This window comes from Onychostruthus taczanowskii, unplaced genomic scaffold (assembly GCF_017590055.1).
Source record: "Onychostruthus taczanowskii isolate IOZ18803 unplaced genomic scaffold, ASM1759005v1 scaffold2, whole genome shotgun sequence".
Classification (NCBI taxonomy): domain Eukaryota; kingdom Metazoa; phylum Chordata; class Aves; order Passeriformes; family Passeridae; genus Onychostruthus; species Onychostruthus taczanowskii.
This window is the reverse complement of record NW_024499239.1, coordinates 24,494,576-24,558,006: the sequence shown is the minus strand read 5'-3', so window position 1 is coordinate 24,558,006 and position 63,431 is coordinate 24,494,576. Positions and strand designations below refer to the sequence as shown.

At 43.6% G+C, this 63,431-nt stretch overlaps 1 protein-coding gene across 7 annotated transcripts; it reads left to right on the top strand.

Annotated features, from left to right (window-relative positions):
• The first annotated feature begins 17,778 nt into the window (after positions 1–17,778).
• Positions 17,779–40,270, top strand: ST3GAL5 (ST3 beta-galactoside alpha-2,3-sialyltransferase 5). Of its 7 annotated transcripts, none has more exons than XM_041402930.1 (7): positions 17,779–17,914; positions 28,300–28,421; positions 30,116–30,230; positions 32,123–32,466; positions 33,852–34,038; positions 36,304–36,462; positions 37,646–40,270. In XM_041402930.1, exons 2-7 carry the CDS (start codon positions 28,384–28,386, stop codon positions 37,907–37,909), a joined length of 1,107 nt encoding a protein of 368 aa, XP_041258864.1. In that variant the 5' UTR covers positions 17,779–17,914; positions 28,300–28,383; the 3' UTR covers positions 37,910–40,270. The 7 variants fall into 7 exon arrangements, with proteins under 7 accessions (XP_041258864.1, XP_041258862.1, XP_041258863.1 ...); XM_041402928.1 differs by having other exon boundaries at positions 17,785–17,914; positions 28,300–28,411; positions 30,116–30,224; XM_041402929.1 differs by having other exon boundaries at positions 17,785–17,914; positions 28,300–28,411; positions 33,852–34,020.
• Positions 40,271–63,431: the final 23,161 nt, after the last annotated feature.

Below are 63,431 nucleotides of genomic sequence, written 5' to 3'. Positions count from 1 at the left end.
ATGCCAGTGCTGAGTTAGGGCACAGCATGGGTGGTGCTCAGCAGGGAGGAGGAAGGGAAAGCAGAAGGGCAGAAAGGGCTTTCTGCTCCCATTTCCTCACTGGTGGTCTGGATCCTGACGCAAGCAGCTGTGTTAACCTTCATACTTATAATATAAATATATATATTAGTTATTTATATGTATATATGTACATAATTCAAAAATGTTCTTTCAGTTGTGCCTTAGGCAGGATTTCACCCTGCTAAACCCAGCTGCAGAGAGCAGGGGGTTGATCAGAGCCAGCCCAAACTCACCACCTTGCTCTGCAAGCAGTGTTTGCCAACTGAGCAGAGCAAAGGGCAGGAGGGCAGCAGAGCTGCTTCTTCTCTTCCCCTCTGTGGAGGTGTGTGCAGGACAGCAGTGCCCCAGTGCTGCTCACACCCTCACAGTGGCTGTGAGATGTCCCCATGTGTGGCAGGCTTCCTTGGAGAGGGACTCCTCATTTTTAAATAAAACCTACTCCTTCCCAGCACAGCTCACGAAAAAGAATCCCAGAATCATGGGAAGATTTGGATTGGAAGGGACCATTAAAGATTACCTAGTTCAAGCCCCACAATAAGCAGGGATATTCTCAACTAGGCCAGGTTGCTCAAAGCCCAGTCCCACCTGGCCTTGAATGTTTCTGAGGATAGGGCATCCATGCCCTTTCTTGGCAACCTGTGTCAGGGTTTTACCACCTTCATTGTAAAAAACTTCTTCCTTATATCTAATGCAAATTGACCCTAATTTAGTTTAAAACAATTACCATTACCCCTATCAATGGGGACACTGCCAGTAGCTGACATTCAATTAAATATTGCATGCAAAGCTGACAACAAATTACAAATGAGCAGGCAGATTTTGAAGCTCTTCTCACTTCTCAGGACCAGTCCCTAATTGCACAGAGCTTTGCAAGCACTTGCATCCCCTTCCTATTCCAACCTGTTTACTTGCTCTCCAACATGCTGTGCTCCCATGTTTTGCTCCAGGCAGCAGGTAGGAGAGATAGGAGGGAGATGAGAATTTCTCCAGGGACACTTTATGGTTGGTTTCTGCCAGGTGTCAGCTCTGAAACATCAGGCAGTTTGCACTCAGGCTTAGGAATACAGTGAGGACAATGATGGGTTGTTTGTACTGCACCGTGCTATTTTTAAAAGTCCTACCCCTAAGCTGAGACACAAACCCTTTGTTATGGCTTTTAGAAGAGACACTGTGTTCTCATGGATCCTTCCTCTTTTTAAAATGAATTATTTTAAAATTCTCAATGTGGTCCCTTTTTGTTAGCAAAAGCACAACAGGTTATCTCCAAACTATGGTCTAAATGTATGTATGTGTGCTTATATATGTATGTCAATATACATATTTTTTGATGCATCACTTCAACTTTTCATGAAAGACTGAGATACAAATAATATTCCTGAGGAAATCAGAATAGAAGCATTGGACCCAGCAATCCAGCTTTAAACAAACTGTGCAGCTCTGAGCATGCATACAATTATGCACATAAATACAAATAAATTACTTCCCAGTAATGAAGAAGTTAATCACAGTGATTTCTTTGCAGAGCAATAACTCTATGCAAATAATCTTGAAATTTGCCTGAACACCTCTCAGCTCAATTGCTTGGACACTGTGTGCAACAAGACAGTTTATTCATGGTGCCTTTGCAAGTCTGGGAATGAGCAGCTGTGAAGCACTTAGAGTGATTTCCTCATGGCACTGCACATGTGGATGCCTTTAAATCCAGATTGACTACGGGGCAAAGGAGGAATTTCCTGGGAGAATCTAATGCTATGTCTTTTCTGGCTCTGCTGAGGATGGAAAATCAGAGCTTTGCATTGGAAAAGACACATGTGAGTGATAGAAAGCTATGGAAAATGTGATTCATGATGAGGTTTAAACATTGCAGCTGGAAAGTTTGGCTGAGTGTGGAGAACAAGTTGATCCAACCACCCAGAAAGGAGAGATAAAAATCACCCAGAGTATTTTTCCCGAACACTTATTTGGCTGAGAATTCAAAATCACCAGTTTTGGGGTAATGTTTAATTATTGACTATCTATAAGGAAAGGCTCCTTCTCTGGTGTATCTGCATTCAATGGAGAAACACACACCTGAAAAATCATGCAAAATTTGACCTGGAATATTCTGGCTTCCCTCCCCAATTCCAGGTTTGATATGAAATGCCCAGCCCAAGGCAGATGGGTGCACCATGGCAGCAACCTCTCACTTCCCCTGCAGCTCATTCATACTTTGGCTCAAATGTCAGGTGAATGATTTCCCAAATGCCCATTCCTTACCCACACAGATTTTTTAGCAGCTGCTGAGCACATGGAACTCGGTCCTTGCTGTTTGAACATCCTCCACCCCAGCAGCAGCACCAGGGCTCTCACCCAGACACTGCAGGCTTTGCCTTTGGAGGATGTTGGCAAGAAACAGCTTTACTCACATAAAAGGAAACCATTCCACACCCAGCTACCATTAAACCAAGGAAATCCTTGCCATAAGTTCTGTCAGTGATGAAAATTCTGCAGGGGTTTAAGAAGAGATTAGGCCAGTTCACAGAGGGCAGGGCCCTCAGGAGCTCTGGGGCCCACAGGCCTGGTCACCTCAGCCTCTGCTTCAGGAATCCTTCCATCACTTATGGCCAAGGTCTGGGAAATAGGAACAGAGAAAGGATCACCCTCTCCCTGCCCTGTATTTTTAGTGGTGCTGTTGGAAAGTTTTACTGGGCTATGGATCCAGGGTAGGTATTTTTCTGGGTTGCCAGATGAAACCCTGTGTCTGAGCAGGTTGTGTGTGGCTGTTTGAAGCTGTGGTGAGGAGACATCAGGCTGATTTTATGGTGGCATTTAACAGTTGTTTGATGCTTGCACAATTAACTGGTTCAGAGCAATATCATTTCACCCAATACACACCAACAAGACTTTCCATTTTATAACACTGCACAACATCATCTGCACAACAGCGGTGTCAGGGAGCTGCTCCTGCCACACCTTAACCAAGCCAAATGCAGTCCCTGTGCTTTGCACCACCACAAAAACACCAAATCTTTTAAGTCACAAGGTTGTGTCAATATTTTCTTTATCTTTTTTCAGTCTTTCGCCATTGACACTGACAGTGTTGAAACACAAGGAACTGTATCTTTCCTCAGTGGTTTTGCCTCCCAAACTGCTACAGCTCTGGGGGAAGATGAGTTTTCAGAAGGATGTCTCTGTGCTGTGATGCACTGCCTTGGTCTCCCTTTCTGTTTCTGGGGAATGTGACCATACTACAGCCCCTTGTAGCCAGCCATGGGGTTTGCCTGGTTTTCTGAGCCTGCTGCTCTGATTTTTCCTTGCCCCAGGGTTCAGTGCAGCCTGTTATTTCACTGACTTCTTTGTCCAGACTGCTGGGTTGGGAGAGAAGAGCCCCAGAGTTCCTGCCCAGTGGTTCTCACAGCTTCTCTTTTCCATCACCTTCATCTCCTTTCTGCCAGGTTTAGCTACTCAGAAATGCCATTGCCATAGTTAGTCCTGGCTTGAGGCAGGAGGTGGAACAAAGGGTCTCTCCCTTTCCTTCAGTCTGCACAATAGTTCCTTCCAGTAATAAATCCTTCCAGTTTAGGTTTAATGGTTGGGGTGCTCCCTTGCAGTGGAGAGCTGAATTTAGAGTAAGCACTATGTGATGATCCTTCCTGCCTCTGGATCCACCAGCATCCAGTGCAGTGCAGGTGATTCTGGAAGTGCTTTCCTCTCCATCCCCATCTCAAAGGCCATAAGGCTGCTTAAGGCTTCAGGTCTGACCCTCACCAAATAACTGTGCCATCAGTGGGTTGGCAGTGCACAAAGCAGGGTGGTTCTTGCTTCAACAAGTGTCCTGGTGGAGCCAGGTGAGGGCTACACAGTTACAGGCTGGTGCTAAGGCTGCTGATTCCACATCTAGCAAGCTTTCCCTCAGAAACGAGGAGACCAAACCTAGCCAGGCTGCAGTCTAAGGCAGCATGGTGGAAAAAGCTGGTTTCAAATTCAGCTCATTAAATTCCCAGCACATATGTATGCTCCAGCACAGCTGGGCTTAACAAAACCATAAATTTAAACTAGCTGATATCTGGCGATAAAAAAAGATGAATTGATGACTGAATGAATTATTTTGATCTTTCATCCTATCTGGACTCTGATCTACATTAACTAAACCAGTCAGTGCAACTTTTCTAAATTGTTTTTAAATTGACCTAATTAAAGCAGGAAGAGTACATAATGGAGGTGTACTTAACCCAATTTAACCCTTCCTTAAATAAATTACACTAGAATTCAGTAATTCACAGGGGAAAGCCAAAACAATTTAAGGAAGATTTGGAACAGGTTAAGAACCCTTGTAGTGCAGGTACATTGAACACCTTAGAGGAATGGAGAACACACTGGTGCAAACCACCCATGGCTATAGCTGCAAATATCACCTGAGCTTCCCATCTGAGTTAGTCCAGATTCAGCTCACCCCATTTCTTCTGCTGCTCTTTATCACTAAGTGGTCTTTAGCACTTTAATGAAGGACTTGCGTTTCTCTTCTTCCTGAAAGGAGAGAAGGCGTGAAGGTATATCAACTTTTTTATCATTTTAAGCAATGCTGCCATCCCTGACTAGTAGTTGGTGTTATTAAAGATAATCAGTAAAGTCAAAATTATCATTACATGGCAGTGAGTGGGCTGGATGGGAGACTGCCTTCCAAACCACCAAGACGTCATTAATTAGGGTTTAATAATTACATTTGCTGAGGGATGCATGTGACTTACAGAAGATTAGGTTGAAGGGATGGGGAAATTCTTGTTGTGTTTCTCGATCCTCTGGAAGTGGCGACTCCGTAACTCATAGCTTCCTTGCTCCTTTGATGAACTGAATTCTTTTCCAACGGTCCATAAAGGCACCACCTCCAGCTCCCTCTTGACCTTTTTCCAGCCAAGTATCAACTCTCTCTTCCAGAAATCAGGAAGCTAAACATAAACCCAAATGAGAGGGAGACGTAGAAAAGCAAGCAAGAATTTACTAAGAAGCCAAGCATGTGGAGATAAAGCCCCAGGAGAAATAGAAACAGGCAATGAGTGAGGAGGAGGGGAACAACCACTGGGCCACTCCATACCGATGCCAAACAGACAAGTGTCGGCTGCTGCTCTGGGCAGGAAAGCACCTGGGCAGAAACCACAGCCAGCACAAGCTGCAGACCATGGCCGTGGTGATGAACCAGTGGTATGGCAGGCAGAGCATCTCCAGGTGCAGAGAGGAAGCCACGTGGGAAAAGGTCACCTGGGAGACACCATTAAGGGAGGATAGGAGTCAGCAGAGCCTTTTACAGACCCAGCACTGTTAGGGACATGAGGTTATGTGTCAGTTTGTGCTGTTAGCAGAAGCAGTGCCAGGTCACTGTGCAGTCAGCTGAACAAGGTCCTGCTACAGAGAAAACAGGTTCTGGTGGAGGTTTTTTTGTTCATGAACAAAGAGAACTGAGGGACAAGAAGGTAGTAGTGAGTCACTGCTGCTGTGATAGTCCCAGAAATGGTGCCTGGGAAAAGGGGATTTAAGGAGCAAGGTGTTCACTGCAAGTCTGGTTGCTCAATACACCTGGCTGGCAGCCAAAGCGTGGAAAGAGAAAACAAACACTTTCTGCTTCACCTGTGTGCTGCATCCATTGTACAGGGTGACACACCAGGCAGGCTGAAGGCCAACAGAAGGCATGTCCAGAAAGCTGCTGGAAGCAGGGCCAGGCGTGCATGGTGGTCTGAGCAGAGCAGAGCCGGGTACACTGTGCAGGCTAGGAAGCAGCATGATTAATGTAGAAGACACAGAGCAGTCAAACCAAAGGGACGCTGCCAAGCTGTGAGGAGAAAGTAAATCATGTCAGGAAGGTGAGATTCTTTGTTGCAGTTGTATACTGAAATCTCCTCATTCATTCTTCCAGTGCCCACAGAGACAAAAAGTAGCTGTAGATGAGTCAGAATTGAACATCAGAGAACTGCATGTGCCCTACCTGGCAGGTCTGAACAATGTAAACTCTATCCTTAAAGATAAGGCTTATTTCTGAATTATTTTTATTACCACAGAAGCCACAATAACTGTTGGGGAACAACTGTATTTCACAAGGACCATCACTGATGCCTAGGGATGCCACAACTTGCCCTCAAAATGGGGAACAAAGAAGGATCTGGCTACCTGCATGCAGAACATCAGGTAAAAGCAAGTGTAAAAAGTGTAAAACAATGACATGATTGTTGGTATTAGATGGCAAACTGGTCCCCCAGCTAAGTCTTGTTGTTGCAGGTATTTTTGGTGGTGTCATTTTAAGCAGACAGCCAGAGGAGCAAGGCACTGGTTTGTCTCAATTTGCTACAGAATGGCTGGAGAAATATCACTTAAAGGGACATGTGCAATACCATTTTTAGTGCGTTACTGATGATAATGGGTCATTAAATTTCTAAGCTTTGCTTTTTTTTTTTTTTTCTTAGATGACTTTTGTTTAATGAAAACCAATGGCAGATTTAGTGCAAAACAAATTGTAGTCATTAGAAGTTTAAAAGACAATGGAGTTGCACCTCTCAGGTGCTAAAACAAGACCCATACCAACAGCCATCGTCTTTACCCAGCCCTTTTGGGGGTTATGAAGCTGGTGCTGAGAAGTTTTCATGGTTTGAGACTTCTGGGACTTTAATAGAAATTCTCTTTGTCCCTGCTTCATTCCCAGTGAAGAATGGGATGACACAAGCAATATGAAACTGTGTTATTTGCAAACACGGGAAGCACAAAGGGTGCTTACACTGAATTAGATGGTATCTTCACCAGATCTTTTATAAGAGTTTCTGCCGTATTAAAACTCCACTTTTTTTAGTAGGGATAAGTAAATGTTGCTGGTAAGTAAACTGAGCTCTGTCTTCTTAATTAAATAGCAGCAATATTGATTGAAAGAAAGCCAAATACCTCATTTTCCAAGAGAGTTATCCACCTCATTCTTCATATCTTTCACCAGAAGCAAGGAACACCTTCCCCAACAGAGGGTAAGTCATCAGCAATATATAGATATGAATATAATTACTAGAGAATACAATTACTTTATCAGTGACCTTTATAAATCTAATCGGATTTAAATAGCCATATTCTATGGCTCTTCTGTGTGGTTTGCAAACTGGTGACTCCCTGTGAACTCAGATTAATTTTTACATTTCTGCTTGCTGCTGCTGCTGAAGAAAAGCTGTGATGAGGTGACTCACTGCCAACTCATGCATGAGCCATCTGAAACATCACATTTTTCATCTCCAGTTCTGCAGATCCCTGTTCCTGTAATGACTAGTTAAATTAGCTTTTTCTTCCCCCCTAGTTTTCCATTCTAGTATTTTAATACTGCTCAAACCTTACTCAAGGTTTAAGACGAGGTCTGTGTATCTGCTTGCCTGACCTTGTTTTTCTGAAATTTGATGCTGCTTTCTCTTGAGGTTTATCCAACCTACCCTCCAGGCCTCCCATAGTGATGTGGATACTTGAGCCAGGCGTTCTGGGCTTCCTTTGGCAACAGCCAAGAGAAATAGGCATGTTTAAGGTGGGGTTGATTCTCCTTCGTGTAGCAAGGTCTGCAGCAGGGTGATAAGACCCCACACTATTATTAGGATCATATGTGTTGCATCAAACATCTCCTAAAATCAAGGGGGACATTTGCAATGGATTTTATAATGTCTTTTCGTTACTGGCTGTGGTAGACATGTTTGTCAACATAACCACATCGAGGGCAGTCTGTTGAGGGACAGCAAATGCTCTGGGAGTGTGTCCTACCAATATTTCACTCAAAGTAATTAATAGAAAACATCCTTTCATTTAAAGACTGAGCCTGGCCCCTATGGTCACAGTGGTGGTAAATGTCTTCAGTGCCTGCTGTTCATTAGGGAACAGAAAATTAGGATAAAAAGCAATTCTGGATTTCCCCTAAAGCCACTTCACCCTTGTGCTTGTTAATGCATTCTTTTTCTCTAATGCTTTTAAACTAGTAAACTTCAGGACAGTAAGTTTTTAATAGTGACACAAGTGCACTTCCATTTGGGGAGAGAAATAAACTATAATGATGTCAGGATGTTTATACTAAAATATTTGTGGCTTTCCTGGTAAGATGCCTCTGCGAAAGAAAACCTCATGCAAACAGAAAAGTTCATACCCCTAATTAAAACAGTAATAATCTTTACAAGGGATTATAACACCAAAGGCCAGGCTGACATCCCTAAAGTCCTACTGATAAAGCTTGCTGCCTGTTGCCTTGCTTTCAGCTGTGCCAGAAAACCTCCTGACAAGTGAACTGGAAGCACTTTCAGAGGCACGACCGCAGTGTCACTGAGCTGCTCCGGTGCCTGTTGTGCTGCAGTAGCGACGCTGCCAGGCCTTAGCTCTGCTCTGCTTGAAATGTTAAACACCACCCTAGGCCTACAAAAAGAATTCTTTATAATAACTAACTTTAGGGCTAACAAAGGGCTCACTGGTCTCTAATCAGAGGAATGAAAGAAGTCTGTAAAAAGGCTTTTAGCAACCAGTATCTCTTTTGCATTAATATTTCCCATACATTTTGGAAAGACTTCTCTTTCTGCTACCATTCTCAGCAAACAGATTCCTGGCCAGTTAAAGTCTCAGCTCAAAATAAAAAGGGCTTGGGTTGACCTCGGGTTGCATCCCAGTGAAGGAAATTTCTTGGCTCAGCTCAGAGTGCCACGGAAGGAAGCGCTGCAAGCACTGTCAGAGAGATGGGAATTGCTGTTTGGATAGAAGGGATAATGGGCTAAAAGGGAATATAGCAGGGAAACAGCAATGCTGGTGGAGGGGATGATACTGCAGCACTGCTGGGGGGAAAGCAAAAGCCAGGAAAAGCTCTGGTCCCTCTGTCACACTTGGTGCTGTGATGCAGGGCAGGGATGGGCAGCCCCTGGGTACATTACAAGAGACTCTGTGACATCCTTCTGTATCTGCAAGGCAGAGAGCTCTCAGCAAAGCAAGGCAGTGTGAACTGCTGCCACATTCACCTGCTCCAGAGTACGACAGTCCATCCTAAGTATTCCCCATGTTCCTGTAGAACTGGTGTCTTGTAGTTGTCTGCTCATGGAGATCACATGGGCTACTATGCAAGGCTTAAAAATAATATTCAAGAGAGGTGAATGACAGCCTTTTTCTGATAGCAAACAATACAAAAACAACAAAATGCATTTCTGCTTGTGTTTTAAAACACAGCATGCTTCCCACAAATTATTTTGATGGTTTCTCACTCAGCTCACCCTTGAAAGCAAAGACTAAACCTGCAGTATTTTCTCTTGGTCTGGCCTCAGAGCTGTATTTGCATTGCTGCTTCACTGAGGCAGCATCTAAACACACAGTACCTCACAGCCTTTAGCCACAATCTCTCAGCAACAAACCTTGTAGCAGAGAGTGTTCAAAAACAACACACATTCCAAAGATGTTTTTTTTTAAGAAACAGAAATAAAAACAAAAGGGAAACAAAAATAGAAATAATAGACAATGCAAATTTAAGTCAAAGTAAAAACAAACAGATGGAAAATCCAAAGAACAGAGAAGGTCCAAAGATGCCTCCAAGCAATCCTGCAACTGGGTTTTCAGGTTACAGGCTTTTGCAGGAAGAATTCTTCATAAATTTATTACAGTATCAAAACCACATAAGTCTGCTTCTCCATCTGAAATGCCACATCTTAAGCAAGTAATTTGGCAGCAGTGGGAAGGGTAAAACTGGCATGTGTTGGCTCAAGGCACTTGGTTTTGAACTGGCTCACCAGCCCAGCTGGCAAACAACGCTCCTCTCATCTTTCAGTGCTGATTTATCCTGGCGCAGGCACAACTCTGGCACAACTTCAGTGTTTTTAGCGAGCGAGTATGATTTAACATTTGTACATCTCTGGGAAGAGCAGTTTCATTTCTGCTCTCAGGATAAGACATCTTCCACGTGCAGGAAGTGTTGGTGGTCTTACTGCAGTGGAAAGGATGGCGGGTGAGTCCAGCCTCCGAAGGGGGATCCTGGAAGCACAGCTGAGCCCCCAGCTGTAAATGCATACCTTGCCTCCTACCTCTGTATTTTTAGGGCACCCACTGGTACTTGCTGTAACATCTCCCCAGATTTACAGAGAAGAAGTGAGTGGACATTCTTTTCCCCAGAGCTGCTGAGCCAAAATAATCTGATTTAACAATGACTTGGAGTGGCCTGTCTTTATAAGTACCGCTTAAAAGCAAACCTGAGCCTAAGAATGGGGGGAAAGAAAGAAAGAAATAACAAAGATGGTTTGGACCGGAGCAGAAGATGATCTTGACATGCATGATCTGACCATATGATGGCAGACAGGTAGGTCCCAGACCATGCTGCCTTTGCTGGGCTTGGCACAGGTGGGAGAATGGAGACTTTTGCTGGGGCAAGTCTTTGAGATAATAGCCTTGTTTCTGGAGAAGAGGGATCACTTATGGGATTTCTATGGCTGGTATATGAGAAGTGCCCAGTGCTGCACCAATAACCCCATGCTCTCAGAGCTTGTGTCCTTCACCTCCGGACACCAGAGAGCAACCTCATGTCTCCACAGTGTTTGTTCTGATTTGTTCCTCATACTGTCTCCAATCTGCTTGTTGTTTTTCAAGCCCTTTAATTGTTTTGTCCTGTTCTGATTCCTATTATGGCACAGTAAAACTGTGTGCTCTGCAGAGCATGCTATATTTAAATTGTTATAAAGTTCAGAGAAATAAAAGAAACTCTTCAATAACAGATCCTCAGCAGATCCTGAAAACCCTGCATAAACTCTTGACACGGCCAGGCACTATTTATTCAACATAACACAAAGCAGGGCCCTGTCTGCCTGTGGCACATTGTCAAAATACGCTCTTCATGCTTTCTGCAGTTGAGAAAAGCCTTGATGGGTTCTGGTAATTGCTCTTGCATCTGTCAGGCAATGCTAAATCAGCTTTTTCCTCCTCCTCATTACTCCTTTGAGCTTACAGAAAGCAGAGAAAATGCAACACATGTCAACAAAAACAGACATGTTTGGGTGTGTTCAGTTGGTTGGAGGTCAATGGTCACCCTTCAGTGCCTCACATAAGCAAAAATCCCCTTCCCAAAGCACAGACACAGACTTTGATCTCAGGACCTGCACTGCACTGCACTGCACTACACTGCACTGCTCTCCTGGGACCTGCACTGCAGATGCACCTGCAGTTCAGCAGTTGTAGCATTGCTGCCCAGTTATGCATGATATATGTTATGCCCAGAGTTAACTGAGACTTTATATTATGTAAAAACACTTTTTTGAGAGAGAATACACTAACACAATCAACAGCTTGCACATCTGCTCAGTTTTCCAGATCTTACCACTGCCTGAAAAGAAGCCCTTCCAGCCCTGAAGCAGAGCTAAAAAAGCACTGTCCTCTTCTACAACAGCTTTACATCCACCTCAGCATGTCAGTGTTTGTGCAGGGCAGCCGTGGCCCCAGTGCAGTTCTCTGTTTTATCCATTCACTGTCTGTGGCAGCTCAGCCGTACTCACAGCAAGTTGCCATTCTTCTCCTCACACTAAAAGGAAGTGTCTTTTGCCTCTGGCTCATCTGGAACACAGCTCAGTCAGCAGCAGTGCTCTTGGAGGCTGCCAAGAGGAAGGGACAGGAGGTTTCCTTCAATCCCAGCCTCGTTGGACTCTTCACTGCTCCGATCACTGCAGATCTGGTTCACCGCAAGCAAAGCTGCTGTGAAGATTAGAGTGATGGTTTTCACACCAGTGCTTTTCAGTTCACGGCAGGCTGAATCAGTGAAAACAATGGTTCTGCCCTGTGAAGTTGGTACCTCAGATTGGCTGTGTTTTGTATGTCTGAGCATGGGCATGGATGAACACAGGCTTGCCATGACTTAGCTGGAAGATACTAACCTATGACATTTAAATGTACACAGGAATGGAAAGGATGAAGGTGAAAGTAAGGGATTGCTTGGGAGATCTGATTGCAGCCCTCTTGTGAGGAGGTCATTGAAAAGAAGGAGGCTGTTCTTGGGGGTCCATGGTGGGAAGATGAAGAAACAATGAGCATCAGTTGAAACACAAGAGATTCTGACCAGATATAAGGAAAAGCTTTTTTACTGTGACAACAGTCAAGCAGTGGGGCAGCTTGCCCAGGGAGGTTGTGCAAACTCCATCCTTGGATATTTTCAAATCCCAGCTGGATAAAATCTTGAGTAACTTGGTCTGGCCTGAGAGCCAACCCTGTTTTAAGGAGATTGGAGAAGAGACCTCCTGAAATCCATTCTAACCCAAATTACCATATGCTTCTAATGTGCCTCATTTCTCTGCAGAGTAGCTTATCTACTAAATGGTAAACAACATGCCTTGAAAGTTTGCTTAACTGATAAAGAATGGCACAAAACAGAGTGTGGTCTGTGGTGTGTATATACTTCCTATTCTACAATTCTTTTTTTAGGTCCCTGCTTCATGTATACCAAAGGTTACAGAGGATGTACTAAGCAAACAGGATGATCAAAATCACAGTGTTGAAATTTAAACCAGCAGGCGATAAGTGCTTACACTTCACTCTGAAGAAATCTACTTATTTGCCTAAACCAAATTTGGGAACAAACTGACAAACTGTATCAGTGATTTTTATTGCATTTTAAAGATAACTCCTGCATAAACTGCACAGGAATTAGTAATGTTCTAGAATAAGAAAGCTAAAATTCTCTTAAATACCAAAGAAAGCTTGCTAAACAAATCTACAGTTCTTTTTATTTGATGTTTTAGATTGATTCAGTTTTCTACTTTAATGTGGACATTTCCAGGAAGGGCTGAGACAACGGAGAAAGAAGGAGAAGAAAGAAGCTAGAAAAGTCTTTTTGACTCAGGCTGCTGCGATTTAATAGTTCTGGAAGTGGCAGACCACAGATAGTCTTGTGGCCATGGTTCACTCCTTGGCCAGCCAAGCCACAGAGGAGGAGCTGTGACAACCTCCCAAAGCTGTTTGTCACAGTGGGCTGGATGCTTCTCTCCTCAAAGCCTGCTTCACTCCAGGCTCCTCTCCTAGATTTCTTAGAAAAACTCTTAGACAGTATCATAAAACATTTTAAGATTATACTTGCACTCTGTTACTAATGCTTTGTAGCATTAGGTAATTGCTTAATTGAGCATTTAGAAAAGCATTAATATATTTTTCTCTGCAAATGCATTATTAATATATACATTACAATCTCTGCTGTTAAGGCTTTGTACAATTATTAATAGACTTAAAACACTGAACTGCATGAAAATATTTTCTGCTAGGAAAAAGAAACTCAAAAGGACACAAATCATACCTGGTCTACCATCATTATAAATTAAATATTTATATTGATACTTCTACACTCCAGCAGTCCTAAGCCACTGTCTGCACCAGTTGAAATGGGAAGTATGAATATGTCTATTCTGTTTCCCATTAGTTCACAAAGCCAACTCAGATGGTTGAAGAATAACAACCTGCTGTACATCCACCCCTTTGGACCACTGACTTCTCCACCATATACTGTATTGTTTTTCTCCAGAGCATCACACTACCTATAACATCACTCCTCCCATGTTGGTTGTATTTAGGATTTTGCTGACAACTTCCATTATCCCAGAAATGAGGAAGGCACTACACCTACAAGTGCTAATTTGTTTTTAATGCTTCTGAGAAGAACACATTAAAGATTTTAATGAGTTGTTTTTTTTTTTTTTTTCCTCAAAAGAGTAGGCAGTGCCAAAAATACATGTGGGCTTAAATATAGTGCTAGAAGCAGTGAACAAGGAAAGGCAAAACAAGAAGGCAGTGAAAAAACCCTATGCAATTACTTAACAACCAGAAATAGTCTGGGGAGATGTTGACAGCTGGATGACCTGGGGCTGGGAGGTAAAAATAATCCTAAATCTATAAAAACTGATATTGGCTTGGCTGAAAGCTCTACCCAGCCCAACAATTTCAGACAAATATGAGTAGGAAGACAGAAAGAACTGGGAAAACACATTCTGTACTTCCCCAAAATGTATTTCCAGCTCCAGCAACTTGCAAGTCAAGAACTTGCTGAGTTAGATCAAGAGTCTTTGATGATTTTCCAGTTGCTTTTTAAGCTCATGCAAAGTTTTGGTGCCCACTATATCCTAAAGCAAAGACTTCTGGCTTAACTACAGACTGAATGAAGCACTATCTCTTCTTGTTTGTTTTGAACCTTTCAAGTTCTCCTTTCATTTGCTGCAGCTCAGTTCTGGTGTCTGATAAGCCAGTGGGCAGTCTGGATTCCTGGTCCTTATTTGGATCTCTGAAGATTTTATATAGACTTTGATATTATCTCCCCTTCCCTGCAGACTGAAGAAGCCCAGCTGAGTCAACCATGATCCCTTTCAAAACCCTCCTACTATTTCTGATAATTGCATTAATTTTTATTTAATCTATTCCAGTTCTACCATACTGTTTTTGAGCCAGAACTGCACAGGCAATTAACAGGCGCAAACAGGGATTGATACAATGGCACTTTTTATCTTGATTTCTCTCTTAACAAATTTTAACAGTAATCTTAACAGTTCTCAGTTTCCATTTTGATCACTGCTGAGCCCTGAGTTGATGCTCTCACAGAACCAGCTTTCACAACCTCAAGGCCTTTTTTCTCACTGGTAAGAATCAACTCAAAGTTCCCAAGTATACATGTGAAATTCAGGATTTTTTTTTCTCATATGTCAGCCTTTCATATTTATCAGATTTAATTTCATCTGCCATTTTGCCACCAACTCTGTTAGTAGCATAAAGTCATTCTGTTTTTCTCAGTTAGCCCTGCCCTGAATAGCTCATTATCAGCAACATATTTTGTAACTCACTACTGGCCTCCATTTCCATCAGTTATTTGTCCAAGTTTCATACCCATTAGCAGCCTTGTTTTTTAATTCCCCTGGGGGGGAATCTTACTGATTGCTTTTGGAAACCATCATAGACAGTTAATTGAATCTTCATGGTCCATGAGCTTCTTGACTTCTTCAAATAAAGCTTTCCTGAGGCACTAATTTGCTTTAAAAAGGCCACAATGGCTTTCCCTAATGTGTAATCTTTTCTGTGTGGCCACTAAGTTTTTTCTGTTCTTCAGCATAATTTCTACTTATTTGTCTATCAAGGAGATTGGGCTTCAACATCTACAGCTTCTACAATCTTCTCCAAAATCCTTTAAAAAATCTGTTGTCACATGAGCAACTCTCCAGACCCCTCTGACACCGAGGTAACTTTAAGAGAGAAGTCAGAGAGAGCAGTTAGTACCTGAACCACTTTGAGCTGCTTGACAACTCGTGGTTGAACACCATCTGGTCTCAGCAGTTGGCTGCTGCTCACTTGTTAATGTGTTCTTTCATCTTTTATACTTGCACTGTAATCCAAGACATGTTTTCCTAATTATTCCCCTTAAAGAAGCTTCCCATTATTGGAGCTTACCCATGCTCAACTATCCCATCCACAAATGCAAAAATAAATTCAGCCTTTTTTTCCTGGCTGTATCTTCTCCAGATGTTTCTTCTGTGTATGAAACAATCTATTTGCCTTACAGAGCTGTCAAACTCCAGCAGGCTCCCTGATTTTTTCTAGAAAGACCTGGTATTGTTTCTTAAAACTTTTGCAAGCTGACCCTGAAACTTCCTTCTGTATCCTTCTCATAATTTTGTACTTAACCCATCAGAGGTTACAAGTCCTTTCTTTTATCCCCTTTTAATGAAAGACGTGTCTTGTTCTATACTGCTCCTCTGTTTTTGAAAAGAGAGCAGAACACTGCTGATTTTCTTTGTCATGGTGCTATAAGGGTGTCGAAACCAAGGATGCTACAGCTCCTGCTACAGCGTGGGTCTTTGTCAATAATATGGCACTCTTTAAGACCAGGGATTGCTTTTCCTCTTCTGGCTTCCCAATGAGCAGTCACAGATACTTCCTGAAATTTAGCTCCAGCCCTACTCCCTCCAATGACATTTATCTAACTTAATTTAAGTTACTGAAGGCACTTATGATTGTGTTTTCTGCCTCTCAGGCTCTGATCTCCCTGCCTTGTTAGCTGGACCGGTGATGCACTCCTAGTACTGCATTTTTGCTACTTATTTCTGGGACTTCAGTCCACTGAGACCTCATTTATTGACAGATTTAACTGCTAATTGGAGAATCCTCTAAACTTTCTTTAAAATACAGCATCACTCATCCACTGCCATGTTTCGTCCTGCCTCAAAAATACGACACATATCAAAACTGATTGTTCACCTTTCCCATCAGATTTCAAAATACGAACACAGTGCATCTTTGCTGCATCTTTGCTGCAGCTGCTTGCAAAGCCTGATTGTCTCCTGGCCAAAGCCCAATGTGACAGGCCCTGTGACACCCTTGCTCGTGCCTGGCTGTACACTCAGGGTCTTTATTTACATCTGGCTTCATCTGAGAGTCCAAACTAACGAACAGTTGCTTGCAATTATGGAAGAAGACTAAAGATAAGAGCTAATCCTCAATTGTGTCAACAGCTGAAATAACAGAGGAGGGAATATTTTATTTCTGACTTGTATATGTTTTCTCTTGAATCATACCAAAAGTGATCAAGGATCCGCCACGACTACAACTCAAACAAACAGCTGACAAAACAGAGAAGCAATATCTCAATCCACTGTAGGAAACAAGAGGTGTAGTTTAACAGGAACTGTGAAGAAATGACCGTTTTAAGGATAGAAAACATATCTGTGTTTATCTTGTATGAAATTTGAAAGCATCCAAGCTATCCTGCTTCAGGACATGCGCTCATCTATCCCTTACAGTGAGGCAACATTTATACACCAGTCAGAAAATGGTGGTTGCTCTCAGATCTCCTTGTGCAGCAGTTGTTTTTGCTGAACCATATAATTCCTTTTAAATTGAGAATGGCACCTCAGAGCCAGTTTTGCCCCACCTCCTTTAAGGGCATGCTTTTCCCCTGTCTCTCCTGAATGGCCTCTGCAGTGTGTTATGCACTGCACTACCAGCATTAATAATCAGCAGCTGCTGTGCCTGGAATTGCTGATTGTTTTGCATCAATCATCTAGGTTAAGGAACTATTTGTAGATACCACAGCAATAAGTCAGATACTAAAAAAAAAAAAAAAATTAAATTCCTAGCATCACACAGACTGTAATGACTTAATCCATTTTCCTGCTTCATCAGCTTTCCCTCATCCGGTGCCCACGATTCCTCGCTCCAGTGGTTTTCCAGCTCTTTATTTGGCATGCAACTTGTGACTCCTAAGGCCATGGTCAGATAGGTTTGCAAGGTCGTTTCCCCTCCCCTGCAAGTCAAGCAGCCGCTTACACGAGTCTACAACTAAACCAGACTTTTTGGGGTTTTTTACACATTCTGTGGCGCGTCGGGTCACAAAAATGATGATTCCTTAAAACAGCTGCGGAGAGGCCTGAAAGCTCCAAAGCTCCTGGGTGTGTAAGACACAAAAAAACCAGCTCAAACGCTGTAACTTGAGGGGCTCGACCTCGTTTTTTGCACAGAGGACGACTGAAGGCACCGGCAGCGAGATGAGGCGGTGGACACGAGGAGGGGGCGGCGGACACGGGTCTCTTGGCTGGGGTGCTGTGCGTGCGGGTGGGAAAACCCCCAAGCCCACGATTTATTGCGGGAGGGAAAAAAGGTGAAGAAAACGTTTATCAGCAACCCCGCCGCCGCACAGAAGCCGCGGAGCGGGGCGGGGCGGGGGCCGCGGCCCTCCCGCATCCCCTCAGCGCGGGCGGCGCCCCCGCCCCGCGAGCGCCGCCCGCGGCACCGCGGGCACCGCAGCGGGGACAGCGCCGGCCCAGGCCGATGCGGCGGCGCGGGGCCTGCGGGCTTGGGCTGGAGCAGTCGGCAGGATGTGCCCCACCGCCAGCGTCGGAGCTTCCAGGTCTCTCTCTCTCCCTTCCAGGCAGGGAACAGCGGGGATGGGGAGGTGGGGGCTGCGATCTCTGGAGGAGATGGGCGGTGGAAGTCGTGTCTGCCTTGGGCTGGAGGGAGAGGATGTGTTAGCTGGAGTTGTTCTTCTGGAATAAAATTTACAGGCTTCTGCTTCTCTGCGGGTTCCGATAGGCGTTTTGTGAGGGATTCTGTCTTTTCATGCTTGGAGTGATGTGAATTCAAACCAGATACGGCTTCTGCTGTTACTGCCAAAACCTTTCTGTTTGCTTCAGCGCTACTCACTAAAAAGAGTTCCCTTTTCCTCCCACTTTGTGCTGAAATTTGTTATGTATCTATTTTATCTGTTTCAGTAGGTAAGATCAAACTGTAAGGCTGCTGGAGGAGGGATGTTTATTTTGCAGCTCTCTTTAGTTAGGGAAATGATTAGGAAATGTTCCTTAAATTGCTGGATGCAAACAGCTTTGCGGTGGAAAATGACTGGCTTTGTGTCATTCGGGGGAAAAGGGTAGATAAAGATGTATATTCATTATTTCTCTAAAGGATCTCATTGAGATAAGTGCTCTTTTATGCTTTTGGAGTGGATACATCTTTTTAAACTGCAGCTTACAGTGGGACTGTGCAGATTCAGTGTAGAGGGGGTGTTTTCCATGCAGACCGTGTTCCATCTGTTATGCTGCGGTGAGGTTGCTATCTCCCTTCTGGATCATGCAGCAGGAAACCTTGAGCTGTCTCCCAGGCGCTCTGCTAGCCAACTCAGGGAATTTCTTTTAAGAGGTCAAAATGCAGCTGGAGAGTTAGGGCACAAAAGCGTTTTGGCGCATTGTCTGCTTCCGTGCGGATGATGAGAAATGAACTCATCCCTCCTCTGGTTTCCTGCAGCTTTTTGAGGTTTAGCATCCTTCCTTCCGTAGAGTTCCAGCAGATTGGCCAAATGATTGACAGGCAGTTAGGAGCAGGATGTAGGAAGACAAAGTGTGGTAGCAGAAACTTCCTTTTACCGAGGAGAAAGGGCTAAAAATGTTCAATTTTGTTTGCTTTGCACACATCAGATGTGACACGTGCCAAGACTACTGCAGAGTTGAAGCATTTGGTGGGCAGGTTGTTTGTTTAGATTAAGAGGCCCTGGAAGACTTCAGTAGTTCCTGAGGTATAGTAAAGGCTAAGTAACTGAAAAAGACTCGGACAATGATTCAAACTTGTCATGGTGGAATTTTCAAATTCCACTTGAGTCTGAATGAAACTTGCTGTAACAGAACAAGTTAAAGAACCCCCAGCAGGCACATCCAGTGTTTCAAAACCAACTGGACATAGGACAACTGGACATCCCATCAGCACTCTCTGCATCCTGTTAGGTCCTGAAGTCTTAGGTTCAGAACTTAAGCATTGAAATTGTTTACAACGATGTTTTTTGCTGTATTGAAATTTTATTTTTTGCCTTTTCTTTATGGGAGGCTTTTGGCATCTCCTCTGTAGCTTCTGTAAGCTCAAGTGTGATTTTACTATCATGTCTTGGAATGTTAGATGATAGTGTGATAAAAATGCTGCTGTACTATTGACATTGTTTCATAACCACCAGTTTTTTTGATGCTGTTCTGCTGCATAATTCAGATGTCATATGAAACATCTTGGCTGTGTAAGTCTGCTGTTTCCTTAGCCCAGTAAAGATTAATGCTATGCCCTGCCTTTTCAGGCCATTTCTTTTAGGAAAGATTTTTTTCCCCTCAAACTTCCCATGTAAGGGGAAAGGCCTAATTTGTTTTGGCTTCCTTGCAGGAGCTCAGAAATCTCTTCCACTTCTGCAGGATGAGCTCGCAGCAGGTGATGTCTGTCCTGGTGCACTGTGCTTTCTTCCTCCCTTCCTGGCTGGTGTGGCTCTTCCTCTGCATTGCTTCCTCAAGTGTGCATCTGTGGGCCTGGGGAGGAGGATGAGGAAGGGGAGATGTGCAGAGGGGGGATTTTGGGTAGCACCTGCCTGCTCACTGCAGCTCATACACTGTGTGTGCCTGTGGGCTCCAGCACGTGCTGAGGGGTGGCTGACATCAGGCTCTGAACATGCAAGCAGGCAGGCCACTGTTTCTTACACCAGTAGCATGGAAGGGAAAACTGGGATTTGCTCCAAAAGGAAAAGGGACAGGAGGGTCTAAAAGCTTCCCTTGTAAGAAATAAACTTAAATTTTTAATAGCATTCTGTTCACAACAGCAATACTTTAAGTTACCCATTTCTTCCTGCTTGGCTGGGACACTGGCTTTCTGTGGTTCATTTGTGAATCAGAAGAAAATCCATATTCAGATGTTGCTTTTGTCTGTCACAAAGCTTCAGCAGCCCTCTTAAGTGTTGAAGCACATCTTGATGTTTGTTGTATTTATGTTTTATTTATGGGTTTTTTTCTGTTACTTACTTGAGAGCACCTGAAGAAGATTTCAGAAAAAAAGCCTGCAAAGTTTGACAAGAGAAGAGGATACTAAGATGTGAAATTAAGAGAATATCCCTGTTTTCAACATTGAGCTGTCATTTAGAACCTCAGTAGGAGTTCTTTCCCTATATTATTATTTTAGCAGGACTGTTTTGATTATTTTGTACTGCTAATCTCCAAAAAGCTTCCTGTGAATGATGCTGAGAGGAAGTGATGGTGTTACACTCTGAGTATCTGTAGTTAAGTTGATAATTGGACTGTATTTGAGCTGAAACCATTTCTTTTGATGTCCTGTCTGGATGACCCAAAGTTAACAGCAAATTGTAGCCTAACTATGTGTATCCTTCCTAAAGGAAAACAGTGCTCAAGTAGACACAATTATGTAAGGTTGTTAATGACTTTATGAGTTGCTGGTTGATGTTGCAAAAAGGATGTAGGAGTGGCTCATTAAACAATTAGAAGAAAACACAAGTAGAGTGTCACAAGGCAAGGATAGAAAATCATCATGCCTCTAGGACAGTAAGGTTGTTTTGTGATATTCCTGGCTCCAGGAAAAATAATTTTCACCTGTCATCCTGTTGGTGCCTTTGAGAGTTTCTGTCAACTGTTCTGAAATTCTCATTTGCTCCTTGTTTCAGTTTTTACCAATTATGTCCACACAAATAGGGTTCAGTAATAAGTTCTCATTTTCTGAGGAGACAGATGTTACCACATGAAGTGCAGATCATACAGACAGCATTGTTTTAAATTTTTATTGTCTGATAAAAAGGCCTTTCTGGCCGAAGTTGATTTTGTAAGATGTATGTTGTAGCTGCTTATAACCATATTATAGGCTAAACTTTTTTTCTGCTATCACAGATGTAGTCTTCAATTAACCAAAACAACTGACTCTGTTCATTAAAGCAGATGCCAAATGCTTTTTTCATTCAATAGTAATAGGCAGTAAGCAGATAATATTCAAGTAAAGTTTCTCAAGTGTCTAAATGTCCAAGTGCCAACTTTAGTTGGCAGAAGTCTCTAATTTTTAAATTTAGCTTCACATTTTTCCTGTGGTGAGAAGATGTCAGTCCCTAATCTGCCACAGCTCCCTGGATGCTGTCTCATTATGTCTTGTGATAGGAAGTGGTAGGATGGTGATCAGGAAATTATTTGAAGATAAACATACAAGAGTGAATATATTGCTACAAATCATGACACAAGTCTCTCATGCTTTAGCATGATCCTGGTAAGTCTCCCTTGGATCATTAATATCACTGGAATTTTTCCTCATGCTGGTGATTTTAAAGGATTTTTGTCATGCACCATTGAACAAAAAATCCTTTAAGAGGGTATTTCAGCATTCTTTGTGTCATAGAAGGAGATTTTCCAATCAGACACAGTTCCTTTGGGATAACTTGTCTGTTGTTCTTCTTTCCTGAGTATTTTGTCAATATGAGTAAATGGGGCCATCCTGATGAAAGGCTTTTTACTTTCCTTTTATAGATTTTAAATCCAATTTCAACATGTGGGCAGGTTGTTAGCTTTCCTGATCTCTTAAACCTGTGTTTAAAATTCAGCTGAAAAATTTGGATTCACTTCTGCAGAAGTCATTGAAAAGTTAACCTCATGAAGTCCATCGAGGTCCTGCACCTGTGCCAGGGCAAGCCCAGGCACAAATCCAGGCTGAGCAGAGAATGGATTGAGACTAGCCCTGAAGAGAAGGACTTGTGGGTGCTGGTGGATGAGAGCCTGGACATGACCTGGGCTTTTGACAAGGGCACAGAGGGACAGGGCAAGTGGGAATGACTTCAAACTGACAGAGGGCAGGTTTAGACTGGATATTAGGAAGAAGTATTAACACTGTGGGGGTGGTGAGGCTCTGGAACAGCTTTCCCAGAGAAGCTGTGGCTGCTCCATCCCTGGAGGTGTCCCAGGCCAGGTTGGAAGGGGTTTGGAACTACCTGGGACAGTGGAAGGTGTCCCTGCCCATGGCAGGGAGTTGGAACTGAATGATCCTGTGTTTCCATGAAAGCCAGGAAGTCTTTTATTACACTGCAGTTTCTGGAGTGCCTCTTGCTAGAGGATGTTCTCTTATTTTCCAGATTGGTTGTTTCGTAATAACAAATTTTTCATGCCACGAGAGAATATGTTTGCAAATTGTTTTTGTATTAAGAAGTACTTTGTGTTTTGGATGGATAAAAATACCTTGGATTGCAGTTGTAAGGCAGCAATTTAACTGTACCACACTTGTAGCTGTGGAGTCCTTTGTGTTCAGTGGGGTGCACAAGTAACTCTCCCTAGCTTCAGCATTTTTTTCTTTGCAGTACCATTATCCCACCTAACTGTTATTGGGATGAGACTTGATCCACTGTTGGTTTAAGATTTGTCTCTCGTATTGTATGTAAACAGGTAGAGGTTATTTGTGAAATTTCTTGTTTATGGTTTATTGTTTCCAATGAAGAGGTGATGATGTTTAAAAGCATGGGAAGGATCTGAAGTTGTCATGCTTTGATAGGGAGAGTCCCTGAGTAGGGAAACCTTGGAGGATTTGTGGGCTTCCTATGCCACACTAGGTAAGCTGGTAAGAGACAGTGTTTACTCTTCAGTTATTTTGTTCTTTCCAATATTAGATTGGATGATTAGCAGTTGTATTCATTGACAAGAATCCTGAATCAAAATTCCCTGAATCAAGACTGGTTTGGCAGTTAAAGAGAATTGAACAGATTGTGGGATGGATGTAGGAAGGAATTGGGAGAGTTTTGTACTGATTTTTGAACCAATTTTGTAATGATGATCTTAAAGTAGAGCAAAAGATGAAGAATTCTAAATTTTTCATATTATTAGGTGTCATCTGAGAATCTCTGCTTAGTGACTGGCTTTGAAGCATAAACCAAAAATCTGCCACCTAATTAGTCATTCATTCCCTTTTTTAATGTCTCAGCCCTTACATTTTGATTGCTGTGGATTTCAGTACTGCAGAAGCAAACAAAATGAATCCTGACTGTAAATGTCGCCAAACTGTTTTTCATGTTTTGACATAAATTAATAACATTCTCTTAAAATATTTTATCAATTTTGAAAACCTTAATTAAAATTAATAACTTGTCTATTTCGTCAATAATGAGGATAGATTGAAATGTGAAATGTTTTCATTGAAATGTGTAATCTTTTCATGGGCCTAACTCTTGCAAGTAGTCACAGACATTATTGTTGGAATTGTCAGTTTTTTGCCATTTGTTTTCTCCACATGTGTCCAAAATCAATGTGTACTTAGTTTAAGTTTTCTCAAGTATTCTTGTCTAACTTCTTGCATGAAGTTTTGTGGTATAGCTGTGGGATTTTTTTTTTAATCTTGTTCAAAAGCCACAGAACAGGAAATTTATACAGAATTCATTACTGAACAATAACCACATCTCAATAAAAAGTGCCTTGCTCAAGTTTTCTGTGTAAAAACACCTTCTCTGCTTTAAAACTTTGTGCTTCTCTTTTGAAACACATGTTGCTTAAAACCAAGTGGCTTTTGTCTTATCCTTTACTGATTTCAGAAATATGTTAATGTAATTTATGTGTCTCTGATTTAGGGGAGGAGGCATAAATTGAGCATGTGGCTTTTGGGTATTTTTGAATTAATTTTATTTTCTGTTTCAATGCCTGCAGGAGCCCCACTATTCATGATTTGTAATTCCTTTACATAAGTGTGACTTTTGGGGTTCCTTTTCTGCGGGCTTTGCCCTGCAAGCTTCTTCATCTTGTTACACGAACTTCAAAGGATGCTTTGTGCAGCAAGACCTTGCTATTGACTGCCTGGTAAAGCTGGGTGTTCCCACTGTTTCTGGTGGTGCTGTGAGAGGGGAAAGTTTAAGTGGGGGCATCACCTGTGTGGGGTTGTGGTTTTGGGGGCTTGGTGGGAGCGCGGTGAGGATGCAGGTGTGTGCATCATCCTGCACTCATGTGCAGGCTGTCTGCTCCTGTCCCCGTGCCTGCTGAGAGACCTGGGCTTTGTCTTTGGGTGAATCCAGGTGCTGAAATGCATTTTCCAGGGTGTGGCAGTGGTTATGTACAACTTGATAAAGGCTGCTTTTTAGCTTTTAGCATTTCCACATGAGAAGACTTCCTGAAAGCTTAAAAGAATTGCTTCTGAAATACTCCAAGTGTGGAAATATTGTCTGCATAAGAAAAACAATGAGACAAAAGTAAATCATGGTGAAAAGAATAACACCACAAAAAACTTTGGAGTATATTGTATTAATGGACAATTTAGCCTTAGTAGCAGCTTTGCACAGATCACTTAAGTTCAGTAGATGAAACAAATTTAAATCCCTTGAGTCCTCACTAATTACACCACAATGAGTAACTATAGAAATGTCAATGCAAAATGTGGTCCTAACACTACTGAGCTGTGTTTTGTACACAAATTGAGACATTTGCATTTATGGCTCTCAAAACAACAGTAGCAGGGCCCCTTCCTGAAAGAATCTAATGGTCTTTGTATGCAACATCTCTTTGGTCCTCCTGGGATCTTGGCTGCTCTGGTTCTCTGTGCGAACAAAGGAAGACTGTGGGAAAGGTGCACTCTAAGGTGCTTGTTCCTGCCGCCTTGCTCTTTTGGGCATTCTTGCACCATTCCAGCCAGTGAAAGGACTCATTGACGTGAATAAGGGTGCAGGATCCAACCCTGAATAATTAAAAAAAATTGCTGTGCTGGACGGTTGCATTTTGACTTGCGTGTTGGCCTATATATATTGACTTGTTTGAGAAAGGAATCATCTGTGATGATCATGACTGGCAAAAGTCAAACTGAAGTAAACTGTTACAAAGGAAATGAGAACTGACATTATGTCACTTGTTTATATAACAAAAAAAAAATCATTGTACATACTAAGGGTTGGACTTGGCAAGGATGTGTTGAGGTGATGAATTAAATTCTCTGTTTCATTGTTTCTTTTTGCACATCCAGGATGAATGAAGCAGGGAGCAACTGGAATTTATTTTGCTCAGAGGCAGGAATCATTTTCTGATAGCACTAGCTTATTGCAGTCTTGCATTCCTGTTTGACTTCCTTCTGTGTTCATCACCCTCCACCTCTTGAGTTCCTTCTGCGTATTTTAGATCTCTTGCAGGCTGTTACCAAGTTTGACTGATTCTTTTGTGTGCAAAATCCATTCTGACCTAGGTGCCTATGGACTGTGATCAAGTTACCTCTTTATGTTTACCTGAGAAGGAATTAATACCTGCATTGTACTCTAGTGAAAATAGGTGAAGCTTGTTTCCTGCTTTTTCATTTTTAGAAAGGTTCCGTTTTGTGCTTCTTCCCAGCTGTGTTTGAGGAGATCTGTGGGTCTGGCAGATGTAATTGCTGCCTGGTTTTGTGCTGTAGCAGCTTTCAGTGCTCACATCCCTGCCATGAGCCATTGGTGGTGGTGAGTGATCCCATCCCTTTCCCAAACAGTGCTGAGTGCCTCTTGTTTGTGCTGGTGTGAGGCAGTCTCCTCTGAGGTGATCTGATGGAATGTCTTCTCTGTTCTATATGGAGCAGTCCTGGAACTTCCATGTGGTCTGCAGGCTGTGTTCACTCTGCACCATCCTCTGAGCACAGCTCCTGTTGTGTGCTGGTGTGATCTTGCTCCATGAACGGGGGCTGCCCCCTGTGCATCCTGACAGTGTCTCTGTGGATAGCTGTCACCTCTAAGCTGTGCTAGTGTCCAGGTACTGGATGAGGGCTGCTGAGTTGACTTCTCTGTGTAGCGTGGCAGGAAGGATGTGTGTTGTAAAACTGACAGTGCCAGTCCTGCTGGGTTGGCATTGAACATCTCAAGGCAGAGCAGTTCAAGTTGGTGATCCATAACTGGCCCTGGGATATGGTCCTTGTAACAAATTTTTTTACATCTTTACCCATGTGAACTTGAATTATTTGCTGCCAATAGTAGCTGACAGGAAACTGATGTGGATGACTGGGATGGTGGTGTCAACACCCAGTTTTACACCCCAGTGCTGGTTTTATTTAGGGGTGTAGATGCAGCCAGTAAAGATGAGGTGTTGCTCTGAGAAAATGAGGAGCTATTAAGGCTTCATAGGTTCCCTGTGACCTGCTGTTTTGTCCTGTGTCCTGGTGTCCTGACAGGTTGTGTGGTAGCTGGATTTGATTTCCAGCTTAACTGCTAGAATTCTGGGGGACTGGGGGATATAACTTACCCCTTAAATTTCAATTTACTCTTTTTCAAGAAAACCATGATGGTAGTGACTTCAGATTTTATTCCATATCTCAAAGGGCCTGTACCAAAGGCCTGCAGATGGGTGTGACAGCTCAGAGCCTATGCAATTAGTAAATAGTCAGGTGGGGAATTTGAGGTTCTTAGTGATGCCATAATAACCAAGTTACTTGTGTTTGAGGTAAGTGGTCAAGTTTCCTGCTGGCAAAAACCATTAGGGTTTTCCTGCCTTGCTCTGTTTTGTGGTTTGTAATCATTTGCATGTGACCTTGAAAGCATGACCTGACTGTTGCCTGCTCTTCAAAGAGCTTCAGATGCTATTGTTGATCTTTCTCTTTCCTTGTCCCACCCTCACAGGGTTTTTTGGCATTTGACCTTCTACTGTGATTATCAGTAATAATTTCTCCCTGTGCAAAGAGACTGACTTTGAGTCATCTTCTGAATTAGATACCCTTGAAACTGCAGTGGGCTGGATTGATATCTGGAGGGGGTACTTCTGTCTCCTCAGCTCCTTCATCCTGGTGTTTAAGAACATCAGTTGTTTGTCTAACCAAGCAGTGTTTTCAAGTGGTAGTACAGGCTGGTTCAAATGGTTCATAGCACCATAAGCAATAAAAAGAGGTGGAAAAGAGAATGAGGAAGGTTATCCCTAGAGAAAAGTCTTCCCTTAGTCTTGCTCTTTTTTAGAAGTTCTTGTGACAGAACTCTTGGCAGGAGAACAGAAGAGGTGAACACCTTTGCAGTGGAGAGCAGAGAGGGTCAAGCACTGAGATCAAAGGAAGGAGCAGGGCTGAAATCCTCCCCTGTAAAGGAGCAGGCTGCACCTTTCCATGGCTGGCTGATCAAAGGGAGTGCTGCTTTGGGTGGACAGGACAGGAAAAACCCTTGGCTGTGTTCCTTCTCCCTGGGAATACCAGAAGGCTCATACAGGTGGGCTCTTCATGGGGATTCCATTCTCACATCTTTGGTTACTGGCAGCAGTCTGGGATATGCCAGCCTGCATTTTTCTTCCCAAAATGAATATTGGAGTGTGCTAATTGAAATTGTGGGAGCAGCAAGATTGCTTCTTGTCAGCTAAGGATCAGTGCCCTGCCCATCTGTGAGGGAGCACTGTGCTGTCCTGCTGGGTTATCCCATGCTCAGTGCAGGGAGCTGTACTGTGCTTCACTGGTGCTGGCAGCCTCCTGGTCCTGCAGTGTGCCAGGAAGAAATTCCCTCCACACCTCTCTGGAGCCTGCTGTTGATGTTGCTGGCCATGTTGTTGGGACTGCTGAAGAGGTCAGTGGTAGATTCAGAGCAGTGATGATGAGATATGTTTGTTTGGCTTTGGGGAAACCGGGGAGATGATTTGAAACATGGGCTCCTGTTTTGAGGATGGCTTGTATGAGTTTTGTATGCTGAGACCATCCTTGAAACCTAGTGGGGGGCATAGCACAGGGATTTGATTTTGAGTCAGGGATCCTGAATATCCTGAGCATATTCTTTAGATTGTTTGATCAGATAAAACAAAAGTGCTTGACAGAAACTGATGTAATTGGCAGTTGTTAGACTTCAGGCTTATGAAGCATGCAAAGACCTGGCAACATTTTTAGAATCATGTTTTGGTGATGCAGCTGAAATGAGTGAGTTCTCAGGAACAATTCAGTATTCCTGGCACCATAACTAAAATTCACAGTGTTCTCTGGGAAACCAAGTTGTCACTCCTTGAGTGTCCTGTGAACTTTTCTTCAATTCAGCAAAAGTCATGATCACTTTTTCCTTCTTTTTTACAGCAATGCTGAGTGACAATAACTCTGTGAAGCTGAAAAGTGATCATTCACCTCCTGTGCAATGGTGTAAGGTGGCTGCACGTGAAGATGAGAAGACCAAGCTGGTTTTTAAAAGGTACTCGCAAGTAAGTGTCATTGTCACAGCTGCAAAGAGGACAGTTGTTCTACCCCCAGCCTGGGCAACTGCAAAATAGATGCAGAAATCAAGGCATGGGATTGCCACAGGTTGTAAATGGAGGGTTGAGCACACAGCTTTCTGTGGGATACTGAAAACATTTTGTGGAGGCCGGGATAACTTGTAGTACCTGTCTTCCAAAGCCAAAGTGAGATCCACTCACAAGTATTTCCAATCTTTTTTATATGCAGATAAATGACAGTGCTGAGACTTCTGTACAGTCTGGTAACTGAGGAAATGGAAGGCCAGTGGATGTTGAGTGGGTATCCTGGGGAGGTGTTTTCATGTAGTTATTTTGTTATGAAGACTTCTGCAATGCTACATCAAAAACCTTACTCCATTGTTTATAGCTTGACATCAAATTAGAATTAATGGGTGTGTGCACATATAGATCCAGGACCATTTTGTACCTAAAATGTTCACTAGTGCAATGCCAGATGAATTTTTAGGTCTTAAAGCTAAAAAACCCAAAGACAAACTGCTACATACACAGGTGGATATAACCTGAATGGTGCAACCCCAGTTGAATCTGGGGATACTTGATAAAGTCCTGGAGGAAAACCAGCCTCATTTGTCAGGTATGAATCTCCTGCTTTCTGCCTGTTGGCTGATCTCCAGGGGTTGCTGCCTAACATGCTAATGAAGCTCTTAGATCACCTATCAGTGGAAAATGTAATTTAATTGAGATGTGAGGACAGTCCTGCTTTTCCAGTGGTCACCTTGTTTGTAGCCTGTACTGCACACTGAGTGCTGGGATTGCATCTCTTAGTTCACATAGCACAAGCTTTTTTAAAAAAAAATGGAAATCTGTACTAACTTCATCTGAAAGAGTTTCAAGAAGCATTGGGCACTTAATAACTTGAACATTTTTTAAAGACATTTAAACAAACGTCCAGTCCTTAGGAAACAATAGGAAATGAAAATCAATAAGAAAGCTCAAACTACATACTTGAGCAAGAACCACAACTTTAACCAAATAATGATGTAAATATTCCTCAGATGGGTTTAAACATGAAATGAGCTAAGTGACTTTCTGGCTATCAACAGTGATATTCTTTAGGAATGAGAAATTAGTAGATTAAAAATATGAATAGCCTTATGTTCTTCAATTTTAAAGTTGGTTGCACTTTTTCTGCTGCATGTTTTGGGGGTGTAAGCAAATAAGGCTTTTCAGCCTGACCATCTGAGTTCTGCATTCTGGCCTGCCAGTGAGTTGAAAGTTTTGTTTCAGTGGTGGCCATTGGCCCAAAATCATGACATTTGAACTTCCAGCCTTTTTTTCAGCTTGCATGGAAATATGTTTTCTAAGATAAGACCTTTAAAGAAGAAAAAAGTCACTCTTAGTTTCATTATGTGAGGAGAACTGTTTGACTCATCAGAGATACATTTAAAGTATATGAGGCAGGCATTTTCCTTATGCAGGCATCTATGTGTTCATACTTTTGTGCAGATAACTTTGAAGAGTTATATAAGACTTGAAGTGAACAAAGCAAAAGGGGTTTTTTTTATTCAAATGGAAGTATTCACATAAAGTTCAACTGTCTTAAATTTGCTTAAAAATATTGATTTAATAGTTGATTGACCATCAGGAAAAAGCTTTTTTTGTTTTTCTCTTCTACCCCTCACTGTCCTGTTTGTTTTTAGAATTCTTGCACTGTTTGTGGTTGGAGGGTGCTTCCTTTATATCCTCAAATTACATCTTGACCCTGAGGAATGTGACAGAACAAAATTGCCATATGTGGACCTCGATCGTGTAAGGGTTGGTATTTTTTGGCCTTTTCTTTCATTTGGCTTAAAAAAAGTAATTAATTGACAATATAAGATTTACGGGGCTCTACAACAAAGAACTAAAATGCTGGAATTGTCTACTGAGCAGAAGTGTATTTTGCTTCATCCCATGCTGTAAATATTCTGTTTTTTTTCTTGTAAAATGACAACAGAACCACACAGAGAAACTGAGGTTTTAGGGGTAAAATTAGATAACTGTGACTTTAAAATTTGAAATGGATGTATCATCATCCCATTTTGTCAGTGCAGATGACACTGGTGATCAGAAGATTGATGTAAATGGAAAGTCACACATTAAAATCACCCAAAACTAATATATTAAACCAAAGGGCCTTTTTTTTTTTTTTCTTCACCTAAGCCAGTTTCCGAGTTTGCTTTGCCTTGTAGTTGCTCAGATGTTTTTGGAATCACAGGATAAATATCCAGGAGGGTGCAGCTATTATTTCATTTTTTCATTCAAGGTAGCAGCTACTTACTTTAGCTACAGTTTTGCATGCAGCTTTCAAAGAGGTGTAACAGACATCATGAAAGCCTTTTGCACTTTATAACAGCACTTAGCTGGCTTAGGGCTGTTAATTTCTGTCTTTGAATGTCTCGATGCTAAAAGGCAACTTCTAGCAGAAACCTTGTCTTAAGACAGTCTAATCTTAGCCTGACTGCATGTGCATCCTCCCCCACTTGCCATCATCTTCAGTGCATATCTTTCCCCTTCTGAGCCTCTTTGCCTCCCCTTTTTCCTCATTTGACTTATTTGTTTTTTCAATAACATTCCTGATTCTGAAGAACAAACACAGTAAACCAAGCAAACCTGAAGGCTTGATGGACTGTATTTATTGCTGTCTCAAAAAGTACATTGTGAAGTTGTTCAGTCATGCTTTTCCCAGTGTGGTGTTTGTGCAGAAACCATAATGGTGGTAGAGGAAGTTCTGTAGGTTAATCTTGGTTAGGAAAAAAAACCCAAAAAACCAGCAGCAGAATTTCTCTCCCTGCTCCTTCAGATACACACTATTGTTCCTTAACAGTAGAGGAGAACTAAATTAGCAGTAGATTTGAATCTTCTGTCTTTGACTCCTGTGTTTGCTCATGGGGTTTTTTTAACCAGTGGAGGAACCTTTGCTGTTCTTCTTTTTACATCAGATACTAGCTTGCCACTACAGATTTTTAAAACTATGCACTAATAGTGTTTTGTTTTTATTATGAGATGGATCCATGTGTAGTTTTATCTGTCACTTTATTCTTTTATGCAATATAGAACTGTAGTCTCTTATTTTGGTGGCCAGTCTTTGAGAGAAGGCCCATAACACCCCCACCTGGCATTCCTTTTAAAGTCATGTTTTAGTCATTCGCACTTCAGCAGCATTTATGGAAGAAGTGTTTCTTCATTCTGATGAGTAAATGAGTCCAGCTGCTGTTGCACAGAACTTTCACCCAATGGATGTGTCTCTGATGGAATCTCACAGCAGAACTCAGGTCATGCAGTTGAGCAGAGTGGAATTCCACTTGCTGCTAAATTAGACAGGTAGAAGTATGTCTGGATTTTTTTTATTTGGTGTTGCAAATGGTGGTACAAACAGCTCATTTTCACTTAGCACTTCTACTAGCCTAATATATTCTTTAGAAAACCTCATGTCTAGATTTAAGTGATTGAGTGGAGAGGAATTCCTCTGCAGGTTTTCACCGTGCACTGACTCATATCTACATCTGAGTAAATGCTTCCAAACTGTTGTACTTCCACACTGAAGCTTTCTTTATAACCCCTGTGTTTGCTAAACTGTTGGTGGTCAGCTGGTGGCCCACATTTTGAGGACTTTGTGCATTCCTGCATCTTCCTTTCCTGGCTGAATCCTGTGTGTTTTGTTTCAGAGGGCACAGCAATTTGCCAGCGCCGCGCTGCAGGAGCAGTGCCGACCTTCTTATGCAAAGAATCAGATGAAGAAGTTGTTTGCAGAGAAATACAGCATGGACATATCTCCCTTTTTAAGGAAAAATATGAATGAAGATGAAGCTTTATTTAAATATGAACCTCCATTTGGATTTCACAAGTTCTCTGATAAACTTAAAGATCTCCTTGAACTCTTACCTGAGCATGATTTACCAGAAGATTTGAAGTCAAAGCAGTGTAAGCGCTGTGTTGTTGTTGGCAGTGGTGGAATTCTTCATGGATCAGAGCTGGGTCACTTATTGAATCAGTTTGATATTGTTATAAGGTATGTCCTTTCCATTTAAGGACCCCAACTACTTCTTCGTTACTTTATGAGCCAGCATTGTTTTTTAAGGGGAAATAATCTCTAACATTGATTCAACGAATAACACTGTTTCTGAAAGTGCTTTTGTGAAATTTTCTTGGGACTTGGTGGAATTGGAAGTCTTAGGAGCAAAATAAACTGTCATGTTTACAGGAAAGGAATTCAGAGTAATTATTTGTGGACTTCAGGTACAAAAATCACATGGGCAGAAACTAGATAGAAACCAGTGGCATCATAGACAAGTAGACATTACTGAGTTTATTTTAAAGCTTTTAAATCTTAAACTTCAGGACTTAAGGACTCACCTCTGCTTTTTTCCCCATGGCTTGTTTGGATACTTATTTGAAAGTTTTTTTTATGACAGGTATTTCAAACACAATAAAAATTAATTGGTGTTTCAGTACACAGTTTGCTTACCCACTTTATAGCACACTTATCTTCACTTATCTTTACAAGGTCAGTGACTGTTTTCTGTGATTGCCATGATCTCTGACATCTGAATTACGTGCTCTGTATTTGTGCCTTCTGAACATTACAGTTTGAACCACCTTGTTTTGAATAATGTAAAGTCACAAATAAAATTAATACCAGCATTTTCTCAATTTATTTTGTAAACTGAGGCTTGCAGTTTCCATTGAAAGGAAATATTTCATTGAATCAATAGCCCTTATTTAAAGGTAAATAAACTTCGTTAGCATGTGGAGGAGCAGAGAACTTGCATCAGCTGCCCTCTAAAATTAGGGATGGCAGGATGAAGGTGATTTTTCTGTTGATGTAGAAAAGTTTGCAGGACTGGAGCTATTCTGCAGAACTCATGGAGGGAGATGATGCCATTCTTGTCAGCAATGTGTCAGCATCTGAAGTTTTTGGTGAGCTGGAAATAATACAAACCCACAGGATGCATTACATTGCATTGGAGGGATAATTTGAATGGTTTTTTGTGTGGAATACTTATGTGTGTGTATATATAAATATATATGTATGAAAAGGGTAACACAGGCAACTTTGTGTGTTTTCTTCCTCTTCCACTTTTAAGGCTCTTTTAAGCAAAGCAAGAGATATGAAGTTCTGCAATGCTGTGTTAAGTCACTTTACTCTTCAAGCATTTATTTCCTAAGTTCTGCATTTGTGCCATTTAATCTAGAAATAGAATTGGCTTCCTCCCAAAGATAAAAGGGCTGGAAGAGTGAATAAGGCAAGAACATGGGGGCTGTGAGAAAACACCATAGCCTGTTCTGTTAAAAATCTATGGGCCAAATAACAAGTTCTTGCTTAGTGTCTGATATTTAATGGGATTGTAACCTGTTCATTTAGTACCCCTCCTCTGTGGGTTTCTTTTCCCCCAGGTTGAATGATGCACCAGTGCAAGGCTACACGGATCACGTTGGTAACAAAACAACAATACGCATGACTTACCCCGAAGGAGCCCCCCTTTCTGAGCACGAGTATCCTCCTGCAAGCTTGTTTGTGGCTGTCCTGTTTAAAGGAGTTGATTTCAACTGGCTTCAAGCCATGGTAAAAAATGAAACCTTGGTATGTAATGTGACAGTGTCATGTACCTGTATTTTTTTTGTTTTGTTTTCTAATGCTTAAAGAAGCTGATTGATCTGTTACTTCCTGGCTTATCGTGCTGAGGATCTTTTATATAACCTTGTGGTTTTTTTTTTAGCTCTGTCTCCTAGTTACAGTTGGACCAGCATTTGTGTTGAAGCCCCATGCTGACAATGACTTCTCTTTTGTGGAGATATTGGTGGTTTGCACCAGGCTACGTGACATACTGAGTGTTTGCTGAAGTGGAATTCTTTTCACATTTGGTTTAAGTGACTTGAACAAGTCTGCAGAGCCCAAAATAGAAATGAGAAGATTTCTGAATGCTAGTCCATTTTTTTAGCAGCTCAAGTCTGTACTGCTACAATGGGCTTACATGGAATTAATGTGTAATCGAACATTTGTCTAGGGTTCCTAAATTATGAGGTTGCTTATTTTTCACTAAACATTTACAGAAGTGCTGACATTCCTAAGGAGCTGAGATTCCCAAGGGTCTGATGTTTCCAAATTAATGTGAATTGGTGGCTTCCACCTCTTTTAATCTGCAGGCAGATAATTTCAGCAAGTAAAAATTACTGACAGATTTAGAAGGCAGCCCCTCAAATCTTTTAACAGTTTGATTTCTGCTAGTATAGGTACTCCAAATTCCTTTCTTAATTCTGTGATTTTTACAGTATGGAAGGTGTGTTTAATCTTGACCATGACTGTCTACTACTACACTGAAGAGTCAGGAAGATGCTTAAGGGACTGGTGTGGTTGTGTTCGAGGGTCCCCAGGACAGGGGAAGAGATTAAAATCTTGACTCCATATTTCAGAAGGCTGATTTATTATATTATGATATTATATTATATTAAAATGCTATACTAAAAGTATACATAAAATAATAGAGAGAAAGGATCCATCAGAAAGCTAGAAAGGAATGGAATGGAATGAATAATAAAAACCCGTCACTCTCAGAGTCCACACAGCTTTATCATGGTTGGTCATTAAGTAGAAACAACTCCATGGACCAATCAAAGATGCACCTGTTGTGTTCCACAGCAGCAGATAATTATTGTTTTTCTTTTCCTCTGAGGCTTTTCAGCTTCTCAAGAGAAAAAATCCTGGCAAAGGGATGTTCATAAAATATCATGGTGACAGACTTGAGCGTCTCTACCATGAGGAAAGACTGATAGAGTTGGGAATGTTTAACCTGGAGAAGAAAAGGCTTGGGGGGGATCTTATTAATGTACATAAATATCTGAGGGTAGGAAGCCAAGAGGATGGAACCAGCCTCTTTTTGGTGGTGCCAGTGATAGGAGAAGAGGGAACTTGTCAGGTTGAATATCCATGGACATCCTTCTTAAAATCATCTAGACATGGTCCTGAGCATGTGGCTCGAGGTGTCTGCTTGGGCCATGGGAGTTGGACCTTGTGATCTCCAGAGGCCCTGTCTAACTTTGGTAGTTCTGTGAGCTGCAACCCTACTTCTTTCAAATACTCAGCTGTCAGTTGGCTCAGCTCTCTGTACTGGCACTGAAGTAAACTGACCCAGAGCATGGTTGGGAAAATGGGAGCACTGCAACCTGCATTTGATCAGTTCAAGCTGTTGTTCCTTAAAACCTGTTCTAAAAAATACAGGTCTATGTTGGAGCTGTATCAGTTTATAATTTGCTTAATGTTGCCCATTTCATGGAAAGACTTGCAGAATTAGTGTGATGTAATATTTCTTCTTCCATTAACAGGCATCTGACTGCAGTGGCATGAGATCAGTCTGGGTTTCTGAGTCCTGTGTAAATCCTCTTCTGAAGGGTTGCATTTATCACTAGGTGGATGCTGTCAAACAACAACACTTCAGAGCTTGAGCACAATTGCTTTAAATCTGGTGCTTGCTTCAGAATGCCTGGTTAATGTTTGTGGGAAACTGTGCTTCCCTTCCCTATTTCTTTAAATACTGTTGACTGCTCAGCTGTGCTGGGGTAGCCTGAAGAACCCATGGGTGCTGGTGAATATGTTGACTGATAACACAAAGTGCAGTCAAATATTCAGAATAAGCAACTATTCCCTCTGCTGTCTTCTCTACAATTCCTCATACTTTGAAGGTTTTTCCTCTTTTGGGTCAATCATTTGATCTGTACAGTGATATTTCCAAACCACCTTAGCTGTAAACTGTTTCCTAACCAGTTTTCAGGGTCACTGGTGAATTCTGTAACGTGTATGCTGTGTTTGTCGCAGAGTTTCCCTCTGAACTAGATTTTTTATTTCTCTTAGCCTCTGTGGGTGCGACTCTTCTTTTGGAAGGAGGTTGCTGAGAAAATTCCTTTCACATCAAAGCAGTTTCGGATTCTGAATCCAGTCATTATCAAAGAGACAGCTTTGGACATTTTACAGTTCCCTGAGCCTCGATCAAAATTCTGGGGTTGGGATAAGGTAAGAAGTTTCCTTTCACCAAAAGGAGACAGTAAAATACAAGGTAAATAAAATAAGAAACTGAAAAAAGTTTTGGGCTTTTTACTTTCTCTATGCAGTTTCAGACCTGCTCTAAGTTAATAGGGAAATTAATGTGCTTTCAAAAGATTCTTGTGTTTTCTTGTGCAAAATCAAGGTAAGATTTCAGCTGACCTTTTTAGATGAGGTATTTTGCCTGGGTATGCTGACATGAAATGGCATTCAGATGCAGTGAGACATAAACTCATTCCAGTGTTTAAAAACATGCATTTGATGTATGTTAAGCCTGTTAAAAACAGCCCTGTTAAGCTAAACCAGCCATCAGCTGTAGCCAGATGTCTCCAGCTGCAGGGAAAGCAGAGAGAGCCTGGAAACCAGGCCAGTGTGAAGCAGCCTTCCAGCTGCTGGAATTGCTGTGTATGCCAGAGAATGCTCAGTAGCAGCTGATGGGCATTTCCTCCCTCCACGTCCTTTGCTCCAGCAGTGGTACAGAGTGATGAATTGCCTGGTTTAATTATACACTGCATTTTTGTTACTTTAGTTGCATGTTTGAGAAATTGAGTGTCACTAGTTTTCTTGAACTACAAAAAATACTGACTAACCACCATCTTTTTACCAAAATGTAAAAGCACTTAAGATTAGTGCACAAATATTTGAAGGATCTTCTCACATTTATTTATCAAAATAACATAAAATACCAAGCTGAGTATCTTAATGGTACTGTAGTATAATTACCTCTTTCACAGGTAATTCACTGAAGTCATATTGTGAAGAATGCTGTTAGAGAGCCTGTTGTTGCTCAAGACTTGAATAAGAATACATCAAGAAATGTGAAGTTTAGCTTTCTGTCAGGGTTTGTTTGACTGTTTGAAGTGAAGGATCACTTGCAGTTTAACTGCACAGTGATAGGGCATCTTGCCTTCACAGGAAAAAAAAAAATTATGTTGACAGCCAAAAGCCAAATACTTAAATTGTATTGGTATTTTGCCCTGGAATTTTAGTTTTACTTGATCATCAAATTGATTTTTAGTTGTAGTTATAATTCATTTCAGTTTTAAATGAGGAGAGGGAATAGACAAAGTCATTAAATTTTGTAAAGTGTTTATAAACCTGGTAAAGGACAATATGTTTGAACTGAGAAAATTTCACTTTTCTCCCTTTTTAGAATGTACCTACAATTGGGGTCACAGCAGTTGTTCTGGCCACACATCTTTGTGATGAAGTGAGCTTAGCAGGATTTGGATATGACCTGGATCAGCCCAGCACACCTTTGCACTATTACAACAACCTCTGCATGGCTGCCATGAAAGAACAAACTATGCACAATGTGACAAGTGAAACAAAATTCCTGCAAAAACTCATCAAAGAAAAAGTTGTCAAAGACCTCACTGGAGGGATACACTGTGAATTCTGCAGCAAAGACAGCTAGTGACCTTCTTGCAGCATGGATAGGATTTGTTACCTTTCCAGAGGTTCAGCTGGATCAACCCTTTCCTTCTCTTTAGTTCTTTAAAGTGTACATGAAATGGACATGGGATCCTGCTGCCTTTTTTAATGTCCCGTTCAAGTTGTCAGACTTTTAAATTAATTTTCCTGTGAGAATTTCCTTTGCACATTTCTGTGAATAGCTGTGTAAATATCTTGTCAATTCAACTTGGAGTTGAAAGACATCCATTTAAAGTATTTAATATTTTAAGTTGTCAAATAAAAGCAGGTTTTTTGTTTTCAAATGTATATGGAACACACGTGGCTGGCCTGAATTGTCTAACAGAAAGTGCAAGAGTTATTTTTCCCTGATCTGCTGTCTTTGTTGATCCAGTTCTTGGTATCTTGACTCCTTTTCATGCATGCCATGAAAAGAAAGGCATATGCTTCTCAAGTCTTGCATGTCTTGAACTTGAGCATTGCATTTACTCCTCAAACATTTATATTCTTTTGCTAATACATTTTGGGGGGTGAAGGACAAATGTAGGAGTGGAGTTGAAGGGAAAAGAATTGTTGTGGCAACAACTGAGTAGTAAGTACTTTGATGTTCATGATTGATATTAAAACCATTGATGTATTAATGTTTTGGGTTAGAATGCTGCTTTGTGAAGCACATTTGGGCCCAGGGCACTCTAGAAGAGGGTTTAGCCAGGAGGAGGCTTTAACCCAAACCAGGTCATTTGTCATTTCCATTCCTGAAGATCTGCCTAAAAGTTTCTAACTAGATGATTTTCAGCAGAGTTCAGCTACCCCAATTAAAGAAGTGGCATTAATACAAATTCTGCCCCTCTTAAAAAAATTATTTGTATTTGAGACTTGAGAATAGCTGGTTCTATAAAACAGTAGTTTGTATCAATCATGTAGCAATTCTAAAATCTATTACTAGATTATAATTTCCACTGGTTAATTTTATGTTCCTTAAGTAATTAATTATAGATATTGTCACCTTAGTAGTTTGCAATGCTGATAACCCTTGTGAAGTCCAGTATTGACTATTTAATTGGAGAGGTAGAGTTGTTGGTTTTCCCCAAATCAGTAATTGGGTGAGTGTATAAGTTAAGAAGAAAATCACTTTAAGAGAGTAGCATAATCAAGTAACAAGGTAGATAACTGCTGAAAACAGCAAATTTAAAAAACAAAAACAGGAAAGAAAACTATAGATTTATGTTCTTGGGGGTGGAAATAAGTGCACTGCAAAGGCACTGGGCTGTGCAGATCTGTGAGCAAGTTTTTATGTTTATATTTTTGTTATTAGTGGAGTATCAGGTTTGACTGTTTGCACTGAGGAGTGGTGTTACTCAATCTACAGCATGAGAAAAAAGCTTTCTTTGGCAGTGGAAGCTTGTCAGCAAATCAATCAAAGGCTGGCCTAGAAACATTGCTCGTAGTCATGGACTCTTCATGTGGTGAATGTTCCCACTTTTCTTTGTTATGGACAAAGAGATGAATGAAGTTGTAGTTCTAAATTTTAAAAATACTCATGTGGAAATGCAAGATTAGGGTGGCTGTGTTTTGGGGTTTTATTCTGTGGAGAGCAGATCTAATGAATGATAATGTTAGAATGCAGGAGCAGCAGACTGATGCTCACTGTTATACTGAGAGGCAACAAAAGGACATCAGGTCATAAAACATAACTGAAGAAAGTTGTGCACCTCATCTTTCCTAAGTCCCACGTGTCTATAGGTCCTTCAAAGCCAGTTGTGGGGGCTGAACAAATTTGAAAATCAGGAATTCTTGTTTCTGGCACTATCTGTGTTCATAGCAATAATATTAATCTCGCCTCCTCTTCCATGAAAAGCATTAATTTTTGTACTAGCAATAAATTTCTAGTCTTTTTTTTTTCTAGGTATATTATTTAATTTAAAAATATTTCATGTGTGAAGAGTTTTATACAAATAGTCCTTTAATTAATATATTAAAGTGCGGTAACTATTTTCTCCTGGTATTTAAACTGGAAGCAGAATACATTAATTTCATTTAGTATTAATGAAATTTTGGAACATTTCAGAATGTGTGTGTTGGGAGGATGTCTTGAATACTCCAGAAGTCTGTATGTCTGAGCACGTGGTCCCTCACCACTTTGTTTTGTTCAGCAACTTAAAAATAATCAGTTGATTAATGTAAATGCCAATAGCTTTTTGGAGATGCTGTATTTACTGTCAAATTTGCAAATTGTGTGGATGTAGGATTAGATTGCCTACCTGTTTTATAGCTTGTGATAAAACCTTGTTCTGCATGGTAGTCTGTGCAGACTCAACACTCATGAAATGGCAGCAAAAGGCAATAAACTGATGAAACCACTTTCTATTTATGCATTTGTCGCTCAGTTTGTTATTTGTTCTCCCTCCTTTATTAAGGATTTTGCATGTCTTGCTGATCCAGTTGAAAGTCTTGATGCAACCCCACATACCCCAAAACAGGGGAGATGGTAGCTGGTAACTTTTTCTCTGTTCATTTATGCCTTTTTAATGCCTGTCACTGGAATTATCTGTCTGGTGCTTTGAAGAGAAAAGCCCTCTCAACACTGACCAAATTGTGGGCTTCCAAGATTTTGAAGTTAATGTGGATGAGAATATTTTGGACTGGGCTATAGCATTGGCCTTAAAATCAGGGGTGTGTTTCCTACAATGGTGTAAACACTGCAGCTTCTGATCTGTGCCTCAGCCTCGCTGGAAGTGAGATAAGAACAAAGCTCTGTGAGTTCTGTTACTGCTTCACAGATTTATGCTTTGCAAAGAATCTGCATCCTTTGTAAATAGGCCTTAATAGTGTTTGGTTAAAAAATCACCAAAGAGTTTGGGAGCTGTGATAAAGCCATGTGTTCTGCATTGAAATCCTTTTTGTAACTCTCTGTAGGAGCTATCACAGCCAGGGATATGCCTTATCTGTTCTGATGCTGAATGTTTTCATGGTTCCTGTGCAGGAAGTTGCACAAGGAGACAAGAAGAGCTGCCTGACTGTGGAGTGGGGAAGTGCCAAAAAGGGTGACTGCAGTGATGAGTTGGCATCAAAAGTGGGTACTAAACTCGTGGGGACTGTTGAGATGCTGATAAGGAACTGAAGAGAGTTCAGCCTCTCTGCATGGATGTGTGTGGATAGCTCCAGCTCTTGTGCTGCAGTTGGAACTCCTGCAGGAAATGGGAGGGCACCAGGGGAGGCAGCTGTGTAGCATGAGTCTGATCCTCTTTCCTGGGCAAGGGAGGGTGAAGGGAGAGCACCTTGTTAAGGCCAGCTCAGATGTGATGCTGTGCCTTCCTCCAGCCTGCCAGCAACAGGGTTTTGTACAAATCCTTGATTTTACCAGCTTAGGAAAATGTTCTTCCCCCGAGGGTGGCTGGGCACTGAACAGGCTCCCCAGGGCGGTGCTCACAGCAGCAGCCTGGCAGAGCTCCAGGAGTGTTTGGACAATGCTCTGGGGCACAGGCTGTGACTCCTGGGGATGGTGCTGTGCAGGGCCAGGAGCTGGACTGGATGATCCTTGTGGGTTCTTTCCACCTCAGCTTGTTCTGTGATTCTATGAAATGTGTGTACATCCTGGTCAAAAGAGTTTTGAGCCATTTGGCAATGAGCATTTTCCCACACCTCCTGAGGTGCTGGAAGATAACCCACCCCTAGAGTCCCTTAGGGGCTAATGCCCCTAATGCCTTATGTCTCCAATTGTCTTTTTAGCTACACAAATGATGCTTTTCTTGTCACAAGCAGTCCCCTTCTTACTCTGCCTCTGTGACCATTGTATTTTTCCTAAACCAACCCTGTGAGCAGGGTCTGAAGCACCCACCCATGTCCCACAGGTGATGTGAATTACAGATGGGTATTGAGTGTTCACTTCAGCAGGTCCCCAGCCGAAATGGGGGGGGTGCTGCAAAACTTCCTACATTCTGTAGCTGTATAATCCTCCCCACCACTCCCTGGGAAGGAGTTGCAGTGGCTCATAGCTCTGTGCTGGTGTTGGACCTGAGGTGTTCCCATGAGGGAATCCTTCTGCTTCAGCTCTACCTGTATTCCTTGCTCCTCTCCGTACAGCTTATTCCACCTGTGTGCTCAAAGCAACAAAATCCTTAATTTAAAAGAGTACAATAAAATGCCTTCCTTGAATGATGACAAGGGATCTTTTTGGGAGGGTGTGTGTTCCTCACAAGCTGCAGTCTAAACTATCACATGTGATTGACTTTCTCAAGGACATGACAGCTGCTCTGATGGTCAAGGTAGAAAGCAGGAGTTAAATCAGCTTTGCAGTGACTGCTCCTGTGGTTTATGTGGATGTGAAAAGCCAGGAATTGCCAGCACTGGGTTTTCAAGTGGGGGAGGGCTTTTTCCAGCAGATTTACCCTTTTCTCCTTGTCCAGGCACTTGTGCATCACCTCTTGGTGGTTTAACAAAAAGCCCAAACACACCTGTGACTGAATCTTGACTGAAATTCTCATGCCTGTCAACATTTGTGTTTTCTGTTCTGTGAACTGGAATTAAAGCTGCTCACTCTTGGAGAGTTGAGCAGGGCTGAACATCTAGTTTACCTCCCTTTGGGGTCATCTGCCTGATCATTTGTTTTCACAGCCTCCCTCTCCTGTGCCAAAACCAACTTCTTCCCAAGATCCTGCATATGCCATAGAGGAGAACAAAGGCTTCTTGTTCAGTGCAGCCACTCCTGCTCCCTCCTCATGGGCAGCGAGGAGCCCTGGCCTTTGCAAGGAGACATTTCCACTTGCAGGGGATGGCTTTGGCACTGGTCAGGCACTGGAGCTGCTCCTTGGAAGGGGCTGCCAAGGCTCAGATAGAATGTGGTGGGCAAGTTGCAGAAAAATCCATTTTTCACAAGCAGGTGTCATCTCTCTGAAAAAAGAAAAATTGGAAATCCAAGCAGCTGTGGCAGTGCTGAACATCAGACATTTCCTTCCCAGTGATGTTTGTGTTCCTGTTGCATAGCTAAAATAATTATTCTGTAGCTCAAGGAAGTCTTGAGCCCTAGCTTGGGCCTTCAGCATATAAGCCAGTCTGGAGGGAAGCAGAAACACTGCTATTTGCAAATTCCCCCCTTTTTCCAGCCTTTTCCTACCTGATTTGAGCTGATAAAACCTCAACAAACCCATTTTGCAGAAGCTGGAGTTACTTTCCCACTGCCTTAGGCTGGGTTAAGGATGAGGAGCTGGTGGAGCAGATAGAGAAGCTGCAGTGGAGTTTGTACTCAAGTGGTGTGAAGGCATTGGCTGCTGGGCTAAGTGGCTGCACCAGAGAAACCTGGGAGAAGGACCTGGGGGGACAAGGGATATGGTGAGGAGGAGGTTTGGGATAAGCAGGTGTGGAGAGGCAGGAATGTACACACATCTCATTTGAGCACCTGAGTGCAGCCTCAGGAATGTTTGCAGCAGTTCTGTAGCTGTCAGGATCAACCCTCTGTGTCCCTGTGTGCTTGGGCCTCTCATGCTGCTGCAACAGAAATGACCACAAAATAGCTCAACAAAAATTTCTGACCAACTTTTCATTTCCACTGAGGAGAGCAGATGCTCATTTAAAGCAGCTGGCGTGGCTTTTCAGGACTTGGTGTTACTGTACATGTAGGAAAAGATCAGGACATTTGTCCTGAGCAGTTTTATGACCCCACTGTACTGCTCTGTCCAAGAAAGAAGCGTGCAGGTTACCACAGTTCATGTTGTGCCTTTTTAATACAAAATCTTCACAAAGAAAGAAGGGCTGCTTTGTTCTATCATCGAGTAACAAGATTACCATGAGCATTTTCAGTTTTATGGCTGGGTAGAGTGGTCTGGGGTTATTTTTAGGCAAGCCCTTTCCTATTTATAGAAGCAGATAATTGGGTCAGATCATGGCTTAGCTCAAAACCCCAAGGAGTTTTCCTCTGCATGGTCATGAGAGTCTGAACTCTGTCACCATTTCTGCTGCCTGGTTTCAAGAGGCTTCATTTCTAAGCCCACTCTGTGACCCATCTGGCACCTAACCTGTGATCTCAGCTCTTCTTGGAAACCTGATTTAGACTGATTTGTGCTAGGCAAGGGACACAGGTGCAGTTGGACACCCAGATGAGTCCCTCAGCAGCTCTCAGATACCTTGGTCCGTCTCTCAGACCATCAAGAGAGACTTTGTCTCAGAAGAAGGGGAATTTAGGACTATTATTAGATACAGGTTTTGCTATTTTCATGCCTGCACAAATGAAAGGAACTGAATGTGAGTTTGTAGCTCTCCAGCTGAAACTTCCTGCTGCAACAGGATATCCCCAGCCACTGCTTCTAACTGCTCAGGCTGCATTAGAAATTTCAATTATTTTAAATACCTGTGTGTCGATATTCTCAGCCCAAGAGAGAACAGAGACAATTTCTCTCAGGCTGAGCCTAGGAATCTTAGATAAAAGAATTCAAACAATTATTATCTCTCTTTCTGTAACCATTGTTTATAGTTATGGCTCTTCTCAGCCTACTATTCATAGCTACCAATAATGTGAGATGTTTTCTACTTTGAGACCAATCCGGTCCCACTTAGCAAGTGAGACTATAAAAGCTCACTACTTCTTGCTAATAAAGATCCTTCTTGAGCCTTCTGATCCACCTAAAGGCTCGAGTCTGTCTTTCCATCCCTGACCCAACAGCATCACCTGGGTACCAAAAATCCGCCCCCGCGCCTGACAGCAGACCTGGGGGCTCGCAGATAAGAGATGCTGCATTTTACGCGGCGCTATAAAAGCAGATGAGGTGAAATGCCCATGACAGCAGCGCTAAGGAGGGCTGCCCTCGGTCAGCAAAAGCAGCCTGGGCTCTGCTCGCAGCTGAAGTTCTGGGAGGAGTTTCGGGGGATGAGCGGAGCAGCGGGAGCGCAGCCCCATCTAGCGCCGCTCCGCACCGAATGCAGCCCCCAAAACGGGGAAAACCCTCGAAAACAAACAGGCTGGCGCTGGAATGTAAACCTGAAGTGAAGGGCACGGGGATGAGCCGCTTTCCGTGCTTAACACACAAGTGGAGCTCAAGATAAGGGTTTTTATCCCGTGGGTTGTACAGCTCCGGGAAGGGAGCAGTTTTCAGCCCTAGAGGGAGCATTTGTTGTTGGTCATTGCATTTCTCAGGGAGCTGGGCTGATGCACAGAGGTCTGTCCTGCCTGACTCAATCCTCTATGTCACCAGAGAAATTTGGAGGGCAAAAAAACCCCTGAGGTCTCTGAAATCGTGGCTGGCAGGGACGTTTGGACAAACAGAGACCAGCTAGTCCAGAGAAGACCGTGTGAAGGATCAATAGCAGAGACAGTGATTACCTTCTTCACCCTGCATCATTCCGGGGAAAAGACAAACAGTAACAGACAAAAAAACCAAAAAGCATCCTGGGAGGTTTAGGTTCAATAAGGAGGTTTTTCTAAGGTGAGATTAGAGAAGCATTAATGTGAATTGTGCTGGGAGGCCTTCCAGCACTGGAAAGTTTGAAGACTGTACTGGATAAGCTCCAGCCAGGACTTTTTCAGCTGCAGCTGATCCCACTGTGGGCAGGGGATGGATTTAGCTGCCCTGGGGGAGGAAGGGAGTGTTCTTTCCAGCCTCTCTTTTTGCCCTTTCGATTTCATTAGTGCCTGATATTAGACACTGATACTGGGGCAGTGGTTACTCCCCTTGCTCCTGAGGCATTTTTTGATCTCTCCTTACAGGACATGCCTTGAAAAAGTCATAGAACTGGGGACAAACTCTTCCCTGTGGCTAAAGCTGATGCTGGGGCACAGGGGAGGGAATGCAAGTCCTTGATTCAGAAGGAGCTGTGAGCTGAACCCCACCATGGCTGAAATTACAGCATCCTCTGGACTGACTTGAAATTACTAAAATGATTTTTTCCATCCTGGAAAAAGCACCTTATCAGCTTGAAGAGGTTGTTATTTAGTTGGAGATGTGTCTTCAGGTAGGTTTGAGCGCTGGGGCTAGAACTTCCCTATCTTATTGAGTGGTGATTGGGAATGTCAACTTAGGAGAGGAGGTCTGGGGACAAAAGAGGTTCCCCATTGTGCAGAAATAAAGAGACGGCTCAAAAAATTGCAGGAAACCTGCTCTCTGCACTTCCATTTAATTTCTCTCTCCTCCTGTGTGAAATAATGTGTGAAATCTGGAGAAGCCACTTGGAGCCAAAGGATGTAATCGACCCTGACACTGTAAAACACTTCCCTGTGAAATCCTGCCTGCAGCCTGTCCAGGGAGGATTTGCTCCGTGGCTCATTTCACTCCCAGCTGGCATTTTGCTCCAGCTGCTCCTCGCACCTGCAGCAGAGGTGGCAGCGGGAGGAGCTGCCAGGGAAACCCGCAGCACAGTGGGCTGGGCTGGCAGTGGGAGATGTTTCAGTCTGCTACAACATACACCTGGTGAAGGCACCCAGGTGAGGGGAGGGGTGGGCTCTTTGCAGGCACAGGCTTGCACAGCTGGCAGCTGCACTGAGTGATGCCCCAGCAGGGTGTGAGCTCACCCATCACCATCCGCTGCAGCTGCTTCTGCTGTGCCCGATGTCCCTGGGGAATCTCTTCCTTGTGTTTGAAGGGCCTCTGCTTTGTCCTCTCCAAGTTTTCTGATCACTCTGTCTGTGAAGAGAGAAAGAGAAGTAAAAACACAACTGGTTAGGACACTGGCCTGGAAATCTCAAGCATTTTTCCCAAGCTCTGCTTATCTCTGACCCCCAGCCCAATCCTTGACTCTAAAGGGATTGTATGCATACCACTCCTGCTCTTGTTTTGGGATATACTTGCAAGCATGACTTGTTCTTGGCCCCTTAGCTAGTCTTGTGAGCCTGTTCTGACTCTTATTAGGGGATGCAGCCTGTCCCTGATTCAGCCCATGTGACAGTGAAGTCTCCTCCCCCATTCTGGACTGGTTTGCTGGCTGCTGGTGATGGCTGCAGGGTTAAGGCAGTGCAATGACATCTTTTGGGCCCCTGCTCCAGCTGACATTGCTTGGAGGTCTCATCCTTTTTACCCTAAGCATATGTGGGCCAGACAGGGAGAACACCACTGCTCTCTGTCCAAACAGCGTTTCCAGATCAGAGCTTTGCTGTGGATTCCCTCTGCAGTCCAAAAAAAGACAAGAGTTGCCATAAAATGATCACACCTGGTAGTACAACTTCCTGATGTATCTGTGAAGAGATTCTGATGTTCGACCCAGCAACTGGCAACCATCAACCTGCAGAGTTCCAAATGAAATACATTCCTCTGCAGCTTTCACTCCTCTGACAGAGATATTTCCCAGTGTAAAGCTGCCATGAAAATGTAAGCCAAAAACATATAATTTCTCAACCAGTGGTGCTAGGAACATGGCTGCAAAATCCAGGAATGAAGCAAAAGCACCTGGAGTGATTTGATTCTGGTTCTGACTTTTTTTCCCCCATCTGTACTAGCTGTTAGGCAAGAACTGAATGGTGCTCAAATCATCATCTCAAAAAAGGGCGGAGTGGAAGAAAGGAATCATCATCTCAAAAAAGGGCAGTGTGGAAAAAGGAATAGGAACATCACAGGGAGATGTAACATGCACGTTACCCCAGCAGGTGAAACTGCAAGCCTGCAGTCACCCCCTGTGTTCCCAGCTCCCTAGAAAGAGGGAAGCACACAAGAAAGTGTGTTCTTGTACAGAAACAAGGAGGCAACGGAGTGGTGAGGCCCTTTGTCCAGCTGATGTGCACAGACATTGCTCCAGGAGGACCTGCAGGTCCAGCACTAGGGGAAGTTTTAAATTGATGGATCTTTTAGCAGGTCAAATTTTGCTTGCTTCTGTTTTGCTGTTTTTTTTGTTTTGTGTGTGTGTGTTTTGTTGTTTTTTTTTTTTTTTTTTAGTTGTTGGGGTTGTTTGGTTGGTTTGTTTTTGATATCTGTGTGCTCAGGTTCAGTTGGGACCCTTGGGCTGGGTTCCAATTCTAACATGAGAGCTGTTTGCTTTTTGCTGATGTGCCTGCAGGCAGGGATGCCCACAGCAGGCAGGGCAGGTCAGAGGGGATGTGGCTGCCACTCAGCATGCTGCCTTTGCTGTCACCTGCACCTGGCTTTCACTTTGTCCTTGAACAAGTCATTGGTAAGTTGAATGACGAGTATTTATTTATTTTTTTTTCATTAGGTTTACTGAAGAAATAAAAATTATATACTGTGACCTCTGCCTGCTGGTCCCCCAACTAGCACATGGCCATTTTAAAATAAATTTTACGTATGGGGAGAATTGTTAAAGGTATTACAAGTTCATAAACAATGTAAAAATCTCTGTCTGGGCAGGGAAGAAATAAAGGTAAATAATTTTCCACCCAGTTTCACCCAGCCAGCTCTATCTGGGCTGCTTGGTGGGAATCCAGGCTTGCTTAACCTGCTGCTCACAGACCTTCTAACTCTGGCTTTTGTAGGTGCAGTTTTAGGAGTGAATTTAGGGTTACAGAAGAATGATCCATGGGGTTTTTAAATTTGCTAGAAAACAGGATGCTTGAAATTTCAACAAGGAGTCTTTGCAGGCAGGAGTTCCATCCTTACTGGATAGAATTATGGATTTGACGGCTTCCTTGGTAGCAACGAGCAGGGAATCATGTTAAGGTCAGGAAACACAGCCCAGCCTCATCTCTGGGCTGAGCTGGAGGGAATGGAAGGATCAGCAGAAGTGGGTGTATGCTCACTGCTGCTCTCACTGCTGTGGTTATCCAGCTTGTGCTGCTTCTCCTCCAAAGCTCTTCCTGAAGGGAAATCCTGTGGACAGTTGCACTCTCCTTGGAGAACCTCACTTGTCATTGGCTCTGTTTTCCTTCCAACAGGCAAAGCTTGGTGGACATAAATCAACAGGAACAAGTGGAGTGTGAAACAGGCTACTTCACTATGTGTGTTGGGGGAATATCAGAAAGTCTTTTGCAGCAGCCAGGAGATTCCAGGTTTGGCTGCAGGACTATAGTCCGTAAAAGTTGCTGGGATAGCTCTGGTTCTTTTTCCCCCAAGAGAGAGGAAACCTTTTTCTCAGTCTCATTTGCTGCTTCTGCTGATGCCAGATTTCCCTGTGTGAATGCATTTATTTTCCTCCACACCCTCAGATAGACTTTCTATTGATCGCTGCCCAAATTTGTGGCCTTTAGATCCTGGAGCTCAGCTCTGAAATAGCCTCCTTCCAGAGGAAAGGAGGGGTGAGAAACTAAAAAGCAGTGGGTTTCACTTTTTTATCAATTACAGTGTTTCCCAGGCTATGTGGTTAGAGAAGTATAGAGCTTAGGAAAAATCCAGGCTGAGGACCTGGCCCCAGCATCAAGGATTTCCTTTCTGGGATGAGCTTTTGCTCTGCTCTCCAAAGTGAGGATCTCCCACTGTTTTATGTGATTGTATTGGGGTTTTTTTTTTATGTCACACACCTCATTCAAGGGGCATCTGCACAGAGTTTTTTCATGGAAAGTGCAATCATTTTCTGGAACGTGTTGCTGTGGAGTATTGCTGAATCCAGGCACTCAGAAAAATTCAAAGGGAGGTTGGATATTTGTATGGATCACAGCACCAGTCCAGACCCATAAGGGATTATGCTAACAGGTTTTGGAGCAGACCTTTCAGCCCTTAGCTGCTCTCTTGTGCTTAGAGTTTAGGAGGAGGCCCTCATGTTCATGATGTTGTAGTCCTTCCCCAGCAGAGCCTTGTGTTTCATATGAATCAGTCCATCCATCCATCCATCCATCCATCCATCCATCCATCCCTCCGTCCATCCATCCATCCATCCATCATCCATCCATCCATCATCCATCCATCCATCCATCCATCCATCCATCCATCCATCCATCATCCATCCGTCCGTCCATCCATCCATCCATCCATCCAATGGTCAGACTCCAGCAATCCCAAACACATCAGGGTAAAAACACACGGCTGGTGCGTGCTGTGCAGTGAGTGCTGGTGGCTCCCAGTCACCCAGCTCAGGGTGGCCAGGCTTGAGGCAGCAAGTCAGAGCCAATCTGCTCATTCTCTTTTTTCTTCTATTTTCTAATTTATGTCTGATTTGCTGCCACCCAGTCCCATAAAGGGGAAGGGTGATGATGGTGATGTGTTCCTCTGCTCCTAATACAAAATTTTTATTTTTAAATTAAAAAAAATTTACATAATTTTTATTTTTACATAATAAAATGAAACACATAATTTTTATTTTTTGCAATTTTAAAACAAAAAACATTTTACATAATTTTTATTTTTTTACCAGCCATCTTCCTTGTGTTTTGACAGGATGCTCTGCTTTTTGCAACCCCTTATGTTTATCTTGGCTTCCTTCTGGCAACATTTGTTACCAGGGCGCCTCCTAAGTGCACCTACATCATCTCTGTCTGCCTTTTTGGTAATGACAGCACTGATATATGTGAAATTGTGTCAGTACTAGAAAGCACCCACATGCTCTTGCTTGCTGTGCTGTTCAAGTAAGCTTATATTGTGGTTCAAGAGAAGTTATTCCTAGTTTTACACTGCCCAGCGTGTCTATAATTTATGGGTGCCATCGGCATCATCCAGCAGGCTTTTGTGTGTGGGTGCCTCGGCACCGCGGCATCTCTGCCGGCTCCGGCTCGGGTTTCAGCATCTCTGAAATGATGAGATTTCAAAGCCCGGCCGGAGCAGCAGCAGCAGCAGCAGCAGCAGCAGCAGCAGCAGCAGCAGCAGCGGGCTCGCATCCTGCATCCCCAGCGCCGCTCGGTCTGCGCGGGACCGCTCCCCGGCAGAGGGCACTGCCAGACAGACGGACGGACGGACGGATGGAAGGATGGACGCACAGCCTAGGCCAAGCGCTGTTCTGCTCTTCTCCCGGCTCTTCAGGCGGGACCACGGGCCGGTCAGGCCGGAGCACAAGCCCCGTGCGGGGCTGCAGGAGGCCGGGCTGGCGCGGTCCGGGCTCCGTCTCCCGTTTCCCCCCAGCTGCTCCAGCCTGTAAAACCTGAGCTTGGTCTGGGTCTTTGCTAGGATGGGGTGTCGGCGGGGGGAGGGTTTAAAGAGATCCCTGCACGATGCTAATCCTTGCACAGCCCTTAGGGAGGATTTCACTTTGCGGCATAATTTATTTTGAAGCAGTGTTTCAGTGTGGGCTGAGGGAGAAGACACATGAAATCCCATATTCTGACTGTAGATTTTTGCCTGAACACTGAGAGCAGATTGCAGATTGAGACCTTGGGAGATGATGCCAGGAGAAAACTGCCACCCTACCATATGCATTAATGTAATAGCATATTCTTTTTCTTTGACTAGCCACCTCCTCCTCCTCCCTTTAGATTCCCTGGTCACAGACTCTGTACCCCAAAGCATTGCACTCAGGCACCAATATGCACCAACAAAACCTGTGTGTTTTGCCCATCAACCCACTGATCAGTGAAATTTGAAGCAGGAAAGCTGAAATAAAATGTTCAATATTAACCTATTAAAAATTCCAGGAGGGTCTTTTTACAAATTGACTGTCTCCCAGTTTGCCCTGAACAGGACAGTGTCCTCCTTATACTGCAGCTGCTCTTGTGAGGTCTCAAAAGACACGCAGCTCCAGGCCTGGTTAGCATTTAGATGGGAGACCTCCAAGAGCTTTGGCTGGTTGAGAAACAAGTATTGGAGTTTCAGTAAGTGGCATTTTCCTGTCCTGAGTCATTGTTGAACACACGCCCGTTCCAGCAGCAGAAGATCTCATTCTTCAGTGCTGTCATTCTGGCACCCAAGAGCTCTCCAAAGTTAAAGCCCATCTTGTCAACGCCAGATGCACTGAGATACTCTGGGTGTTTGCTGAAGAGGAGAGACACATGTGCAGGACATGGTCCTGGCACCCATCACAGTGTTCAGGGATGGATGGGACCTTGGGATTCAAGAACTGAGCAAAAATTACATTTTTAATACAGCAAGGGTCGGGTTAGGTGATACCAGAGAAAGGAACTTTTGAAGGAGGGGTTCAGATCTCCCTGTGCTTCTCCCTGTTGCTTGATAGCATCAAATTGACAGTAGCTGGTCCTGACCCTTCCCTCCAAGGGTTGCTAATAGCAGCCTCACTTCTCTCACCCTGCCTGTTCCTCTTACAGATATATCACTTGCTGTCTTCTGAAAGCAGAACATCTGTCCAGTCTATGTTTCCCCCAGACTTCCAGGTGGGAATAATTACTGCTGATTTACACCTGATAATTCAGAGCAGAAGATGGAGAAGATGAGTATGTTCTCCTCAAACAGGAGCAGGACAAACTGCACCTGGAGAGTTTCTTTGCTGGAACGAGCTGGATGTCTGGAAGGGGCCAAGCTCCATAAGCAAAGGGATTAATCTTGGTGAGACAATAGAAAGTGTTTTATTGCCAAAAGTTTATTGTATGGAATCTTTCCAGCGACACTTTGAAGGTCACCAGAAGCTTCACAGAAATTCACAACTGGTTGCAGGGTACAGTATGGAACAAGGGTAGGTTATTATTTTAGAACAAAGCATCTGTATGACATGGATCTTTCTTTTCTTCCTGTGTTCCTGTGTCATCCTAAGGGCTTACAGCTCCAAGATGTCAGTGTGATGGTTCTGGGCAGGGTGACAAACAGGCAGGAGACACCCTGCACACAGCAGGTATGGAGCTGGGTACCTTTATCTGAAATACACAAAGCAGAGGGGAGGAGAGGGTGATTCTGGTGCTTCCTGCAGGGCTGGGGACAGCCTGGCCCCTGTGGCCTGATCCTAATTGCTCTGCACTCTAAAGTGGTGCATGGAACAGAAATTACACTCAGCAGTGTGTTCACCTGCAGAGGCTTCCCACTGGTGGGGATTTACCTGGTGACTGCTGGTTCTTGTGAGAGGGTGCAATTTCAGACCATTTCCATGGGCTATTTGCAGGGTTTTCCATCTTCAGCAGAAGCAAGGAGCCAAATAAGAGATTTTCCCTGATTTCATCCTCAGACTGATGTGGGTGGAGAGGCTGTATGAATTACTGAGGACACAGCTGACGTTTTGTGAGGTTCCCAGGAATTCGGCATGGGTGCCTTCAGCCAGGGCTGTTTCGTTTTAAAAGCAAACGTGAGCTCTTGGACCTGGCCCTGTGGGATGCTGACACCACCTGGCAGAAGGGCTGTGCTCAGATCAGGGTGACTGTGTGTGTTTAATTTTGAGCTGGAGGAGGAGAACTATGGTGAGTCCTGGGTCAGTGACAATGAGGTCTGGAGTCCAGATGTGCAAAGCCTGGCAGAGCAAGACGGAAGGCTGTTTAGAGAAGAACGTTTTGGAAGTCTGGGGGAGTGCACAGTGGGATACTAGATCTCAAATTAAATCTTCAGCCAAAAAGGGAGGAATCTAGCAGCAGTTTTATCAGGCTGGGCTACTGCAGGAATTGCTTTAGTTGCTGGCCGGGAGTGTTGCTGAGAAATTGGATCCTGCAGCAGCCTTATCTGATGGGTCAAGGGAACAGCTTCCAGATTTTGCAAAGTGGTTCCTCTCAGCATGAGGCAGTGGGGCAGTGAGCTAGCTTGGGATTGCTGTGTGAGCTTTTGAAGGTGGCCAGTGTTGAGCAGTGCTTTTGACTGAAGGTTGTGCCTGTCTGGAAGGAGCTTTGTAGAGACACCAGAGACACATTACTGCTTAAAATCTGCAGAGCTTCTGTTGGTTTTGAAAGCTGACTTAGCCTCACTGGTTTACCCCCACGGATGGGGTTGGTGAGGCACTGGGACTGGTTGTCCCAAGAAGTTGTGGATGCCCCATACCTGGAAGTGTTCAAGGCCAGGTTGGATGGGGTTTGGAGCAACCTGGTCTGGTGGGTGTCATCCCTGTCCATGGCAGGGGTGTTGGACCTGGTGAACTTTAAGGTCCCTTCTGACTCAAGCCAACCTGTGATTCCATTGAAAAAGGGAAGGAGGTTCTGCAGCAAATGGTGCTCCTCAGATACAAAATCTCATGCTTCAGTGTTGGTTAGTCACACAGCCAGCTCCTCAGATATGGGTGCTGACTGAGGTGGCTGGCTGGAGCAGGAGGAAGCATCTCCTGCTGCAAGGTTGCCCTGCACACTGCCCCATCTGTTCCTGTTGCTCTTGGCAGGGGTTTAGTGCCTCCTGTGACAAGTATTGTCATGGCTGCTGTGCCATGGATGAGGGATCCGTTTCCAGAACAAAACCCAAGCACTTTCCAGTACCATGACTTTCTTTGAGTGCAGTGTGAGAAATGAGCAGTGCCAAAATGAACAATGTGAAAATGTGTCTTGAGTCCTTTGCAAGGACTGTGGCTGTGAATAGGCAAACCAGACATTTCTAATGTGCTTTTCTTTCTGCTCATGCTGCTCTTGGTGTGCCTCACATGGTGAGAACCATGTTCATTTTTAAATTGGATATTTAAATATTTTATGTCATTAAAGCAGGAGTAAAAGGGAAGTAAAAAAAAAGTGATACAGAGAAAGACACTGCCCACTAACAGGCAGGAAGGCACCTTGCTGGTGGGAGCCATGTCTGTGCAAATCTCAGGTATTTCCAGAAGTAAACAGCAGCTGGGCAGATTTGAGGGATGTGAATTTTGAATTAAGCACTGAAAGTTCCTGATGTGTGTTTATCAGGTGCTCAGTTTCTTTGGTGGATGCAGACTGTGGGAGGAGATATTCCCTTGGAAACTCAACTGGGAGAGATGGTGAAGGGCCTTGAGGGGAAGCGTGTGAGGAGAGGCTGAGGGCACTTGCTCTGTTCAGGCCGGAGGGGACAGAGAGGAGGCCTCAGTGCAGATACAAATTCCTCATGAGGGGAAGAGGAGGGACAGACACTGATCTCTGCTCTCTGGTGACACAGACAGGACCCAAGGAATGGCCTGAAGTTGTGTCAGGGGAGGTTTAGGTTGGATATTAGAAAAGAGGTTCTTCCCCTCGAGGGTGGCTGGGCACTGAACAGGCTCCCCAGGGCAGAGCTCACAGCAGCAGCCTGGCAGAGCTCCAGGAGTGTTTGGTCAGTGCTCTCAAGAACAAGGTGTGACTCTTGTGTCTTGTGCAGGGCCAGGCATTGAACCCAATGATCCTCGTGGGTTCCTTCCAGCTGAGCATATTCTATGATTCTATGATACTGCCATGGCAGTAATTTTGTATATGACCCCTCCATCCAACAGAGAGGACCTGAGACTGGTTCGCTGTGGAGGTTGCAGCTCCTCCCTGGTCTCAAAGTGTTTTCCACAGGTCAGCACTATCAGACATCCTTGTGTTACAGGGATGTTCATGTAGGAGCTCTTTGCTGCTAAACTGAAGGTTTCAGCTTAGTTTCACCCACTAAATCAGGCCTTAACTTTGAAGCAGCACCTGAGTTCCCTCTGAAGTCAACGGAGATGAGTTGCTCTAGACCTAAGGTTTGAATTGTTGCCACAGGCTGTAAAGAAAACACAGAGCAGTGAGACATCTTACTAAAAATACAGAGGGATAGGATGACTCCAGTCCCCAGTCCTCAGCACTCTTGACACTTGTAAATCCTACCATTTATCATTTTTGCCCATTTCTCTTTCAAGACTACATCATTAATAATGCTTATCCCTGCAGGCCTTGGTAAGGCCCTGAATCCCATCTCACAAGGTGTTACACCAACACAGCTTGTTGCCATCCTGTTCCTCAGAGGTGATCAAAGTGCCCCTGTGAATCTTGTATAGGTTTGAGTTTGGTGTTATGGATTGCTGACACCAATGATGACAAACCCCGAGCGAAGCTCCAGCTCTAGGATCTGTGATGGGAGCTGAGTTGGGGACCTGTGCTGAACCTGGCTCTCATGCCACCCTTCCTCCTCCCTCACCCTGGTTCCAGGCCCTGCAGGGACCTCGTGTGGTATTTTCGGGGTTCCCTGTTGAAGGGAGGGAATGATGAATCTGACTCCATGTTCTTAGAAGGCTAATTTATTATTTTATGATACTATAGTATATTAAAGAATACTATACTAAACTATACTAAAGAATACAGAAAGGATACAGACAGAAAGCTAGAAAGATAGTAATAAAAAACTCATGACTCCTTCCAGAGTCCTGACACAGCCTGGCCTTGATTGGTCATTGAGTCAAAACAATTCACATGAAACCAATCAAACATGCACGTGCTGGTAAACAAAGTCCAAACCACACTCCAAAGCAGCAAAACACAGGAGAAGCAAATCAGATAATTATTGTTTTCCTTTTTCTCTGAGGCTTCTCAGCTTCCCAGGAGAGAAATCCTGGGCAAAGGGATTTTCCCAGAAAATATGACAGTGACAGAACTAGTAAAGAAAAGTGGGTTTTAAAACATAACCTATAGAGAAGCATGGCTTTTGCATGACCAGAGAACCACACCCTGCACCACAGGACGACAACCCAGCATCTCAGCTCTGCCCTGGGAGCACCTTCTTTTGTTCAAAGCCATTGCATCCTGCTAGGGAGCTCCCAGGAAAGCCTTGGGAGCGGGATTTCAAGAGTGGGTGTTGTAGGGACCTTTCTGCCAGCAGGTGTGGGGCAAAAGGCCAGAGGACACCTCAGAGCAGAGCAGGGAATGGGGCAAGCCCTTACAAGGGAATGTACAGTATGCAGGGCACAGGCAGCCAGTACAGTAGCAGCCTGGAATAGTTTGGCTGGGTAGCCCTGCATGAGGGAAGGGTCCTGAAATAGGTTGATAGCCCTGATGTTATTTTTGTTGTGCTGGAAACCACAGCCCTGGCATCCTGAGTGGCTGCTGGCTCCCAGGTGGCTGTGCTGGGGTGGGTGCATCCTAGTGTGGGAGGTGAGGAAGTCACCTTCCAGTTGGGAGAGGAGGGGGATTTAGAGGCAAATGGTGGAAGATTTGTAAAAATGAACTTGCAATATGAGCAATATGAGCAATATGAGCATGGCTTGGGAAGCAATAGGATGCTGAGGACCAGAGATGGAGGAGAGAGGCCCAGGAAGGAATCCCTCCTCCCTTCTTGCCCTGCTGAAGTCACCTTTGTCTCTAAAGTCCATACAACACAGTAGATGCTCCTGTCAGAGCCACCATCTTGAAATACACCTGAAATTGTAAAATACCTCCTAAAGTGACAGTCTCCACAGGGAACTGACCAGTGGCCAACCAAATTTCTGGTTCTGTCAAAGACTCTCCCAAAAGCAATCCTAGTGCTGTAGCCTTAAATCACTTAGGACCATGGAGTTTATGAGGTCTGTAGAAACTTTCTGACCTCAGCGATTCATTTTTAGCCAAAAAAGCTCTGTTTTTTAGATCTCAGCATGAGGCAAACTTTAGCAGGAAAATAGTTCAACACTCACAAGCAAATTTTGCAGAAAAAAAGGTGTTAAGCCTAAAATTTCATATAGGAAAGTTGGGAGGAAAGCTGTGCCAAGCTCCACGTATGAAGCAGGCTCTGACTTACTGGGTCCTCAAAATAAGTGGCCACTTTTATAAGGTGACAATGATTTCCAGATTGCATGTTCCTGCCTGCTGTGAGTGGGGATGAAATGGGCCAATTTGCTGTCATTGGGCTCCAAGGTGGATCCCTCTTTCTCACTGCATCTGAAAGACAAGCAGAGCAAAGAAACTGACTTTGAATTTGAGGGACTTTTGGGTCATCATGTGGCTTTAAAGAGCTGTGCTTGGAGACATGGCAGTTCTAACTGCTGAGGTGCCTGCACAGTGACAGCAATGTGACACATGATCATAAAAGTGGAGAAACCTCTCCAGAAATAGAAGCACATTTAGCTGCAGTGTGTTCTTCTCCATGCTCCTTTATTTACAGGATGTGAAAAGCATGGAGGGATCACCTCCTTTCCTCCTTCTTGAGACAGTTCCTTAGGCAGATTTGGGGCTTGGTACCCTCTCTGGGAGGGTCTGGAGAAAGGGATGTGCTTTGGGTGCAGAGGAGATGTTCCCATGCAGGAATATTTGAGGATCTTGTGGCTCCTTGGTGAGTCAGGGCAGGCAGTTCCTGTGTTAGAACAGGGAGCTGAAAAATGAGTGTTTCAGATGAATACTGAGAGAGGAGGAACCTGTAGGGAGCTCATAGTTTTCACTATATCCCATCTATGAATTCCCCATCTACAGTTCTTGGAATGAAATGTCATGGCTCATTTATTCTTGCCACTATTGTGAGCTGCTGTGAACACTCTCAAATTAAATTATACTTTGTTAAAACACCATCCACACAGGCACAAGAAGAAAAAAAATTCATGGGTTTGTCCTGCTCCTCAAAGAGTTTAGTTCATACCTTTGCAACCAGCATCCAGGTTTCTCCTGCAACTTCTCATCCTCCTTAGGAAGGACAAAACTCCTCCTATGGCCCTTCCAGTGAACTTTCTGCCTGGAAAACCCAAAGCTGTGACTTTATTTAGAGCCTGAAGGGGCCAGCTCTGGATTGTGTCAGACAGGATGTCCTGGGACTTGAGGTCTTGAGAAGAATTGATGGATAGGGCAAAAAGCAGAAAGAAAGAAAAAAAAAAACCAAAAAAGGAAATAAAATGCAGTTTTTATTTTCTTTCCCAAAGGTCTCCTTAACACCATTTCATTTTGAAACAAAATGTGCAAGAGCCATGTGCTGGAATGGGAAAATTGTCTCAATTCACAAGTGTGGGGTTAGCTCCTGGCCTCACACATTGTTTTCTCCAGGGCACACGACAAGGAGAATGTCTTTGGGCAACCCAGAAGGGAGAGGACTTTCAAATATTCCATGCCTTCATCTTTCTTGAGAAGAGTGGGAGCACATTCCTGAAGTCTGCAAACCAAGTACATCTGAGGGGAATAAATATTAAGCTAGTCAGTCATGGGCTATTGCATGGTGGATTATTGCACAGCTGCAAGGGTGCATTTCTCTATGTTGTCAAAGTGAATAAAATTCAGTTATTTTCCTCTAGATGCACTTGTAGATACGGTGGAGCTTTTCGTGGCTCTTTTGGAATCAGGAGAATGACACAAAACAATTTATCTCTGATGGTTCCATGTTCACCTTCTCTTAAATATGATATAATTCCTCACATGTCCAGTCTCCAATGGTCAAAAAGATCCTAAAAAGACTTGTAGATCATGGAATGGAAGAAGAGCTTTTATGTATGGTGAGGATTTTATGTAAAATGATTCTGTGCCTGTGAGAACAGCCATGTATTTTTATTGAAAAAATACATGTAATGAGTGCTATGCTTGGTAAGAACATCCCCAAGATTGAACCTAAAAGTACAGACAAATATTATGGGGGTGTGGTGGGAAGGGTTTATTTCCCTCATTTGGGATGCACGGGATAATACATCTGGAGTAGATGTGAAAGATAATGTAGCCTAGAAGTGTTTACAGAATTAATTTGAGTTACAGCTCCTGAGTTAACCTGAGCATGGTTCAAGTATCTCAGGGGTATCAGGGAACCTGTATTTCATACATGTTTATAGATCATGTACAAGCACAAATCTACCTCTGCAATCCCTTTGCAACAGAGTCCTAGTGGGCATGAGCACAAAATTTGTTACAAAAATGGCCAAACTCATGGAAAAATGTATTGTGGGCTTTTTACCCTCACCTACATTTCTAAACATGGACACTGTGATGGGACCTCAGCGTGGTGCTGTTGACACACCTAAAAGATGGGATGCCATGCAGAGGGACGTGCCCAGGCCCTGGGGACTGCACACAGCCCATGGGAACCTCATGCAATTTAACAAGGCCAAGTGCTGGTGCAACACCTGGGTCAGGGCAATTCCTGGTATCAATCCAGGCTGGGGGATGAACAGACCAAAACCAGCCTTGCCAAGAAGGCCTTGGGGGTGCTGGTGGATGGAAAACTGGACAGGAGCTGGCCATGTGCACTCAGCCCAGAAACCACCCTGTCCTGGGCTGCATCCAAAGCAGCGTGGGCAGGGTGAGGGAGAGGATTCTGCCCCTCTGCCTCACTCAGGTGAGACCCCACCTGCAGAGCTGTGTCCAGTTCTGGGGCCCAGCACAGGAAGGATGTGGAGCTGCTGGGGTGAATCCAGAGGAGGCACCAAGGTGATCAGAGGGATGGAGCACCCCTCCAATGAGGAAAGGCTGAGAGAATTGGGATTGTCCAGCCTGGAAAAGAGAAGCTTCAGGGTGGCCTAAATCTCTTCAGTACCTGAAGGGAACTTACAGGAAGGATGGGACAAGACTTTTGACAAGGGCATGTAGTTACAGAACAAGGGGTAATGGCTCAAACTGAGAGAGAGCAGGTTTAGATTAGATATTAGGAAGAAATTCTTTGCTGTGAGGGTCAGAATACACTGGAACAGGCTGCTCAGGGACACAGGAACATTGTACCCCATCCCTGAAGCATTCACACTTCCCAGGCTGGATGGGGTTCTGAGCAACCTGGTCTAGTGGAAGGCGTTGTGTCCCTGCCCATGACAGGGGGTTTGGAATGAGGTGATCTTCAAGGTCTCCTTCCAACCCAAACCATTCAGTGATTCTGTGATGACATTGGGACACCTTAGGTCAAATCTAACATGTATATTTATGTCTCTGTATTTGCCTGCATGTCCAGCATATTGACACCTCTGCATTCATACAAGAATGTGGGATGTAGGAGTAGGAAGGATCACTTGGATGCACGCTGTGACCTTTGGTGTTTCAAACAGCAGTGATGTACAGCCATCCCCACGCCCACCCCACATCTTCATTAATTTAGTCAGATCCATCTGACTGAAAACCACTTTTTGTCATGTAGTCCCTACTGGAAGCCTGTTCCAGGCAAGAGCTTCTCAGAGAGTTGTTTTCTCTCTCTAATTTTTTGCTTAATTTATTCCTGGCCTCTTTATACCCGTTTGTTCCCGTGCCAACATTGTCTTTTAGCTTCAATAGCTCAGCTGCCTCTCTGATGCTTGCCCCAATGTATTTATGGCAGCAACCGTGTCTCCTCTCAGCTTTCGTTCTGTGGCCTAAATGAGCTTTTTTGGCAGATGGCTACCTAGGGAGCAGGGATGTGCAGACACATCTCAGCTGGCCTGACAGTGGCTGGTGCCCATGGCAGGGTGTCAGGGCAGAGTGAGCTGAGTGTGGCAGGAGCAGACCCAGCAAGGAGCTGCAGGGCAACCTGAGCAGCTGATGTCCCTGCTGGAGTCACACTGCTGTGCCCAAAAGTTGTTGCTAACAACTCAGGAAGAAGCTGTGCTGGTGCTTCAGGAACCATGCACGCCCCACTGGTGAGAGTCCCCAGAACCAATTGCTTTACTTTTTCTCTAAGAAGTTTAAGAAGTGGTGCAAGCATGAGAAGACTAAACTGATATTTCTATTCAGAGATGCCTCTTCCTCCCATGTCACTCAGCTGTGGTGCACTCTCTATCTCCAGATGGCTGTTAAAAGAATGCCCTGAAGCCTGTCCCACTCTCTACAGTCTTGGTGGGACAGGTGGGTGGAAAAAGAGGCACAAACTGTGAGAAAAAGAGGTTTTTGCCCATCTTTTACTTATTCTGGTGTCTACACACAGTTCCTCAGACGGGCTGTGAAGAGATGGAGAGCATGGCTTTGCCACTTTGATGCATTAGGTGACCCTGTGACAACTACTGCACCTCTCATTGCTTTCTCATCACACCTTTGGCCTGTATGCCCTCTGGGGACTGCATACACTGCCCACAGCCCCACAGGGACTCTGCTTTTGGGCTCCCTATGACCTCCTCCAGCAATGCCAGCAATTGCTTCTTGAGCATGTTATTGTTCCCCTCTGCCTCTGAACCAGCTGCTCACATTGCAGAATTTACAAGGGCTGATGGTATTCCACAGGAAGGAAGTAGGGCTGCATTTTAGCTCATATTTATGTGGTTCTCCTCCTTCACCTATGCTTATGGCTTCTGTGAGATCTGTCATCACTCAGCAGAAAGGAAGGAAACAATGAGTCCTTGCCTGAAAGTGATTTTTCTTTTGCAGACACTTCTGATGAAAACAAAAGTCTTCTTGAGTCTGTTAAAACGGAACTGAATCTGCTGCAGCTGAGGGTGACAGCAGAAATTTGCTTTTCCTGATCCAGCTTGTTTCAGCCACCTGGTTGCCCATCCTGCTGTCTCCTTTTTGGTCTCTAACTGTTCTTCCAGTGCAGTCTGACTGCAGCTCTTTCCCCTGCAGAAAATGGAAACCCCAGGAGGAAACTGAAGCTCCCATAAAGCACTGCAATGTGCATTTTAGGGCTGATGGTTTTCCTGTGGTCAAAAAAATTTCCATTAAAAAAATTATTTATTTTGAGGGAAGGTTAAAACATCAATGGAAATGTGACCATACATGGACAAGAAAATCCACCCTAGTTATGTGCATCCAATATTTGCTGCCATGTTGTGGGAGTATTGGATGCAATCACTTTGTGTGTGATGTGTTGCTTTGAGATTTGTCTGTGCTCTAATAGAAAGGCAGTAACTCTACAAGCTTTATTCCAGGATATATTGGAGAGTTCAGGTGAGGCTCTCACACACAGCTCTAAGAAATATCACAGTAAAGACCAGCTATAGAAAAAACTTTCACCAGTGCAGAATTTTTGCTAGGAATAGTACTTGGAGAAGATGATTTCCCTTTTTTATCTGTGTCCCATCTCTTCCTCTGTCAGCCAGTCTGATATTGCCACATGATCCTCCACCAGACCAGAATTCTTCAGTTCTGCCTTTCTTGCCCTGACCAGGTTAGCAAATTTTTGTTCACTGACCAATTTTGTGAGATTTATTTTAGTCTCCTTTAGCAGGAGGATGAACTTCAGAAACATTTTGACCTGTGAATGGAGAGCAGGGATTGTTGGAGACCGGTGCAGCAGAGCCAAAGCCTGGTGGTGTGGGCACCCATCTGGGGTAGGACAGATGAGCTCTTCTTTTCCACACTGTTGGCATCAACATGAGGACAAGCTGCAGCACTTTAACACATTAGCACCAGTGGGAGCCGCTCAAAATGAAATAAAATTATCCTATTTTCCAACAGTGCTCAGCAGGGTTTGTCACAGGGATGGAGAACAAGACGGATTGGGCTGCGAGGGCCTGGGGACATGCAGGGGCGTGCATGAGGATGTGAGCTGCAAACACCCACGGTGCTGGGGGCTGCTGTGAGGTGCCCATTGTGGTGCTGTGACCCACGGGGCTGAGTGTGTCACTGCTGGGGCAGAAGGATGTGGCACTGGCTGGGGCGAGCTGAGCGCCGCGTCCTGCTGGAGCCACATCAGAGCTTCCAGGCAGAAAGCAATTTATCAATCTGTTGTGCTCGCTTTCTCCTGAGCTGTGTGATCAAGAGCAAATTGCCTGGGACATAACAAAAATTAAAAAAAAGTGAAAAAATGAAGGGGGATGGAGGTTACAATCTTCCTGTTTGCACGGGGAGGCTGTAAAATGGCATTTGAGGGAAGCGCTGGGTCTTTCCCATTGTGGAGCTGCCTGTGCTCACTCAGATTTTCAGTGTCTGCAAATATGTGCTACAGGGAGTTGGCTGTTGCATTTTTGTCAGCTCCCTTCTCAAAGGCAGAACTTGACATCCTGCTTCTCTTTCCCTCTTATTTGTCTCCTCCCGCCTCCCCTTTTCCCCTGTCCACATGACAGTCATAAAAAGATAATGGAAACAATATGGGAATAGTCCCGGTTAGAGCAGCTTCCTTGTGGATGAGAGCCACGTGCAGTAGCTGGGGAGGCTG

Coding starts and splice junctions, on each gene's coding strand:
- ST3GAL5 (XM_041402927.1), top strand. CDS start 17,836: ATGCGGCGGCGCGGGGCCTGCGGGCTTGGGCTGGAGCAGTCGGCAGGA. Junction 28,412..30,115: donor ACCAAGCTGGTTTTTAAAAG/GTACTCGCAAGT, acceptor GTTTGTTTTTAG/AATTCTTGCACTGTTTGTGG. Junction 32,467..33,851: donor CAGTTTGATATTGTTATAAG/GTATGTCCTTTC, acceptor CTTTTCCCCCAG/GTTGAATGATGCACCAGTGC.